General features: G+C 31.9%; 3 protein-coding genes across 4 annotated transcripts; 2 read left to right on the plus strand and 1 right to left on the minus strand.

Moving 5' to 3' along the window:
- Nucleotides 1–26,958: 26,958 nt before the first annotated feature.
- Nucleotides 26,959–33,823, plus strand: LOC107873831 (uncharacterized protein YKR070W). Its single transcript, XM_047414120.1, has 12 exons — nt 26,959–27,160; nt 27,258–27,364; nt 28,755–28,790; nt 29,990–30,063; nt 30,253–30,293; nt 31,141–31,212; nt 31,315–31,516; nt 32,294–32,389; nt 32,478–32,545; nt 32,763–32,958; nt 33,039–33,122; nt 33,363–33,823. Exons 1-12 carry the CDS (start codon nt 27,045–27,047, stop codon nt 33,420–33,422), a joined length of 1,152 nt encoding a protein of 383 aa, XP_047270076.1. The 5' UTR covers nt 26,959–27,044; the 3' UTR covers nt 33,423–33,823.
- Nucleotides 33,824–38,939: 5,116 nt separating this feature from the next.
- LOC107875570 (serine/threonine-protein kinase CDL1-like) lies at nt 38,940–43,469 on the plus strand. 2 transcript variants are annotated; one of them, NM_001325060.1, is given in 5 exon segments: nt 38,940–39,258; nt 40,241–40,491; nt 40,688–40,877; nt 41,004–41,395; nt 42,891–43,321. In NM_001325060.1, coding segments are annotated over 5 exon segments (1,233 nt in total). In that variant the 5' UTR covers nt 38,940–39,134; the 3' UTR covers nt 43,167–43,321.
- Nucleotides 43,470–44,723: 1,254 nt separating this feature from the next.
- LOC107874632 lies at nt 44,724–47,160 on the minus strand. The gene is made up of 3 exons (XM_016721394.2): nt 46,108–47,160; nt 45,198–45,740; nt 44,724–45,116 (listed from the first exon to the last, which is right to left on the minus strand). Exons 1-3 carry the CDS (start codon nt 46,978–46,980, stop codon nt 45,018–45,020), a joined length of 1,515 nt encoding a protein of 504 aa, XP_016576880.1. The 5' UTR covers nt 46,981–47,160; the 3' UTR covers nt 44,724–45,017.
- Nucleotides 47,161–65,518: the final 18,358 nt, after the last annotated feature.

Raw genomic sequence — 65,518 nt, forward strand, 5'->3', positions numbered from 1 at the left:
TTTTTGTGAAGGTTTCTGATGCATTTTGATAATATTTTCGGAGGTGTTGGATGCTTTCACTAAATTTCACATATGAATGAGATTTATCTATAAATATCCTTTTGAGTGACTAGATAATATAAGAAAGTCCTTGATAACGAGAGAGACTAGGAACTCATGAAATGACACCAAACAGTGCACTCAATAAGGCACAAACCGAGGACCCTTTGAGAGCTAGTTTCGGCCAAGAACAAGAATACGAGTTTCACAAGTTAACAAGGTATTGGTGACACCAAAATCAGCCAACCAATCTAAGTTACAACACAATATAATGAACAACGAAGAACAATGACAATGTTATAACAAGACAACACCACACGGCTTACAACACAAGATACAAACTACTACAAGATGAAAACAAACAAAAGGATAGATAGTTAGACAAAGGTGGTGTAAATCCTAGTAACCAAAGAGTACATAAAACTCTAAGACCCTTAACACCTCCACACATGATCACCTAACTCTTACGATGACACAAGAGAGGATTCCACCACTCAAGCGCCAAGGTTTCTCAAAAACAAACAATTATAAGAGATTCCACCCTTGAATTGCTATCCTAGTTACAAGTTTCGGTTTGCCTCAAGTAGAGAGAGGACTTTGGTGTTTCAAATGTCAAGACTTACAACAATAATCGACTAAGCCTCAAAAGACCTATCTTGTTCTATTTATATTACATACAATTTAGACTTAAAATGACAAAAGTGCCCTTTTAATGAAAAGCCTTCAAAGGTCACCCCTCTAGTGTAGAAAATAAGAAAATGGGCGGTTTTGGGTGTGTCTTTGGTCCATATCACGTCTCAACATTGAACTTACTAGGATGATAATTTGTTGCACTTGTACACGTTGATCTTCATAGTCGCACTTGTATCATCCTCTCCATCTTGAGAGGAATTTGCCCTCAAATTCAAGCAATCATCACCGGCAAGATCTCCTCTTTTCATCATCTCTTCATTGCTCTTCCTAAGGTTAGGATGTTCAACCAAGGGTCCCATGATATCATCAAGCATGCTCCTTGGATTTATATATTTTATAACCTGCACATAAGAAGATTTGATACTAGGCAAAGTGTTAGTATCTCGGTTAATAATCAACAAAGAGTCCTTATGGGAAAATCCCACAATCCCAACTCTTGGCTTCTCTCCTTCTTCATCCTCCTCACTCTCAGATTCTTCTTCCATGACCTCACTAAGCATGACTTTCCTTGACATATACATAGGCACTACAATCTCACCTTCACATGGCCAAACATCTTTCCCATCCCCCTCCTTTAGCTCCTCGGGTTCTACCTTCTCTCCATCTTGAGATTGATCATCAATCTCCTTCAGTTCAAGTCCCACCTCCTCGGGTTCTACCTTCTCTCCATTTGGAAACTCGTTAGCCTTGTGTCCCCAACCTTGGCATATAAAACATTAAAATCCCTTAGAACTAGAAGAGGAATGCGGTTTACCTTCATTTCTCGAAGGGTACCTTTGGTGAGCCTTATTTTCAGCTTGTACAGCCTTGTCCTTGATTTTATCCACATTGGATGGGTTATTTTTGTCCTTGTGCCAACTCGAGATAGATTGCCCTTTGAGCTTGACACTCCGCTTCTCCTGTAATTCCTTCTCAACTTCTAAGGCGGCTTGGAAGATGGCATCAATGGTGTCAAACTTGTGAAGTGTCAACCGTGAGGCAATGTCCCTATTCAAACACACATTGAATCAATCGATGTCATGGATTACTTACTCCCCTCGGTGATCAAGTTTCAAAATGAGTTGTTGGAATTCATCACAGTAAGCCACGACGTTTTTATTCCCTTACCTCAAGTTATATAATTTAGAAAGGAGATCTTGATGGTAACTCTCAGGTAAGTACCTTTGTTTCATGAGGTACCTTAACCTAAACTAAGAAGGGGGCTACCCCTAAATCAAAACATTGCCAAATCGCTTCACATACTCCCACCACGTAGTAGCATAACCCTCAAAATGTGCAATCACATAACAACTCTTTTTCTCCTCAGTAAGGTCATTAACTTGGAAGATTCTCTCACAAGTAGACTTCTAAGCTAGAAATTCTTTTGGATCACTCTCACTTTTGAATGTTGGAAGCCCCACCTTGGTGGTATTTAGACCTACATCACGGTTTTGGTTCCCTTGTTGGTTCCAAAGACCAACTCTTCCTTCTCGGACGTGAACTTTCCTTGGATCACCCTGCCTACCTCTCATCTCCTCCCTTCTCATGTAAACATCATCATATGGTCCATAACCAGCATGTTGTTATCCTCTACCATACCTCTTAACATGGATGGGTCTATTTGGGTTAAGTGGAGCTTCTAGCGGCGGGATTGGATTTGGATAGTGAGGTCTTTGGTCAAGTGGATTTTGGATGGGAAGGCTTGGGTTTGGTGGTGGTATTTGGGTTCCAAGTCCTTCTTATTGGACTTGGTGAAGTGGAGGGTGGCTTGGTCTATTATGATCTCAGATTTGGGAGTAAGGGTTGGTTTGATTTGTCGCAATAGGTGGATATAGCATTTGGTGCATGGCCACGGGAGTACTAGTTGGTGAAATATGTCGAGGGGTAGAAGGTCGGATTCTTTGGCTTTCCACTCTCTCAAATATCCCACCCATTATTGACACTTCACTCTTCATTGATACCATATCCGAGTCTAGTTTTTCAATACCCGCGGTCATCCTAGCCATGTCTCGGGACATAGTTTCAAGGCGAGCCAAAATGATACTAGTAGCATTGTTTTCCCCCGTGGGTTGAGAGTGTGAGGTCTCGGGTTCCATAGCACCAAAAATAGTCCACAATGTCACACACAACACACCAACAAAGGTTCAAGTCTTTGAACCGTAAGCAACAACACCACACAAACGGTAACAAGAAAAAACACACGTTGTTCTTGAAGAAAATTTGTTCCAAGACTTTGATGTTCAATACTACACATTTGAGAAAGATATTTCGGCTATGGTGTAGATGGACAAGATTTTAGAATCTCTTTTCAAGAGTCAGAAAGTCTTCTACCAACTTTTCACCAACTTACACTCTTTTGACAAAACATCCTTTTGGAGTAGCCTTGTCTCTTTCCTCTTTTGTCTATTCTTGAAAAGTGTTGTTACTCCTTTTTGGTAAGTATGCTTTTTGAATGTCTCTTTTTCTTTTACTACTTTGGTGTTGTCTTGTAATTGTTTTCAAGAAAAACACAAAGTCTTATACTTATTTTCTCTCTTCAAGATCAAACAACAACTTCTTCAACACAACACAAGAACACAAGATGAACACCACCAACAACAACAAGAAATCGTCCACTTAACACCATAACACAATCGGAATCTTGCTCAAGAACTTGGGTGGTAGACTCAATAAGTGTTGAGGAGAAATACAACCAGCACTAGAAACAAACTAAGACAACAAAATACACTCAAATTTAGACACAAATCTCGACCAAACATAACAACAACAACAAGAACACTCGGCCAAGAACACCAAACTCAAGAACACAACTCTTTTTGTGAGATTTTCGACCTTAGACACCTCTTCTAGTGTTAGGAAACAAAGATCTAACACTAAACCACACAAAACACATAAAAATCACAAGAAAACTAGGCACAAATCTCGTCCAAAACAACAACAAGACACAATTTTGGCCAAGACAACAAGGATGGACAGATTTGTTTTTTTTTTGGAATTTTCATCTTTTCAACGCCTCTTTTTTTTATTTTTCGACTTAGAGAGCCCAAGATTGGAAGTGTAGGAACACAACCAGCCTTATCTCTAATACCAAATGATAATGAGAGAGACTAGGAACTCACAAAATGACACCAAAATAGTCCACTCAACAAGGCACAAACCGAGGACCCTTTGAGAGCTAGTTTCGGCCAAGAACAAGAATACGAGTTTCACAAGTTAACAAGGTGTTGGTGACACCAAAATCAGCCAACCAATCTAAGTTACAACACAATATAATGAACAACGAAGAACAATGACAATGTTATAACAAGACAACACCACACGGCTTACAACATAAGATACAAACTACTACAAGATGAAAACAAACAAAAGAATAGATAGTTAGGCAAAGGTGGGGTAAATCCTAGTAACCAAAGAGTACATAAAATTCTAATATCCCTAACACCTCCACACATGATCACCTAAATCTTACGATACTGTCACGCCCCAAAATCCCATCGGGCCGGACTGGCACCCGAAGCCGAGAAGGCCCGGGAGAACCCGTTCAAATACCTGTACTTTCACTTACATGTCACCAAAAAAATTGGACAGCACTTCGTTGCATATAGAAAGGTCTAATTACCTGTATCAGCACAACACGCACAAATATATATATATAATACTTGGCCGTCGGGGCCACCACATATACAAATATAACGTTACTATATAAACTTCCATGACTTTACCCTTCCTTATGTCTACAAAGCCTCTAGGATATACATGACATAACTAGGGTCGGGACAAACCCCCGCCCACACGTGACTCATGTACAATAACAAAACATAAGGAACCGACTCGGAAAGCTCCGAAGCAAACTGGAGCTCACCAACAATAGCTGTATGACCTGGCTCCTACTTGTGCGGTGTATGAGTTGAGGTACCTGTGCCTGCAGCATGAAATGCAGGTCCCCCGTGAGGGACGTCAGTACGAAATATGTACTGAGTATGTAAAGCTGTAAATAATCACATATGATATAGGAGCTCAATAGAAATCAGAAACAAGTGAATAAGTCGTAATAGGAGTGGACCACACTTACTAGAACTTGTGACAACCTGTACATTGTATTTATTCAATCAATTTACCTTCGTTCTTATCGTCTTTGTAATCATTACTGTACTGTACTGTGACCATTAGGATGCCTCCAGTACATATCAACTGGGATCGACCCATGCTAGGCTTATGCCCCTGGGATACCACCCATAAACACATGAAATAGGGATCGACCCATGCTAGGCTTATGCCCCTGGGATACCACCCGATAAGAGAGAACTTTCATCACTTAGTTCAATTAATCTTTGAGATTGTTATTTCGGTCGTCACCACATTTTTGATACCTTGAAACAATGATACATCAATAGGAACCAAGTAATAGACCTTCTATACAATAACGATGTAATAAGGACTCATTGGTACATCAACAATATGTTTCAGAATCATCAATATCACAACAATGAAATAAGAGCCTTTTGGTATATCAATGAACATTTTGACACTTTATAGGATGGAAACAACTTCGTTGGTAACGTAGAACAATACATGTTTTTGGACAACCTCGGAATCTTACTTGATGGAACATTGGTGTTTTCATGCCAAAGAACATTGTTAGAGTATGCTTTACATACCTCGTTGTAGATTCAGCTACCAATTCAACACAACTTCCCGCCTTTACAAATCACTTATCTACAATGAAATGTTTGGCATCTAGTATTAGCAACCCAACACCACAATTCTCTTCCATAATTCCATACTACCAATATTTGCAAAACATTCCAAAAACCAACTTGAACAATAGGTTTATGTGTGTATATGTATATAATCATCATCTCAATACCACATCATCAATACCACATCATCACCCCAAATTCCTTCACAATTTAACATAATCCAACCATGCACAAGAATAATCCAACATCATTTCCAATCATCTTTCAACAACAATCAAATAACATACTTCTTATGCTCACATGCATATATATATATATATACATATCCATATAAATAACACCAACATAATTTACATCCTTACCAAAAAAAATGGCCCTTTTGATTTCGAAGTCCTGTTGGCACAAATAAGGGGTGCTTCTCGAAGCCCTTGAGACGGTGAACACAACTACGGAATCAATTTGGATTTTCTACGGTTGAATCACAAGATAATTGGAGTTGAACTTAGGCTAGGGTTTCTTATTCTTCAATGATTTGGATGATAAATGGTGGATATAAGGCTAAGTATATGTATATAATGACCAATTTTCGTCCATGAGGTGATGGAAAATGACCATATTGCCCTTAAAAATTTAAGTAAATCCGAATCTGTCCATGGTGGACTGTTTTGATAGGCTAAAGTAAATCGGCCATAACTCTTTGCTCCGATATCGGATTTAGGTGAAATTGGTATCGTTAGAAATATAATTCAAATGTCTTTCATTTAATATAAATTAATCCACCCAGTTCGTCCTGTACAAGTAGTTATGATCGTTTGAAGTTGACCCTAAAAATCTGTTTTGAGAGGCTGAAGTAAAACGAGTATAACTCCTTACTCAGATGTTGGATTTGGATGAAACCAATTTCATTGGAAAGAAGACTCAAAGATCTTTCTTTTGATATATGGTAGCTCAACCAGTTCATTATATTGAGGGAGTTATGATCGTTCAAAGTTGACCCAAAAAACTGGCAGGCCTCAGTAGTTTCCTGCACATTTTACTGTTCACATCCCGGCCACCGTTTTAAAGTTTCGAACGAGCTCGCTTATATCCGAAACTTATCCGTTTTTGGAAATCTTTATATCGTTGGAAATCTTATTCAATAACCTTCGTATGGAACCATCGACGGGAAAATTCCGATATAAATAAAGTCAATTCCTATACACCTATAATCAAACTATACACTTGAAACCATCTCAAAATAATCAATACTCATACTTAAACTCATATATACCTAACTTAGGATCAATACATATACCCCAACACATATAACAATGACTAATGCACGTAATTAAGTACGGGGTGTTACAGATACACAAGAGAGGATTCCACCACTCAAGCGCCAAGGTTTCTCAAAAACAAACAATTACAAGAGATTCCACCCTTGAATTGCTATCCTAGTTACAAGTTTCGGTTTGCCTCAAGTAGAGAGAGGACTTTGGTGTTTCAAATGTCAATACTTACAACAATAATCAACTAAGCCTCAAAAGACCTATCTTGTTCTATTTATATTACATAACAATTTAGACTTAAAATGACAAAAGTGCCCCTTTAATGAAAAGCCTTCAAAGGCCACCCCTCTAGTGTGGCAAATAAGAAAATGGACAGCTTTGGGTGTGTCTTTGGTCCATCTCATGTCTCAACATTGAACTTCATAGGATGATAATTTGCTGCACTTGTACACACATTGATCTTCATAGTCGCACTTGTATTAGTCCTTCCAACTCTACATAACAAATCTACGTTACATGAAAACTAGAAAAATAAGATAAAATCTAATATAATCAATTGACTTACATTGATAAAAATAATAGAAGTTGCATAATGATAAGTAGTTACAAACATTGTAGATAAAAACAGTAATTGAAAATGGAAGACCATTTTGAGTTGATATTGGATATGTAGCAGGACCAAGTGCTATTTCATGGTTGATTTGTACAAAATCAGGACAAGTTAAGTCAAAGCATTATGCTCATTATTGAACTGGGTTCTTCAGATGTTAAAGTCATAATTCTTGAATCATTGGAATTTTATCTATCATAACTCTGCCTCTGCATCATTACAATTGTTATATTGTCCTACTTGCTGATGTTGGGTGAATTTATGCATTCTAGCGCTACTATTCTAGCTTATTTAGCCTTGTTTTGAGGATGATTATTATGCTATATGTGTTAATAATGATATAAATGAGAAATTATGTGTCCAATTATGTGTTTATAATGTTTAATGGTGTTTCCACACAAGTTTAGATTCAATTCGACCATTTAGAGTTCAACCGAGAAAACTAGTGTGACTAGCTTGAGCTAGGTGTTTTTCTAGTCTATTTGTGTTGAGTTCTAATGTGTTTTAATGAGTTACTAAGGTTATTATTATGTGTTTATATGTGAAACAACTTATTTATAATGTTCAAGGGTCAATTGGATCAAGAAAAGGGTGACAACAATGAGTTAAAACTCAATATGAATTTAGCCTATGCTTAGCTAGTGTTTCTAGTTCATCGGTGAGGATGTTGTATTATTTTGAGCTCTTAATTGATGTGTTTAATGATTTAGAATGCTTGGTGCATGGATTATGATAATATATTAAGGATATACAAGCTTCAAATCAAGTGGAAACAACTCAATAAGGCTCGGAATGCTCAACAAAAGCACAAGACGCAAGTTGGATGCAAGCTGGACCCCTGAAAAGTATTCGGTGAGTGTGGACTGTACATGTGGCCAATGGAGTATTTCAAAATATCACTAGATTTATAATAGGCCCAAGTTTTTGGAAATATAGCCTGTGTAGCTTAATTTGGAGTTTTCGGAGCCCCGCGATACGTTGAAATCGCGAACAACTACTGGAATTTGACAGATTTTTTGACAATTGTGAATTTGCATGTCTCCGCGTCGCATCGATGCCCAAAATCGGGATAATTCTGCCTAGCTGAAGTAAAATATCTTGAAAATCAAATACAAGTCGGTTTATGACTTGTATACTATAAATATAACGTCTCAAACTCCATTTTGATCATCTTGGGGACCTCTTGGAAACCCTAGATCAACTTGGAACATCATTGTAGGATACCACAACTTATTTTTATGCTTGGTCATTCTTTAATTTAGTTTTTTATGGTTTGTATCTTCATTCCAAGGGATTGGATGATGAATATTTCCATTAAAGGCTAAAACCCTCTTTTCGGGGTTGAGGCCAAGAACATGAATACTTTTTAATATTCTTTATTGTAGTTTAATTTTGGATTATCATGTGGGTTGTTCTTAATTTCTTAAGCCTACTATTTTAATGATTAGCTACCATTAGAATAAATCTATATTTTTATGTGAATCCGGGAGGGGAATCATAGGATAGAATGAAGAAATTAGCGAGCAAGGTTCTAATTCTTTTATAAAATAAGGAATTTGAATTAGCATCTTGGATAGGGATATACCTAGAAGCCTTACTTGGTTCACTTGCAAGAAGACAACTTCATGAATCTAGAAGAATTTTTGTATCTCTGCGGGAGTTGTAGGTACAATGTTTACTAGATAGAAGATTTGAGGTCGGGAGACTAAAATCGTAGCATAAACCTTGCGAATCAACAATCCGATAACCAACTAAACTGCGGTAGGAATAGAGATTTGTATGATTGTTCGAAATGCCTCAAACCTGGGTTTTCTTCCATTGATTGTCCCAAGTATTTTATTTTTACGCATTATTTATTTTATTTTTAATTTGCAAAATTACAAACTCTCTCCTTGTTTATTTTTTCTCAATTAGTTAAACTAGAATTAGATAGGCAGTGAACGCAAGTCCCTGAGAGATCGATACTTGGGCTTCCTTGAAGCCACTATATTACTTGATAAGACCACGTACACTTGCGTGTGTGCTTGGGCGCTGTCAATTGCGCCAGAGCAATACATTAAATGTTTTTCTGAAGTATATAGATTATGTAAGATATTAAACAGTATCAAGGGAAGATTTTGAATTTTATCATGGGACAAATCCAAGCTTTAGTTTCTTCTTTCTACATCCAGTTACTCTTTACATGAAATGTTTAATACAAAATTTTGCAGGAATATGAAAATGGGGAAAAAAAGCACCCTTTTCTTGTGGTCTACGAAGAGACGCATAGGAAGAAAAACAAGGACGGTACAAGAGGAGATTGGGCCGAACCGCGTGCTAGGATTGCATATGTAAGATAATAACTTTTACATTGTTTTATTATTACTCAACTTTGCTTGTTTACGTACTGACAAATAATTTTTCTTTTAGGAAGAATTTCAAAAAAGCATAGAAGAGTGACATCAAACCCAACCTACTTCAGAGGATGGTACCATGGTCCAACCATCACCTGAAGAGATGAATAGTATGTGGACAGCTGTGGTAGGTGGTCCAAAGAAAGGTAGAACCTACGAGACAGGAGATCTCCAATCCTCGAGTACTTCTTCGCTGTTTCTCAGTTCCTCTTCTACTTTACAAACTGTGGAAGAAATGAAAGTGATGAAAAAGCAAATTGTGGAGTTGACGCAGAAATGTGCAGCTAACGAAGCTAAGTTTGCTAAATTTGATAAATTGGAGGAGTTGGTTAAGAAGCACATGCCGCAAGTATTTCATGACGAGGAAGATAATGAATCTGATGATAAGTAGATTGTAGTTCTTGTTCTTGTTTTTGGTTGTGACATTTAGATGTTTAAACTATTTGATTTGATTTTGATGTTTGTTTTGAATGGTTTAAAGTGGTTGTATTTACAGATTTTTGTCGTGTTTGATCCTATTGTGAAAAATACATTAGTTATTGTTTATATTCTGAAAGCAGTATAAGCTAATGCAATATAATAATTATTAAATAATTAAATTATTAAATAATTATAATTATTAAATATTTATTAATTAAATTTTTGACTACAGTAGTCGGAATAATTAAAATTATTAAATAATTAATAATTAAATTTTTGCCTACAGTAGTCGGAATAATTATTATTATTAAATATTTATTTATTAAATTTCCGACTACAGTAGTCGGAATAATTATTATTATTAAATAAAAACTTATTAAATATCCGACTACTGTTCCGACCAAAGTAGTCGGAAATTTCCGACAAGCTATATTCCGACTACCATCAAGTAGTTGGAAAGTAGTCGAAAATACATTAATTTTCGACCACATTTTGACTACAATAGCAGTCGAAAATTAACTGTTTTCTAGTAGTGTATATAAAAAATCATCAATCTAAAAAATAGCACTTTTTACAATCGAATTTTTACTAATTCAAATATAAGGAGGCAAAGAAGGATAAAATTAAATAACCTCAAATATAATTTGATATCGCATTTTGAAACATCTCACCGAATATTTATATATTTTTGAACTTTCATGCAAAGAACCTCTCGATGTTTGAAACATCAGGGCATGATGTTGTTAACAAAATTGAAAAAAAATAGTGAAATTACTTACAACAAACAAACGCACAACAATAAAATAAGGTATAGTTATTTGGAGGTTAATCTTACATTCAGATTTAACACTTAATTATAACTTTATATTTTTAAATTCAACAGATAAGTTTAAGTAAAGATTCAACTATAATACTAATAAATAATATATCAACTATAATTAAATAACATAATCAAAACTAAGTCATAATTAAACAAAGAACAAAAAAAAAAAGGGAAAAGGGATAATATTAGACTTTTGGCTATTTCATTCAGCGACAACATACTTGGTTCATCCGATTCTTCAATCGATCAAAATTTTCAACTGAAAGAAAAATACGAGAAATTATATCAATTGTTGATTATTTATAATTCATATATAATAACTAAAATATTGATAAAAAGAAAGAAAAAAAGACACAAAGGATGATGGTAATGAATATAAGAAGACGACTTGATTCAAAATCAAAATAAAAGAAAAAAATATAAGTAGAAATAAAAGAATGGTATGTTTCTTGTCAATTGTAATTCAAAATATTGCTTAATTAAATAGGATTATAGAAATTATTTTTGTATATAAGTAAAATTGTAATTAATTTAAAAGTGTTAAGTATTATAATTTAGATTAAATAAATTTAAAAATATTAAGTATTAGGACTTTATGCAATTTAAATTGGAAAAAGATTCAACAATTAAAATATTTTTGGTCAAAATATTTACCCACACGTGACTTTATGAACAAAAACATATTTTGCATTGAATGTATAAAAGTTTCAATAACTTCAAAATATTTAAATTTTAAATATTTTTAAACCTAATTCAAATAAAGAATTGCATGATTCAAATAAAGAAGAATTTAATATATAAAATTTATTTGCACCATATATTTTAGATACCTTAATTACAAATTATTAAAATAGCTCTTACCATATATTTTTATACCCCTTAATTAGTAATTCTCCTAGTACATATATTTTAGGACTCCTCAATATAAATATTATAATATAATAATTATATGATAATAAAAAGATGATTTTGTATAAAGGAGAGACTTTAATAGAAGGTCAAAAAGTTCAAATCACTTTTCTATGAGTCTTTACACTTTTAATATATTATACATTATTGTTAATCAAATTAATTGGTATGTAATATATAAGTTTCAACAACCTTAATAGAAAAATAAGACCCGTTGCAATTTGCACGTAGAGGTGTACGTGGTTTATTTGAATGGATTAGTTTTCTAAACTAAAATCAATTCAATTATGTTGATTTGCTAAATCTATACACCAAATCAAAACTAACATAAATCTATTTCCGCTCTCAATGTAAGTACTTTTATCGATCTTTTTTTCTCCCATGCGTACACAACAAACTCCAGTATAATGCTTTAAAAGTTTATTGTATAATTGATATTGATCAGAGGCGAAGCCAGTCCTTCGTCTGAACCCCCTTCGACAAAAAAAATATACTATTTATATATGATTAAAATTATTTTTTATTTGATGATAGTAGGTGTTGAACCCTCTTCGACTTATTTTTCTTTGAATATTGAACCCCTTATTTGAAATTCTGGCTCTGCCTCTACTATTGATGATAGAGAATAAAAGACAAGTATATATTTAAACAAGAATTGAGAGAAAAAAAATAATAGTTTAAGTATGAAAATAATAAACTATGATAGTGTTGAGGCCGGATTATAATCCATTATGATGAATGAATAACGATATCATGAGAGTTTTCAAAACATATATAGAAGCATACGCAGATTATTTTTAGTAATCATTGTAATTCTTCAAGATGTCCAACAAATGTTGAGCTTTATTTTGGCCGTGATAGTCGATATATAAGATAACTATTGGCGGATGTAGAGTAGAACCGTAAGGCTTAAAATTACATAGAAAAATTGCCAAAAATTATAAATATTAATAGGTGGGAACCCATAACTAAACCAAGGGATAACTTAGTGGCAGGAAAGGAGCCCTTAGGAACCCACAAGTTTAAAATTCTGAATCCGCCTCTGCAATCATAAAATCAATTCAATTTTTAGTTAGTCATGTCTTTATGGAGGTACGTAATTTCCTAAACCTACCTGGTCTGGTGTAATGTTTCATGAAAATCTTATTAAAAAAAACTTGCAACTTGCAAGACGTCAATTTCTTGCATTCTTGTAATTTCTTGTCACCTCTCCCTTTTGCTACGCGGAGTTTGGAACTTTAGACTCACCAATAATGATGTAGATGGCAAATTCCATTTGTTGTTTTCCATATATATATTTGTATTTGGAAATTAGAATAGAAAGATAAAGAATGAAAAGAAATTTACTCACCCAAAATTTCCATGCACTTACATGAAGGGTTATATATATATTCACCCATCAATAATATTTAGCTTATGGGACCCAATACACGTTTGACTTACATGTAAAGTTAACAGTCATACATAAATACCGTCCAAAACAAGATGGAACACCCCCACCCTCCCGGGAGAGGGGAAAGTTTATTTTTATTAGATTTAAGTTATATTCGCTGTGAGAATTAATTTATAAATGTTAATATAGTATTATAAATATAATTTAACATATTAATTATTATAGCATATTACTTATATTATTCATTTTAGGTTATGTCTACGGATTAAATTGAGTTAGTTATAATATTGTTTAATTTTTAAGTGATGTGATTGCGTGGATAAGTGTCACTAATAATCCATGCATAAGAGTTAAACCTCATTTTTGTTTTGCATGAGACTTGACTTTATTATTATTATTATTATTATTATTATTATTATTATTATTATGAAAATAAAGTCTAGATTGTGTTCGTGGTTATTGTTCGAGCCTCATGCTTGGGAAGTTCTCACAGCATAAAAAGACATGCTAGAAATAGACTAAATGATTTTGACTTTATACTAGAATTTTTTTTTGTTAAGAAGTGACTCCTAATTGAGACTTACGGGAGGCAAATTTAATCTAGGCGAATCAATTATAATATTCTCTCCTTCCTATTTTATGTATCGTTATTTTTTTTGTTTCGTTTACAAAAGAATATCATCTTTCCCAATTTGATACTTGCTACGTTTCAAAAAGAATGACCTACTTTCCTGTTTAGTGTGTTTCAAAAAGTATGATTCTTTTATTTTTTGACAATACTTCAATTTCAACTTTCCATATTATACGTTTAAGACCACAAGATTAAATGATATTTTAGTACATTTGATGCAATTTTAATTTAAGGCCACAAAATTTAAAAGTCTTTTTATTTTCTTAAATTTCTTGTCAAGTCAAAATAGGTCATTTTTTATTAAATAGAGGAAGTAATTATTTAATAACATCGTCTCTAGTTTATCTTTACTAAATTTCACATAATAAGAAAAAATAATTAAAAAAGAATATTAAAATAATTTTAAAATAAATTATATTATAATTTTACAAAGTTGATATTTATTTCTTAAACTTGATGTAAAAAGGTAGAAAATGAGATGCAGAAAGTATTGTACAACGAATAAAATTAAAAGATTTGACTTTATGTGTAAAAAATACAAAAGGTCCTTCCTACATTGGACTTCCATTTTTCTTTCTTTTTGTGGATTTATTATCTCGATTATGCACTAGGATTGACTTTCTTGGTCCTTTTGGACTCTTTTATTATGAAAATTACAAGTAAACGTTGAATATTTGTGGACATTGTCCGAGCAGGGTCCTCGGTTCCTACTTCGCTTGTCATAATTTTATGACGGCGTAGAGGTGAACACTGATTTTTTTTAATGGTTGTTAAATTTAATTTATTACATACAATATCATTGGCTTATATTCATTATTGAATATCTAAATATTTGTTAAAGGTCAATAAAGTCACTAATTACGCATGTACTGAGGAAGATAAATTATGTGTGCAAATTTTATTCACAATTATAAAGAAGTTCTGAATTTTTGAATAAGGACATGAAATTTCTTCTTTTAATGGATTTACGTCGGATTGCTTATGAATGATTTTAGAATCTTTATTTAGTTTACTTTTTGTTTTCTCATTAAATTTAAAATAATTTCCCTATCTTGGCAAAGTAGAATAAAATTATGCATGTTGGTTGTTGTCAGTGACGGATCCAGATTTTTCTAACTCTTGAATAAAATAATTAAAAAAAACACCCTACTAAGGCTTGAACACGCAACATACATGTTAAGTATTGTGCCTGCTACTGCTGGGTTGGGCACTCCTCCTGTGTTCAGTATAAATATACACCTTTTAAATTTGTAAAAATTACTTTTATATATATATATACTAGAAGTGCAAGGCCCGTGCAATAATAAAACATGTGGATTGTAATTTATAAGTTTTAGAATTTATGTTGGAGTAAGAAGTTTGAGCAGTAGAATGTTTTCATTGGTATGATAAAATATACTTATAAAATATATTTCTGTAAAATTTTTATCAAACTTTTCTTTTGTATATATTCCTTCTATTAAAACGTAGGAGTCGTTTGTTATAGTGTATAAATTTTCTTTTTGAATAGAATATATTAGTAATGCTTCTATTGGTAACTGCTGATATTATTTATATTAACATTAGTTCTTATACATTGTTTAACGTGCTGCATTAAAATTTACCTTTTCGATTTTGATATATTTAAATAAAAGTTTTTTTTTTAAAAGAATTGCATATACATTTTAAGATTCATTCGAGATCTAGCACAGATTCAATATATTAAATTTTATCTCAATTTATATGACACAAATAGAATTTAGATAATCAATCATACTTTTAATAGGTATTTAGATAATTTAATTTGTTAACTATTGTAATTTATAATATTTTTATGTAATTTTCAAATAATATGTATTATTTTTCTTGTTCAAACTTTTGTGGCATTGATAGTCAATTGTATTTTAAAAATAATTTAAGTTTTTAATTATTGTGATTTATAATACTTTTCTTTTATTCCAATTTCAGTGACACTAATATAATTTCAAGAGTCGACCAAATATTTTATATCTTTTAAATCTTTTAAGTTGTTAATTATTGTGATTTCTAGTATTTTTCATGTAATTTTTTGAAATATATAACATGTTAAATTATTTTTAGATATTTTAAATTGTTAACTATTGTAATTTATAATACTTTTTATATAATTTTTATTGAATAATATATGCTACTCTCTTTGTCCAAAGTTTTGTGTCGACGATAGCCAATTATATTTTTTAAATAATTTAAATTTTTTATCATTATAATTTATAATATTTTTTCTATTTCAACTTATGTGGAACAATGCTTAAATGACCATAATAATTAATTAGGGGTAATTTAGTAAAATGTAATTATTATTATTTATTATTTTTATTATGTATATGTGTTGATTCAAGAAGAATTTGAAAACATTTAGAAATGTGTTGAATGTTACAAATTCTATCGGAAACGGCTTTTCTACTTCTTTAAAGGTAGAGGTATGGATTGCGTACATCTTACCCTCCCCAGACCTCACTATGTGGGAATACAATGGGTTTGTTGTTGTTGTTGTTGAATGTTACAAATGTTAATAATCCATTTGATGCTTCTTGATTTCTCTACATTTATCTCTTATTTGTTTTTACTCTTTTACCCTTTAAAAACGTTACTCTTTTTGTCCAAATTTTTATGGTATTGATAGTCAATTATGCTTTAAAAATAATTTAAGTTTTTAATTATTGTGATTTATAATACTTTTCTTCTATTTCAATTTCAGTGACACTGATATAATTTCAAAAGTCGACCAAGTATTTTATATCTTTTAAATCTTTTAAATTGTTAATTATTGTGATTTATAGTATTTTTCATGTAATTTTTTTGAAATATATAACATATTAAATTGTTCTTAGATATTATAACTTGTTAACTATTGTAATTTATAATACCTTTTATATAATTTTTTTTGAATAATAAATGCTACTCTCCTTATCCAGAGTTTTGTGTCGACGATAGCCAATTATATTTTTTAAATAATTTAAATTTTTTATCATTGTAATTTATAATATTTTTTCTATTTCAACTTATGTGGCACAATGCTTAAATGACCATAATAATTAATTAGGGGTAAAATAGTAAAATGTAATTATTATTATTTATTATTTTTATTATGTGTATGTGTTGATTCAAGAAGAATTTGGAAACATTTAGAAATGTGTTGAATGTTACAAATGTTAATAATACATTTGTAACATTTGGTGCTTCTTGAATTCTCAACATTTATCTCTTATGTGTTTTTACTCTTGTGCCCTTTGAGTATATGTAACAATTTTTTTTTTTTTTAATTTCATGAAAATTTTACTCTTTTGCCCTTTGAATACGTTACTCTTCTTAACTAAATTTTTGTGGCATTGATAATCAATTATATTTTAAAAATAATTTAAGTTTTTAATTATTGTGATTTATAATACTTCTCTTTTATTCCATTTTCAGTGACACTAATATAACTTCAAGAGTCGATCAAATACTTTATATCTTTTAAATCTTTTAAGTTATTAATTATTGTGATTTCTAGAATTTTTCATGTAATTTTTTTGAAATATATAACATATTAAATTATTTTTTTCTATTTCAACTTATGTGGCACAATCCTTAAATGACCATAATAATTAATTGGGGGTGATATAGTAAAATTACGGTTGAAGCAGACATGTCATAAATGTTTATTTTATTTTTTACTTAAATATTATTAATATTTTAATGAAAAATAAATAAGATTGAAAAATCGCATTATGGTAAATTTCTTCAATGGCATTGCTTGTAATTAAAGAAAAAATAATGTGTTTTTATTCAAACTTTAGATGAAGTTTCAAAGTCAAAGTACAAAAAATAATTGAATTGAGCTTATAATTTATTATAATGACCAAATTACCCCTAGAGAAATTTGTTATGTTATTTCCATTATATGACCAAATCAACTCTTCTATAATATAGAAATATATATACAGTATAATTTTTCGATAAAGTGAACCACTTGAACCTACGTGTGCCTGCCCCTGGATCCTCCCCTCGCACCCCCCTCGTCTCCCACGCCGCACCCAAACATTACTATAATATCCAGTTTCCCCCTCAAACATTACTATAAAATCCACTCATCTATCTTTACCTCGCCCTTATATGTACTTTCTTCAACCTTCACAAAGCCTTGAAAAGTTTTTCCGATTACTTCTTCAAACTACTTAACCACCCTATTCATTCCCCTGCTCCAACCAAGCTCTAACCTCTGTTTTTTGCACTGCGATTTTCACTCCCAAACATCCTTAATTCACCAAAAATCGTCACGAATGGAGATCCCGGAGACGAAGAATGAGATGAACGGACGGAAAATAAGACTCCCGCCGAGACGAGGAGCAGTTAAAGCTGCGATTTTCAAGAAACTGTTGAAATCGGCAGTGTCTGTTGTCATGATGATCGGAGATTTGGGGAAGAAAATCGGAAGAAATGGGAATTGCTTTGGTCCGAAACTCATTAGCCCAGCTGAAGCTCTTGTGGATAGTCCTCCATCAGAAAGCTATAAGCTAGCCTAGCTAAATGCTGATTATTCTTATCATTTCCAAAAATATTATTCCAACCTCTCCATTTCCAGATAACGAACAGAGCTTAAAATGGAAACTTTCGTCTTTATCTCACATTTTTAGCTCACTTATAGTTTATTTTGTTTGGTGTGCAGTGTATTATACTATCATAATATTGTTTACCACTTACTCTGTTTCGTTCCTCTTATGCTAGCAAAAATATAGATATCTTTTTCTTTTGCACATTTTCTGAATTTGTAAAACACTCACTTATCATGAAGTAAAATAACTTTAATTTAAGAAAAGAAAAGAAAGAAAATTTTAAAACTTGTGATTTTAAATTAAAGAAATGTCAAATATATCAAATGTCTTGCAATCTTATAGTGTTAAACATGATATGTGGAAAATTAAAATTAAAAAATAAAAAGAATCATACTTTTTAAAATATATTAAAAAATAAAGTAGGTCATTTTTTTTAAACAAAAAATATATACTTCTTTTGGACTTGAGCCAAAAGTAGAAATAATTTCTCTTTCTCTATAAAGTAGAGGTAAAATTACGTGCACATTTCTTTGAGTAAGACAAGTATGTGCAGCTTACTCAGTGAATGACAAGATGATAGAAGAAATTCATCCTTCAAAATCTCAATTACGTATATATTATTGCTATTGTTGTTGATGGTTAGCTTGTCATTTTCTTTCTTTCCAATAGGAGTAAAAACTAAAAAGCGACATTCTTTTTTAACTTTATTAGTGTGAACTTAGTTGAATGAAGTTGACAAAAATGTGTGTTGTTGCCTTATGTTGTCGATGTGTGAGTAATTTTCTAAAGAAACTTCTTTGGAATTACTTTAAATCACTTTAGTACTCAACAACATTGGTTCGAAGTCAAAAATACGATGGGGCCGTGGCAGCATTGCGTATCACCTATGAAAAAATGTTGAGAGAGTCTACACTCTTTACTTAACAAGTGGAATGTGCGTCTTATCAAATGAACTGAAAAAAAATGTTGTAATTTATTTTTCAAATTTGGATACCCTTCAAGTTGGATTAGAAGTTAAATACTGACTTTTAAATAAAGTAAAAAAAAAAATTTGAATTTTTTTTTTTTTTTTATAAATCTACAAAACCCTATATGTGATTAGGTTACATATATAAATAAAAACACGTACGAAATATTTTTAGAGTAATTAACATTTTTCATTTTTCATAGAAAGAAAAAACTTTAGCATTTTTGTGACATTTATTACTCCCTTTGAACAATAATACTCATCCATATTAATAAAAATAAATATCCAACTGTGTTTGTCTAATTTAAAAAATTAATAAATTATTTTTTGTTCATTTTGTTTTGGGCTATTAGGCACTATTCATTACTTAATTTCATTATTAAAGAACTAAATTTATTATATTCAAAGAATGATATAGTAAAATCATCCTAAATTTTTATTATTTCTTAAATTATGTATTAAATTAATAGTGGACAAATATTATTAGACGAATAGGGTGGGAGAGAAAACGACCAACAAGAATGAATAAAAAAAGGCAAAGTGTAGGAACAAATTTCATGTGGAACCATATTATCACTTGTCGAACAAAGGATGGATTGATTGAATCTTATCCATCATAAAAATTTTCTCAACATGAGATTGCTTGAAATCGAACCGTCAACAATAACAAAACAAACATTCTTTATTTTTTTATTTTCACCCTTTCGATTTACTTATCAACACTCCAAATATCTCTGAAAAACAACAAATAAAGTTATAATTTTATTATATAATCATTCTTATTAATTATAGGCCATCTAAATATTATAAATTAAATAGCACAATATTTGATAATAAAAATAAAATAAGCATAAAAGAAAATACTATCTCTAGATAAGTAAAATTGACAACTAACATATAATTGAGAGAGATTAATGGAGTAGCACAAATTTCCAATTCCGGGACTTGCTGGCGACACCACTACTATAGTGAAGATAAGAATAGCAAAAATAACTCATTTGGATTACTTAGATTTGGTGGATTTGATCTATTTTACTCCTCTCAAATAGATTCATGATAAATTTTATAAAAGTATTTTTAAATTTTTTGTTTTATATGTTAGCTATAATTAAAATAATGAAAAACTTTTATTCGATTATTAATTGTAAGGAAAAAATAATGAAACTCAAAATTGATAGGAATAGGTCGAATTGAATTATTAATCATTGTTTAGCGTATTTTGACTCAACCTGATTCAACTCAAATAATATTTAAATTGGTTAGTAATTTTCTTGTTCATTCGTCATTAACTTAGCTCATTTGAAACTCCAATGAGGACCAATTCACTAATCAAGAGACTAAATAATGGTTTCACGAATTGAAAATTTCAGTGGCTTGTGACATCTGCTATTAACTTGAACCTAATTTGCTAAGCAGTAATCATGTGAAACCATGACACTAGACAATTGGACCAATTGAAGAGATTGTTTACGCAGGGATTCAGATGGATTAAATTACATTAACATACATTTCTATTTTAATAAATGAACCTGAGACTAAATTTAATTATAAAATCTAATTTTATGAGAAGATTGATGACCAAGACTTTATAAGAAGATTAACTCATTCTATTAAATAACATGAGACTTACTATTTCCCCACACATTCAAATTAAACCGAGCATAAATAACATAGCACGAGGATTCAATATTGTGGAACACAGTAACTAGACCTAATTTCAAAAAATACTTTTTTCATTGACTTTTACTTGTCATTGTTTCGTTTTTCGAGGTCAACAAGTATAAACTTTGACTAATATTTTAAGATATATTGATCATCATATTAATATGAGAAGAATTGTAACTTGTAACATTTTTCATATAGTTTCCGACTATCTAAATTATTAAATTATATATCTTAAAATGACAAATTGACTTTGAGAAGTAAAATAATGACAAGTGAAAATGAACGGAGAGAGCAGAGAGCTAATCACAAAGTTTAGTTCATAAAAATAGATATGTCCAATACCACATTAAAATAGCACGGGATACTCCCTGGAGAAAATGTGAAATTGATACTCCTTGTAATAATAACATAAAATACTTTCTATAATGTGAAAGATGGAACTCAGCTCTTAAGGTGACTTGTCAATGTGGTTTTCAACTAAAAGAACCTTTTCAAATTTTGCACCTTCCAACTCAATGAACCTTTATTTCTGTGGACCCTGTCTTGTGGTTTTCAATGGGAAACTTTTATACATCTCTATGAACCCTGTATAGTCACCAACTTAATATATGGTTTTCAAATGTGAACCTTTCAACTATATGAACCTTTTAAACTTAACCTTCCATATTTTCTTTCATGCCAGATTGTACATTATTTGGAGTGGACCATTTCCAATTTAGTGTCCACGTAAGCACTACAAGAAGTCAAATATTTCGAAATTATTCAATATCCACTCCTCAGCCTTGGAAATCAAGTATATGAATTTTGCAATTTGGTCCTTTTTTGAACTTAATATAAAGGTGCCCCTCCCTTAAACTCATTCCATCAATCATCAGCCTAGTAAAACTCTCTTATCAATCTCCAACTTAACAAAAAATCTGCAAATGGAAAAATCAGGGAGCAAGTCAAGCCAGAAACAAAGAGTTCCTCCAAGAAGGGGGCAAGTGAAGATGAGGGTGTTGAAGTTTATGGTTAAATCAGCTGTAGAATTGGCCTCCTTAGGAGGACGATCAGGAAGTAAACATGGATCCTCGACCTCGACATCGACCCCATCATTAGCAACTCCTAGTGGCTACGATTCCGGTGCTGATTCTGCAGATGATGGTTAGTGCAAATATTTGGAAGTTCATTTTCACCACCAGCTTCAGGCTGCTTAAGCTTCAAAATACCTGTGGAATCACGAGCTATACAGGCTGCAGGTGGAGGCGATCGAGTCGCACACTAAGCATAGCAGTTATATCGAATGGTCAATCTGAGCTGTAGTGATTTGTTTTCAATTTTCAGTGTGTAGCGCAACATCTCCGTACACTTTATTTGTGAGACCCCATTTGTTCTTATGCTGGATATGTTCTTCTAATGTAAAAGAAGTAAAATTACCCTGTGGTTGCGTAATGGAACTTTTTATTATATTTAATTTAACGATTGAGCATGGTTATTTATTATGGATATTGAAATTATTCTTTTCTCGTGAATATTTTGGTGAACGTCATTATGTCACAATTCAGTAATTTGTCTGATTTAATGCTATAACTTGATTGCTCATGCTGGAAACAAAATGATTAGCCAATCTTTCCCACTCTGGATTAACATCTTCAACATGCTTGGTATTGATCAAACGAGACAACCAAATTGGTCCCTTTTCATTCTGAAATTCAATTAGGCCACGTTAATTAGGAACCATCCTCTTTATTTTTCTTTCCAGATATTTATTATAGGACTAGAGAAGTATGGTCCAACATTAAAATATTTTAATCATTACGATAAGTAAGATTGATATCAATTCTAATTATGAATTATATATAAAATATAAATATACAAAACATATAACTATTTGATAGTATTTTTCAATGAGACAAATTATCTCAAAAGATAATTATGTGTAACTTACTCATGTAAATAATAAAAGTTGATGCATTTTGAAGTTTAGATCTTTTATCTTGTGACTGAGATTTGCTACACTAAGTATAAAATATGAAATTAAAATTGATACATAACACTTGATACTTGTTGAATAAAATATATAATAATTGCTGAAAATGATAAAGAGTTGTCTAGTAATTGCATATTAAATCACATGCGGGTTGCAATGAATAACCCAAAATTGAATTGTATTCCCCTACTAATCCGACATAAATATTCTTTGTTTTTATTTCTCCTTTTCTTTTATTTATCAGCTTGTTCTTTGAAGCTAAATTAAAATAATATTTTAAATTTAAATTTTAAGTGTTTTGAAAATTATAAAAAAGGAAAACTACAAGTTGCCATCTTTCATATTAATTTAAGTTATTTGACATTGATAACACGATAAAAAATACTTTTGTAAATATTTTACCGAACTTTGTTTTTGTATATGTTTCTTTCATTAAAACGTCGGAGTCATTTGTATGTTAATATTATTTCTTATACTCTATTTGATATGATTGTATTATAACTTGTCCTTTCAATTTAGATATATTTAAACAAATTTTTTTAAAAAAATTGCATATACATTCTAAGATTCATCCAAGATCTAGCACAGATTCAATAAATGTTGTTTTTGGTCTCAATTTATGTAACACAAATAGAATTTAATAATTAATAACTTTTAATATGTATTTAGATAATTTAAGCTGTTAATTCTTGTAATTTATCATATTTCTTATGTAATTTTCAAATAATATACATTACTTTTTTTGTTTAAATTTTTGTGGCACTAATAATCAATTATATTTTTAAAATAATTTTAGCTTTTTAACTATTGTGATTGATGATACTTTTCTTCTATTCCAGTTTAAGTGATACTAATATAATTTCGAGAGTCAATCAAATATTTTATATTTTATAAAAAATTTAAGTTGCTAATTATTGTGATTTATAGTATTTTTACATTTTTTTTTTGAAATATACAACAGATTAAATAATTTTTAGATATCTTAAATTGTTATGTATTTTAATTTATAATACTTTAATGTAATTTTTGAATAATATATGTTACTTTCCTTGTCGGAATTTTGTATTGTCGATAGCCAATTATATTTTTTAAATAATTTAATTTTTTAATTATTATGATTTATAATATTTCTTCTATTTCAAATAAGTGGTACAATGCTTAGATGAACATAATAATTAATTAGGGCGATATAGTAAAATTACGATTGAAGCAGCGAAACATAAATGTCTTAAATAGCTTACAACAAATAATTAGAGTGACTTAGCCAGATTACTATAAAAGATGCTCGTAAAAAAAAAATTAAGTGGACCTCATATAAGACGTCAAGTTAATTTTAAACATCAAGAGTTAATTTATCATTTTTATACCTATCTTACCCTTTTTATTAAATATTATTAATTTTTTATTACTTAAATGACTTACTATAATTAGTTAGGGGTAATATTTAGTAAAACTATGATTGAAGTAATTGAAGCAGATATATCATAAATGTCTATTTTAATTTTTAAATTAAATATTATTAATTTTTTAATACCTGAATAACTTATAATAATTAATTAGGGACAATATAGTAAAATCACGTTTGAAGCAGCTAAAGCAGATATGTCATAAATATTTATTTTACCTTTTTTAATTAAATATTATTAAATTTTTAATACCTAAATGACTTATAATAACTAACTAGGGGTGATATAGTAAAATCACGAATCGGATATTATTAATTTTTTAATATATAAATGATCTATAATAATTAATTAGAGGTGATATAGTAAAATTACGGTTGAAACAGACCTATCATAAATGTTTATTTTATATTTTAGTTAAATATTATTAATTTTTTTAATATATAAATAACGTATAATAATTAATTAGAGGTGATATAGTAAAATTACGGAGTAGTAGAAATTTAAATTCAAAATATAGTGAAGAAATTATTTACTCTTAAGAGTGTAAAATAAAAATATATGAAATATTTAATTATACATTTTAATAAGTATGGGCCCCACCATATTCAATAGAACTTGGGCATTATTGTAATTAAATAGAAAAGGGAGGACTTTTATTTAGGATTATGGTTGTAATTAAATAAAAATGGATGGACTTTTTCTTTAAAAGTGTTGCTAAAGTTCAACAAGTAAAGCATTAAAGATAATACAGAAAAAAAAGTTAATTCATAAAAAAGACCATTACATCATTAATCTTTTTATTAATACCTTTAAGCTACCATGTTGAAACCAAAATATATGCTATTTTCGTAGTCCAAAGTTTTGTGTCATTTATAGTCAATTATATTTTTTAAAATAATTTAAATTTTTAATTATTGTGTAAAACTTTTTCTACTCCAATTTAAGTGACATGATACTTAGATGACCATGATAATTAATTAGAGGTGATATAGTAAAATCACGATTAAATATATTAGGAAAAAAAATAAATTAGGTGAAATTGTAGTAACAAATAAGAAAAAAAGTAAATTATATGTTTGATATGAAATTAAATAAAGAATAAAATTTATTTAATTGCATCAATCATAATTAATTTTTACAGATAAATTATCATCCTACTAATCAATTTACTTAAATATATTTGAAACAATTGTATACATAAAAAAGATAAATAAGATTGAAAAATAAATGAAAGATAGAGGGCCCACGTGTGTGGAAATATATGCAAGGTCATGTGTGATGATATTATGATAAATTTCTTTCATGACATTACTTGTAATTAAAGAGAAAAAAATGAGTTTTAATTTAAACTTTTGATGAGGTTTCAAAATCAAAGCACAAAAAATAATTGAATTGAACTTATAATTTATTGTAATGACTTTAATACCTCTAAGTATGAATTTAAAGACAAAAAACTATCATGTTGAAACCACCTCTTCTATAATATAAAAAAACTTTGTATATTGTTCTTATAAAAATATCTTTGTTATATTAAAGTAATTAAAAATTTGCCCCATATAACAATAATCATAAAATTACATCTTATACGTTTAATTTCGAGTCATAAAAAATTATTCATTCATTGTAACAATAAAATCACTTGAGTGAACAGATTTTATCAAGTCACGAATGAAATATAATGGGTGAAATTAGTAGTCCCACTTTGCGAATCTTTTTGAACTTGATATGTTTTTGTTGAGTAAAATTCAAAATATGATTTTTATCTATTACGTATATTGTTCAATCACATCATGAAATTGACTCATTGCAAAGTACTTAATTCGTTCTTTTTTAGTTTCATGTTTTTTTTGAGAATCAATTTAATTAATTTTTAAAATTAAAATAAATTTAATTAATTTAATATTTTAAAATTAAAATTTAGATATTTAAAAATTATGTAAAAAATAGTATAAATTGAAAAATTCTTTTTCAATATCGTAGAAAATTATATCTTGAAATATTAATTGAAATTTATAACATTTGACTTTAAAAAAAAATACTATGACAAGTAAAATGAAAGGAAGTGAGGAGTTCCCTTATTTTTTTTGATAAATTATTTCCTTTGAGGCGAGGAAAAGATCAAATCCTCATTATATAGTGAAAATTCTAAGTGATCTACCAAGTTACTAAGATTTTTCACGAGAAAATATTAATTTCAAAATTCTCTAATAATTTTTAGAATTTCTTTTTTCAATTTCCAGGGAACATAAAAAAAAAAGTTGAGAAGAGCACTTTGTTCACAAGGCAAAGCACTTTACATTTATATATATTAAAAATTACACAAATACATAACTTATATTTTCAATATTACAAAATATTCCAACTCTCTAAAGATATTACAAAAATTCAACATATACATAAAATGCTATATATATGTGGGTTATATTATATATATTAATAGAAAAAGAGAGTAAAGTAATTAAAAAACTGAGAGAGGTATTTACTATTTAACCTTATATATACGACAGCAAGCCACGTGTTACAATCCGATTAACCAGTCGGGTTTTACTGTTGAAAAAAATTAGAGGGCAAAAGGGGAAAACCGGAATTAATAAGAGCTTTTCCTCCAAGACTCCAGCTTTTGAAGATGAGAATTCTCCAGATTCTAACAAGGAAGCTCTCTTCTTCGCAGATTCGAAGCTGCATATTTCCTTCACTATCTTCTACTTTATCTCACCGTCAACTTCACTCTTCCTCCAATCCGTACTTATTTTCCTTCCCATCTCTTGTTATTACTGTATGCTTTTTTTTCCAGTAGTTTTTTTTAATGAGAATAATTATAGTAATTTATTTGATGCAGAGCGTCGTCATTCGGCATTGCGTTCGATATTGATGGCGTTTTGCTCCGCGGTAGCGTTCCTATTGGCGGCTCTCCTCCAGCTCTCAAACGCCTCTATGATGATTCCGGTACGACGTCGTTACGACTATCACAATTATAAGTAACTTATTTGATCAAACTTGTAAAATTAATTTATTTTTCAAAATAAAGTTAGTGCTTTTGAAGAAAACAGTTTGTGTTTGGTCAAAAAATTTTAAAAAACACTTTTGAACTCTCAAGGTTATTTGAATTGGCTTGATTTTGGCTTTTAAGTATTTTTGAAGGTCTTTGGTAAAGAAACAAAGTGCTTTTAAGGACTTCACTTTAGGCTTAAAAAGTTAACAAAAAAAGAAACTAAGCTTGTGACTTTAAATTTTTAAGTCACTTAATAAAAACGCTAATCCAAACGCAGTCATTTAGTGTTTGGCTCAGTTTTTTCAAAGTGATTTTAAGTGCATTTTTCGTGAAGTGCTTTTCAGAAAAAGTGATTTTATTAAAATCTAAACCTTCTGAAAAATAGTTGTGACTTCTCCAAGTAACACTTATTTTCTCCCAAAAAGCTAAACAAAACATGTTACTTTTCTAAAACAAGCACTTTTAGAAAAATATGCACTTTTTGACCTCCCAAAAGCTAAGTTGCGCTGACTCTTCACTTTCAAGGGAGAATCCGACCCACACCCTCACTTACATTTTTGAAAAGTCTGAGCAACTTAGCCCAAAAGCTTGGCCAAACACGGAATTGGTTAATCTTTTGTTCTTATTTTTTATTTTTCAAATATAAATTTTAATGATCCTGGTGATCACATAATGTTTGTTACAAGAGGAAATGAAAATGAAATTAGGAATCTTGCATTCTAGAACTTTGGGATTGTAGGTGCCTCTTTATTCTGATAATGCCAAGATAACAATCTATTTATAATTATTATTTAAAATGTGTCCTGGATGTGCTAAGATAAAGAAGTGTGAAGGATAAATGTTCAATTCTTTTTTATCGTTTTAGCTCCTTTATAGGAAATCTTAGTAATTTTCATGATCTCATATGGCCTGAGGGTTGATGCAAGAGGAAATGAGAATGATATTCCAGCAAAAGTTCTGGCCACTCACATTTGTTTTCTTCGTTTAGTACTCCTGAACTTAATGTATTTAGATTAATTGTTGGTGTATTTGGCATGACAAAAATGTTTGAAGGAAGTATATATTTCTTGATAAATCGTTTTTGGTTATCAATCATTTCCCAAAAGGGAAAAAGTGATATGTGCTGGAGTCATTTTTCCTTGCAAAATATCTGATATCACATGCTTTAACAATATCTGAACAATGTTTCAATCTTCTGATGTGAAGTTTGTCATCTCCTTTGCGATCTTGTAGCATTACACCTAAATTCCGTTGACTCACTTTTACGGGATTGGAGCTGTGTAGACACTTTTTGTTGGTAACCATGTTTAGGGAGGTTAACTTTAGTATCGTTTGATTGTGCAGGTACTCTGAAGGTTCCCTATGTATTTTTGACCAATGGTGAGTAGTTGATGTAACATGTTCTTGTCCAACATCCATTTGGTGGCATTGCAACTGCTTTTTGTGCTTTAGCTCTTTAGTTACTTAAAGTAACAGCTCCGTAAAATGTAATTGTCTAAGTTATACATTGCAAGTTCTGGAATAGGATGGATCATGTCATTTGAAGAGATATATATCTCAACACATTAACTCGATATACTATCTCTTTCATGCTAGTAGGTATTATGCTCTGGGAACGTGTTGTAATATTATATGTGATTCCTAAATGTTGCCTGAGCTTGAACATTTCCTGGCGTGATATGAAAGCAGAAGAGAACTTATCAGTTGTCAGAGGCATAAACTGGGGTATATAAGCATCTAGTGACCTGTAATGTTAACTGGGGTTTTACTGACATGTTCTTTCCACACCTTCATGCATAACAGTAATATGTGGGTGGTAGGAATCATTTTGAATTGAGTTAAGTTGGTCTGGTAGAAGGGAACTTTTAGGTTGTTGAAATTATCGATACAAAATATCCATTAAACCATTGTTGATTCATAGGATATTAGTTCTCTCTCCAATGAAATTATCTTGACAGTTCTATAAATATATAAAACCCAGTGTCATACTATCATCTGTTAGTATTTTGGTTCCTAATATCACGGGGCGATGGGGTTGGGGTTTGCTTCAGAAAGGTCTCTTAGATGAGGACATTCCAAAGTCGATCAGCTCCCATGTTGGTTTTTCATTTGCGTTACATCTTGTCCTGGGTTTCCACTTCTTATGCCTAACAAATTTGAGTGTAATAAAAAAAATGATGTGCCTTTTTTCTTTTTTTAATGTTTTTTATGCATCAGGTGAACATTAACTAGGTCTAATGATGAGCTTATTTAAAAAAAAAGGGAATTCGCTTTACTGATCGAGGGAATGTTGTTGTTGTTGTAATTATGGAGCTCTTTTATTGGATCTAATGATAGAAACTGAGTGAAAAATAATGCCAAATAGGTGGAGTGGCTCCTTTGGCTTAGTAGAATCACAGTAAATATTCATCCATCCTAGAGTAGCTCTCCTATTTAAGTAATTTACTTTCCTTCTGTATCTCGTTGAGACAACCTCATTGTAACCTACTGTTCTGAACTTTGAAGTAGTGGGAGTGCATTTTGAGAGCCTATTACTTATCTGAAGAAAGGAACTTAATGTTATCTTTTATACTCAATAGGAGGCGGTGTTCCTGAATCTAAAAGAGCAAAGGAGTTGGGTAGATTGTTGGATGTTAATATCCTACGTTTACAGGTATATAATTTGTGAAAGACATAGTGGTGAAGTTTTTTCTGATTATCCAGAATTAGAGTTGTCTTGATCATAATCTGCTCTTTTTCTTCAACAATTGGATCTTTCCACGAGTTGGTAGTCCAATGATGTGCTACTTGCTCTGTGTCTTAAAGCCTCTCGTGTATTTTACTTTCTTGAATGAATCTGCAGGTTATACAGGGGCATACGCCATTCAAACAGTTGAAGAGAAGGTAATGTTTTGTTTGTTAGATCTCATACCTTACTCTCCCCATTCAGATATCATAAAAACAGTTGGCGGAAGAAAAAAAAGATAGCTATTGCCTTTGTGCAGGTGTACTTATATGAAATGTAAGCAAAGGATGTGCCTTCTTCTGAACTTCATTATGAAGTAAACTTTGGAAGCACCTAAAAAGCATGTGGTGTGATTACCACCTACCAGTATGCCAACACCACATATTTTATTGTAGGACATAGCTTAGTTGATAGATGTACAAGCAGGTCTTTCATAAATTGATTACTAATGAATAATAATATAACTGCAGTTTACTAAGTGGTTACCTTATTTGAAAACAAGAAAGAATAGAAAACGCTTAGCAAATATTATCCATGTAATTAGTCTTCTAGAGCTGATTTTGGAAATGCACGTAAATTTTCTCCTGTCCCAAGTTAGATGCCCAGAAATGTTTTAGTATGGACATTCAATTTGAAATAAAGAAATAATCTGTCAGAAACTATTTATCTCATTTATTATGTTCTTATGTATTGATTTTAATGACTTGCTAAAGCTTAAAGTGTTGAAGTTCCTATTGAGTGTCTACTTGAGTGTTTGTCAGTGCATCCAGCATCGTGTATGAGAATAGAGAAATGTAAGATACAGACACAAGAACCAAACTTAAGAGCCCAGAGTGTAAGCGTGGGGTTCAACCTATGTATTACAGATATAGATTTTCAGGATGTAGTATAGGGTTACGGGGGAAAGATCTGCTGGAACGATAGCTGTTTACTTTAGTTAGAAATCCAGTTTGAAAGATAAAAATTTGCTTTGGCTGGCTTAACAAGTTAAATCCATGTTAACAGATTTGAGAATGAGGTTGTTGTTGCTGTTGGAAAAGGAGAACCTGCTGAAGTGATGTCTGAATATGGTTTTAAGTAAGCTCCCTGGTTTTGCACTTTATGAATGTAGGTTGAGAGTGCATTCTTCAAATCATTAACAATTTCAACAGTGATATACTACTATGCTTTAAATTTCAGAAATGTTCTCTCCATAGATGAGTATGCATCTTATTTTGACAACATTGACCCATTGGAACAATACAAAAATTGGACAGACAAGCAGGATGGTAATCTGAATAGCAAGTCTAAGCATGTAGCTTTGAGCAATGATCCGTGCTCACAGAGAGTGGAGGCAGTCTTTGTTGTTAGTGATTCTGTTGATTGGAGCAGGGACATCCAGGTATTCTTCTTTTAATCTAATAGGCTTTAGCTTGCTTTTACCTGGCAGATTCTCGCTCAAGTTAGATGTAAAGAAACAATGAGTGATTGACACTTCCATGCTATGCTTTTCTCTCTCTCTCTCTCTTTTTTTCCTCCTTTTTCTTTTCTTTTTCTGGTTTGGTGGGGTTGGGGTAGACTCATTGATGAACTTTCTCATATAAGAGACATATTTTATTGCAATTAATATCTTTTGGGCGATGGAGAGATCAAATAGTATATAGTGCATTTATTGGTAGCTTGAAGATTAAAAGCTTGACTCTTGCTTCCCAATTGACTGTTTTGCATGAATTGCTACTTCATTAAACATCGTTGCTCTTCTTGTACCTTTGAATCCAGAGAAACACCTGGCATATAACTTCGAAGCTAGTTGGATGTACTTTGCAACTAATTCAACCGGATGCCAAGTGTATTTTGCTTTGTAGATTTCTAATTAGGAATTAGTGATTTGCAGCTACAAATTGTCAACCAGATTTATCCTTCAGTATATGGCTAATAAGTTCTTTTCTAATATTTTGTTAATCGTAATCTTTCTTTCCCTTTGATTTGTGAAGTCTTACTTTAGTGTCCCAGTCAGGTTCATCAACATCCAGAAATCTTTTCTGTTCCTCTTTTTTTTTTTTCATTTATTACATTTGCATGCATCTCCTTGTCTTACATCATGGAATTGATGTGCTCAAATTTTCTTTCACTCCATCTATTGAAGTTTTGCAAATTTAACTAGAGAATTCAATTTTAGGTTCTCTGTGACATTCTAAGGACAGGAGGGTTGCCAGGAAAAGAGATCGCACACCAGCCACCACTCTTTTTTGCAAGTGATGACCTTGCCTATCAGGTTTTTCAATGCTAAACAGATCTGACATTCTTTGTTTTCCTCAACACATAGAAAAATGTAACCTTTCCTATCTAACTTTTGACTTTAGGCTTTGTTTCCATCTGAACGACTTGGGATGGGGGCTTTCAGAATTGCATTAGAGTCCGTCTTCAATGCGTGAGGCTCATTTTTCTTGAGACTTGATATGATATCTGACAATTGAGAATGCAGCTTGCATATAGTTTCATTGTCTTGATCTGATTATAGATTAACATAAATCTAAATATCGCGTGAAATACATGTAAGATGGATATAGAGATGATGTAAAAGAAAGTAAGTAACTGCACCTTGCTGTAATGCACTTCTGAGAGACTGAGACCAGTTTTTGTTACAGTATCCACCCTGCTGCTCTGAAGTATACGTCATATGGGAAACCAAATCCTTTTGTATTTAAAAATGCGGAGACGGTGCTGATGCATGTTCTACAATCATGTCACAATAACCATCAAGTTAATGGCAAAAAGCAGTTTTTCAAAACCTTATATATGATTGGTGATAATCCCTCTGTTGATATCAAAGGAGCTCGACAGGTCTGTTCTCTGACTTATTTTATCTGCTACTCAGTTATTACCTTTAACTATATATAAGTCTAAATCATCTTATATTTTAGGCTGGAATTCCTTGGTTCTCTATTTTGACAAGGACCGGTGTCTTCAAGGGGAAAGAAAATCATGACGTTTTTCCAGCAGATCTGGTGGGTACATGATATCTTTGACAGCATCTTTTCTTTATACAATAATGCGTAACTGTTTTCTCTTTACTTCCCTCTGCGATCACTCAATCGACCTGGAAAATTAGTTTGTAAAGTTAATTAGTGGATAAATGGTATCCACTCACATAGTTATAGTGTGGTCCATTTCTGGACCGCCATTAAGCACATATAACGATGTTCACTAAGGACACATTGCCCAAAAATGATCTTCGTTTGGTGCAGGTCGTTGACACTGTGGAAGAAGCAGTAGACTACATTTTGAGCAAGGAGGGTATCTCATGATGCACATCTGGTAAAAGTCTCACCACGTTTTTACCTTAGACATGTTAATTGGACTAATTTCCATGAGGAGGATTTGGTGGACCTCCTAGCTTTGCAAATCAACATCGACATGCCTTCTTTTATTGGTGTGGAAAAAAGATTCAAAATTTATTCTTAATGCTATAAAGCATTGGTTAGAGCTCTGCACCTGTTGAAGAAACAAGTGCCGGGAACTTGATTCATAAATCTGAGAGTTAAGTACATGTACATTTTAGCATGTCACTCTTCCTTGTCCCGATCAATTTTTTTTCATAAACGATCTTCCTATCTATTATTATGTCTGAATGCCATTGTTACTTCTAAGGAAGTTTTTTAATGGAGTAAGCTCCGGCTGCTTATATGATTTTACTTCACAATTATCATTTATCTGATGGGGATTGAGTTTTGCAAAGTAGACACTCTCTGCTCCCATTTGGTTAACCGTTCAGTGACTGCTACAGATCACAGTTACCATTTTAGGACTTAAGGTTGGAAGATATAAACATCTGATCAGAAATGTTTTGGGTGGAATAATAAACTTTGCAATGAAAAACCAACGTTAAAAAATGAAGATAATTTGGATTCATATGGGATAGACACTGCATCTTGAGAAGTTGGTCGAAGAATCACTATATGGTGTATACAGAACTTAACATACTGTATTAAATTTCGTTTTGTAAAGTGATGTCTGTTGCTGATGGGAGGTGACAATTATTCCATCGGTTTAATTAAGTTGGCTGGACACCAAAGTTATCACAAAAAAAAAAAAAAAAAAAAAATCTGCAGCAAAAGCTCAATCAGTCTTTCAGATTGTCTCGTTCAAGGCTATTCAACCAGTATGTCCTCGTAATTGGTAGGTTTATAGATTTTTTCATAAGCTTAAAATTTTCAATCTTAGAATAATATACAATTAATTGTTGACTTATTTCTGGATTTTTCCATATTTGTTTTTCTTCTAAAATAAAAAAAGATTACGGAGTGACAAAACTGCTGAAGTTATAATCTTGGTCGGAAAAATTTAGGAGGAGATAATATATATTTTTAATCCATCGATCAATCATAAGACATTTGGAGTGCTAGAAATATCTTCAAAAGTTATAAATACGTAACACTACAACTTAATATTTATAAACAATATGCATGGCGCAGCGTATGATTAGGCATTTTTGCATTTAAAAGTTTGATGATAGTTGTGTGTCATTTTCGTAAAAATAAACATTCCATTTCTTGCAACAATTTTCCCTATATAATTTGTTGGGCTAATGCCCAGTAGCTTTGCTAACGTTTGAAGTAAATAAAATAAGGATCACACCTGTTTCCATCTTAATCACCACTGTCTATTGTTGATTAAGAATATGTAAGCTTCACGCAACACTCTTAATTATCAATTAACTAGTGGTTAATCAGTATTAACACTAATCAAATTGCTTTCTTTAATATGTGAAAGTGTTGAAAAAATAAGAAAGTATAATGTTTTCTCCTAATTCAATAGTTCAACTTTTGGGTCTTTCACTCAAAAAATGTTAAAAAAATATTAGTTTAATATGTTGTTTAGGTGATCCACTTTCGGTGCCTAAAAGCACACCAGGTGGAATATTACTACTTATGCTATTTAATAATCATTAGACACGTGGAATATAGAAAAATGGTTATTCGGGCAAAATTTGAAATTAATTTAATTTATTCAGAAACTGTTAAACAATTTAAAATTGATAAGATATTGATTGTGTTTGACTTTTCCTTTAAAAATTCGAATTATGTCTAATGCATTAATTTGTTTTTTTTTTTTACATGTTTACTTGAATAGCAACATATATGTTAATTAAAGTTAAACAACAAGCACACGGTTTCTTGTTTGTTGTATGCATTAGGCGCGTACATTTTTTTTTAAAAAATAGCGAATAAATATTTGGACTCAGAAAAATAATTTTATTTTACAGCTGGGCGGCGGCTTGCTTGTTTTTTTTTTTTTTTTTTTTTTTTTTTTTTTTTTTTTATATTGATGTGATAATGTACGAGTCTTTTTCTTGACAAAATAGAAAGTGAAGAAGTACAGTTGGTAAAGAACATTCCAATTATTTTTTTTTTTTTTTTTTATGTTACGTTCATTTAATACTTGTTTGTAATAGTTCTTTTTCAATATGATTTGTTTGATATATAAAACAATTACATTTTTGAACTGGTCAAATTTAATTTAGATAAATAAAAATAGACAGAGGGAATACTATCATTTTTCGACTGGTGGACTTATGTTATTAATTCTATGCTGATTTCTTACTCTTTTTCCATTCTTTGAGTGTTCTCTTTGAATTGTATCCATTTTCCTAATAATATTCAGCCAAATTATAAATTTTGGTCAAAACTTAACCCACAATTAATAAACAACTGAGTCATTGACAGGTTTCAATCTTACTACGTGTTTTTGTTACCAAGTCAAATTACACTCTTATCAGCTCTTTTTAATTGGTGCCACAAGTTTTACATCCACTAGTTGATGGAAAGATGTAATCAGTTTTTGTGATGGCTCTAAAATGAAAAGATCTTACATAAATTAAGATAAAATAGTGTAGATGACAGATAAGAAAAGACCAAAATAAATGCTAAAACGATTGACAATACTAACAACAATATTTATACAATTAATTACTTAATAAAAATTAGTATATACTTCTAATTTATTGATAACCTGCATATATATCAGTAATTTACTAATTGTTAAGAGGAGTTGGAGTACACCGAAGAATGTCGCGATTTCGGCTATTGTTGGCGTTTTAAGGTGGAGGAGGTTTGTGAGGCTATTCGCAAGATGCGAAGAGGTAGGGCGACGGGGCCCGACGAGATTCCAGTGAATTTTTGAAAGTTTGCTAGCGGGGCAGGGTTAAGGTGGCTAGCCGATTTGTTCAACAACATTTTCAAGTCCGCTAAGATGCCCGAGGCGTGGAGATGGAGCACAATGATTCCTTTGTATAAGAACAAGGGTGACATTCAGAGTTGTAACAATTACCGTGGAATTAAGTTGTTGAGTCACACAATGAAGATTTGGGAGGGGGTGGTGGAGCGGAGGTTGAGGAAGATAGTGTCTATTTCGAAGAATCAATTTGGATTTATGCCTGGTCGCTCGACGGTTGAGGCAATTCACCTAGTGCGGAAACTGGTTGAGCAGTATAGAGAGAGAAAGAGGGATCTGCACATGGTGTTTATTGACTTGGAAAAGACGTATGACAAAGTCCCTAGGGAGGTTCTTTGGAGATGCTTGTAGGCGAGGGGGGTCTCAGTGGCGTACATTCGTTCGATTAGCGACATGTACAAGGGGGCAAAGACTTGGGTAAGGACTGTGGGAGGGGATTTCGAGCATTTTTTCGATCTTGACAGGGTTGCACCAGGGATCAATTCTTAGTCCGTTTTAATTCGCCTTGGTGATGGATGTGTTGACACGAAGTATTCAAGGTGAGGTGCCTTGGTGTATGCTTTTTGCGGATGATGTAGTTTTGATTGATGAGTCATGTCGATGTGTTAATGATAAGTTGGAGGTTTAGGGACAAACCCTGGAAGCTAAAGATTCAGGTTGAGTAGGACCAAGACGGAGTACCTGAAGTGCAAGTTTAGTGACTCGAGGCAAGAGAACGAGGTGGTAGTGAAGTTGGAGTCTCAGGTGGTTTGTAAGAGGGGGATAGTTTTAAGTACCTTGGGTCTATAATTCATGAAATGGAGAGATTAATGAGGATGTCTCTCACCGTATTGGGACAGGTTGGTTGAAATGACGGCTTGACTAGGAAATTTTATGCGATAAAAAGGTGTCTCCCAAGCTTAAAGGTGAATTCTACAGAGTTGCAGTCCGGCCGGCTATGTTATATGGAGTGGAATGTTGGCCTGTTAAGAATTCTCACGTCTAGAAGTTGAAAGTGACGGAAATGAGGATATTGCGTTGGATATGTGAACTCACGAGGGCTGACAGGGTTAGGAATGAGATTATTCAGGAGAAGGTGGGGGTAACGTCGGTGGAGGATAAGATACGGGAAACGAGGTTGAGATGGTTTGGTCATGTGATGAGAAGAGGCACGGATGCCCCAGTTCGTAGGTGTACGAGGTTGGGCTTGGATGGTTTCAAACGGGGTAGGAGTAGACCGAAGAAATACTGGAAAGAAGTGATTAGACATGACATGGAGCAGTTACGGCTCACTCAGGACATGACCTTCGATAGAAAAGTTTGAAGGAAGAATATTAGGATAGAGGGCTAAGGTGTGTGGTCAAGTTCTAGGCTGTAATTAGGAGAGATTGGTGTAGCTTGGTTGGTAATGCTGGGGATTGGGGGAGGGGGGTGTCCTTTGTTGGTTAATGTACTTTATTTTTGTGGTTGTTGTATCTCTGTTATTTTTATCATGTTGTATGCTTGCGACGTTTGTCTATGGTCCTTTGTCTTGAGCCGGGGGTCTATCGAAAACAGTTTCTCTATTTCTTCGGATGTAGTGGTATGATCTACGTACATTTTACCCTCCTCAAACCCCACTATGTGGGAATATATTGAGTTTTTTGTTGTTGAATACAGACTCAGACATTTTTATTTTATTTAATATGTTTTGTCTGTAGTTCATTTAAAAAGAAGATAGGAGTATATATTTATATATTTAAAAATAATTTAACTTTTAATCTTTATATTTGAAATTCAACCATATAACTCCTTTGAGTCATAAAAGTCTGATAATAAGTCACAACTCGTTTTTCTTAAAATTTTTATATACCATAAAATTATCTCACATAAATTATATTTTCTCAGTTTCAATTTATTTATCCTATTTTTTTAAAAAAAATTATTTTAAAAACATCTCTTTAATTTTGACTTTTCAAATAATATTTTTAATATTACGAAATTTAAATATTTTTATATATTCATATACTTTTATTTTAAAATTATAAATATTTATTATTATTATTTTTTAAATTTTGTATTGGGTCAAAATTAGTGGCAGACTTAGGATTTAAGGATAGTAGGTGCTTAAAATCTTCTGGTGAAGAAGCTTAAAATCAACCTAAATGTCAATACACCTGACTAATTTTTGTTTTAGTGGATTCTTTTATATATTATATACCTATTTTCATATATTTTTTATATAATTTTATTTATTTCGCGTTAAATTTAGTGAGTGTTGGAGCACCCGACAAATATATGTTGGTCGGCCCCGGTCAAAATTAGAACGATAAGGAGGAGAAGCCACAACAATTGTCACGTTGGTAGACATTAGGTGGATGAGTCAGTTATGACAAGAAGATATATTGATGTGGCTTTGTAATATGAATTTGACCAAAAAAAATCTAAGGACTAGTACGTGGCATTTAATTTGAGGATGAATTGTACCAGAAAAATATATGTTACACATTTGCACCACAAATACAAAACCCCAGAAAATGACTACCTTTTTTTGGTTCCCTCAATTAAAGAGGAAATATGTTACATATATAAAAAAAGGTTAAAGCTGTGTGTTCTCTCTAACCATTTTTCTCTTTTTCTCTCTTTTTAAGGCAAAACTGATAGTTTTGTAACTCTTAAAATCATCATAATTATTATTATTCCATTCCCCATTAAAGAAGAGAAAAGAGAGAAAAAGAGTTTAGTAGTAGAGACATAGTATATTAATTTTTATTAGTGTTATGTGTGGCTTATAGATAGTTAAATTAAAGAAATTAATTAAAGTGATCATGGGGTGTTTCCCTTGTTCTGGAGAAGGAGATACATCAGTTAAGAAGCCACAGAAAAAGATTTTTGAAACAAGTGATCTTAATCATCAATATAAAAGGGTTCATAGGTCACAGCCTAAACAAGGTATATATATATATATGTGACATTTTGTATGATTTGATTATATTTTATGTATGTTATGTTTGATTTTGTGAAAGATTGATCCTTTTTTTATGCATTTCGGAAAATTTTAATATGGGGTTGTTGGAATCTCTGATCGAATGTTGAATTTTTCCTAACCAATTTTTGTTTTTGTGTTATGTTTGATGGATGTTAGGTGGGATTCATTTGATCCTGAATTATTATTGTTGCATGCATGTATGATTTGGTTAATATTTTTGAATGTACAGTTAATTGTTTGATGAAAGATTTTATGATTCTTTTTTCATGAATGAGTTTGGTATATTAGGCTATTTTCCTCGGAAATCCTCAAGAAAACGTCTCATTAAAAAATGACTTCCGTCGTACCAAACATACCCTGTTGCCATTTAAATTTCGTTTCTTGCGTATGGTGTCTGCCATTTATTTATGTGGTTCCTCTGTATGCCTATTTCTTAAGAAACGTTTGATGCTTTGGAGACGTTCATGGAAGGAATTGAAAGTCTTAATTTCTTGTCCTGATAAGAAGGTTGAATGTTCAGATTTGATAAGAGGGGTTGATCCGGTGGTAAGCACCCTTCACCTTCACCTCTTATGTTGTGAGTTCGAGTCACCAAGAGAGCATAAAACGTAGGAGCTCCTAGGGAGGGGTAAAAAGAAAATTTTTTAAAATCTGATCAAGCTGTTGTCTAGTGCGACGGATTAGCTGCAATTTGAGAACATCATTTCTTGTTTTTTTGGACTTCTTTTGTATACGTTTGATCTTTTCGAGAAATTTTGTTCCTTTTGTATGGATCACTTTTTGCTTCTTTGTGTACTACAAATTTGAGAATCTTGCTGAAATCATTATTTTGGCCGTTTACTATCCTTGTGCTCTTTCATTTCTTTTTCTCCCTCCTCCAAATGAGGTCTCCTCCATTTAAACTCCCATCATTTTGGTGCCTCGTGGTTTTGTCTTGTTCCGTAGATATGCCGGTGGCTAGGCAATTTAAAGTTGTGAAGAGCGAAGAGGTTAAAATTGCAAGCCGATCTACGTCTAGGAAAGATGGGGGTTATAGTAGCACTCCTCCCTCAGATGGAAAAACAGGTGGTGCTACGGCACAAAGGTTTAAATTCGATCAATTAGTAGCTGCAACCGAAGATTTCAAGGAAGATTACTTCTTGGGAGAAGGAGGTTTTGGCAAAGTATATAAAGGTCACCTGGGGGGTACTGGTGAGGTTAGCTCGACTCCATTCTCGTAATACTTGTCATTCCTTCCTTAAAGTCTTCGATAAGCAACAGAATTATTTGAATACTCTCCCCCTTTTTTGAATTTATACCCCCTCCAATCTTTGCAGGGTCATTTAAAGTAAGTGAGTGGTTTAACATCTGGATTAATTGGTGGCCTGAGTCTGTTTATGTTTTCTAACGCAGATTGTAGCCATCAAACAACTCGATCCAAATGGATGTCAAGGAGTTAGGGAATTTGTTGTTGAAGTACAGACACTAAGTAAGGCTGACCATCCTAATCTTGTTAAACTAATTGGCTGTTGTGCCGAGGGAGATCAGAGGCTATTGGTGTATGAGTACATGGCTCTTGGTTCACTGGAAGATCATCTATTTGGTATGTTATAATTGTCGGCTTCATCTTACGCTCTTCCAATCTTGAGCCTCGTCCTTCTGATAAACATGCCTATTTCTTTTGACTTTGTGATGAGTCCATTTGGTTTACTTCTTTCAACGTGTGCAGACGCCTGGCCAAATCAGAAACCTCTTGATTGGAATATTAGAATGAAGATAGCTGCAGGTGCTGCAAGAGGCCTGGAATATTTACATGACAAGATGACACCTCCTATAATTTATCGAGATCTGAAATGCTCCAATATTCTGCTTGGTGAGGAGTACCACCCAAAATTATCCGATTTTGGTTTGGCTAAAGTTGGTCCTAGTGGAGACAAGACTCATGTTTCCACCAGAGTGATGGGTACATATGGATACTGTGCACCAGATTATGCTATGACTGGCCAACTAACATTCAAGTCAGATATCTACAGCTTTGGGGTCGTTCTTCTGGAGATAATCACAGGCAGGAGAGCGATTGACTATACAAAATCTGCCGCGGAGCAAAACCTGGTTTCTTGGGTATGTTTTCTTGATTTCTTATTGTTTCCATGTGATATATTTTTGTAGTTATCTGTGGTAAGACCTAGTTTTTCCTTGCTTCGTAGCTACTGAATTTAGCCATCATTTTTATGTCTGCACCTAAATGGATCCAAGCAATTGATGTCACTGAACCACTACCCGTAGTTGTTTTTACTTTTGGAACAAATCGTTAGTCATTGTTTGTCAGATTGGAGGTTCTCTGTGGTTTTAGACGATGAGATAAGAGGCTCTTAAACCTTTAAATATTCAGTTTTCTGTCTGTTATTTTCTTCACAAACAAAAGCGTGCTATTTAAGTGGAGAAGAGGGGTAAGGGGTGGCCCTTTATTCACCAAGTTTCGAACTGTGCCCCACGCCCTTGGAGATTTCTCCATCGTCAAAAAGAAAATAACAGTTTTCTGCTTGGAAGAGTTGATTTGGATTTACCAGAATCATCCTTCCTTTTTGATCCATTTATGGTATCATGTACTGTTTGGTTGGAAAATAGTTATCCCGGGATTACCCGGGATAACTTATCCCATCGCTATGGTGTAAATGGTGGGATAAGTTATCCCGGTATTAACAAATACCTCCAACCAAACATGGGATAGAATAATCTTTCATTTTATGTCCGGGACTACTTCTCCCTTATACCTCACACCAAACGACCAGAATTCAGTGCTTACAAAAAATTTTTGAGTGCAGATGTCACCCTTTTACCTTTTATTTCCACTATTTTCTTTTCCTTTTAGTTTCATCCATGGGTTCAATCATATGGTACTGCCGTACTTTTCCTTGAATGGCATCTTGGCCTATGCATACTAGTCACGGTGATGTGCAGGCGCTTCTAGTTCAGGGTTCTGATCAGTGATTAGGGAAACACAGTTTAACAGACTTGTTAAGCATAAACATAGTGTGTATTTCAGAAAGTATGAGCTAATGTTGCCTGCTAGTTTTCTGGACATGATTATCAAGTTAAGACATTGTGTTTCACTGGCTGATGTGCATTATGTGTCTGTACCATTGAAGTATCTACACAGTAGGTCTTTGAAGCCTTCTGATTGACTGCTACATTTTTGTTGACATGAAAGAGGTAACAAAAGTGTGTGCAACATCCACAGCGAATCTTGTTGTCTTTCATGAATTAATTTATGAATTATGACAGTGAGGTTTACACGACATTATTTAACTGCTTTTTTTCTTTTAAGAAAAGATGATGTTTACCCGATATCACTTGGAACTCAACCATGAATAAAGCAAATCCCACTTGAACAATTATGGCACCTTTTTCTAGTTTTGAGATTAGTCAGGAGTGATCTTAGACTGCCTTATTGAACTTGCATAAATGTTATTGAATTGTGTGACCACCTCGTCCTTTGTCTGCTCTAGTACCATGTCAAAGTGTGTGACCGCTTTATCTAAAAGCTTAAGCTGTTTAGGGACTCTATTTTTATCTAATTAATCATAGATTCAACAAAAGCCACTGTCTTTTGCAGGCAAGACCATTATTCAAAGACAGGAAGAAGTTCTACAAGATGGCAGATCCAGCACTTGATGGTCACTATCCAATTAGGAGCTTATACCAAGCTCTTGCAATTGCTGCAATGTGTGTCCAGGAGCAACCTACTATACGCCCTCCAATTGTTGATATCGTCACTGCTTTGAACTACCTTGCCTCCTTAAAGTATGACCCTGAAATCGAGCCTCCTATCCGGAAGTCATACAAAAATCAATCTTCTCACAAATCTATAAACGATGAAGATTCCTGGTAACGGTGATGGAAATGATACAACAGAGCTTGAGGACTAAAATAAGAACTCACAGAGACAGAAGTTAATGGTTGTCAACTTTCTTGTATCACATATGTATATTACAGATGCAGCTTAAAAACCATAGATTGGACGTAATTAAAAAAAAAAAAAAAAAAGCCTCTTTTGCATATCTAATGCAGATGCAAGCTCCAGTGCATGGTATAATATAGTATGTAAAAGCTCTACGCTTCAATGATACAATCAATCAGCGTAGAAGCGTTAGCAAGAACTAATTAAAAGCCAATATACACATATTTTCTACTAGCTATTTCAGTGCAGTATAAAATGTTTGGTAGCTATGCAATAGAGACACCCTTTTGCGAAACCAAATTGAAGAAAAAGCAGCTTCTAGACAGTCAGCAAATAGAGAGTTAATGGCACACTTTGTTGATGTTATTTCCAGAAACGAAAAATTTAGCATCAAGTCGTGCAGTTTCACTTGACAGAAGGAAGAAACATCCTGCTTTCTGTTAAACTAAGCTAACGAACGAATGGAAGAATCTGATAAAGCAAAGGACTTTGGGCTCAACTCAATCTCAAAAGCTAGCTCATGAGGGGAGGATTGCCCAAGGACCCTTTAACCCACCGATGTGGGACTCCAACAGAATCATATTGAAAATTACATGAAACATTGTCATTACAGTTAGGACTCATAAGAAGGCATGCTTTCTTACTTGTTCCTTTTGAGATCTCCACAGATATGAGTTTCCCCCTACTGACATGGTGATCAACTTTGAGCTTTTGAACAGTGAGATTTGAGACAAGAAGTGGAAGAATAGTTATGTCAACCACATACATCTATACGCGAACAACAACCATCTTGATTATAATTGTAGGAACCATCAAAAAACCGATGTTTGTTTGTTATTTTTGCTTGTATGACACTGTAAATGGGTGTCTCTTATGGTGAATTCATTCAGAAATAGTTGCTTGGAGTTTCACCATATTTTTTTCCTAACATATTTAGTAAGTGGAAAGTACTAGAATTAATGGGCAATGTTTGGTCGTGCAAATAAAGATTTTAAAGTACTTTCTAATGATGATTGCAACTATACTAAGAAGTCACTAATTAACTTCATTTCTGTATTCCCTTTGTTCCTAAGGAATAATCAATCCTTCTTAGTTCCTAATGTTACAGTTTTTGCTATTCATAAGATTGCAAATTCACTTATAAACACACATATTTATCAGATAGATACAGCCTGGGCGAACCAAAAACTAGCATTTTGACATTTCTTCAATGATAACTACTATCAACTGTTCAAGGTATGATTTTCATAACTAGGATACATCGATAACTACATCATTTAGCTGTCGTTATCTTTTAACTTTTCGTTAGGGGATTTGGGGGGAAACAAAGTAGAGTTTTTATAGCAATGTTTGGCTGCTCTTAATGTAATGCGATTGACAGTGAACTTGTACATAACTGAAGGAATTGAGATGGAAGAAATATCTGGCTTGAATTGCATTTGGATCATTCTCTCGCGTTGAAAAATGAATTACTGTAGCCGGTAAAAATTGTTGAAATAATACATGTTTTTGTGTCTATGCTTTAAATTTTGATAGTGTTTTCGAGAGCATTTGCTGGACATGCTTCAATAAGAAACTAGCTTTTCATGTGGTTTACACAACTTTGCAGTGAAAAGAAAGAACCACTATTAGTCTAGACTCTAGAAGTAGTAACATTTCTGCAAAATTACAAATGAATCTTGTGTTTCTCAACTTTTGTATATGGATTCTTTCTTTACTAATCAAATCTATTGATACAAAAAAATAGAAGGAAGTGAAAAAACTATAGCCTCCTTCCAATAGCTACATTTCACTCGTTTCGCCTGATCTGCAACTGCCTACAGAAATGTACAAATAGGAGTTGTTTGATGGTAGAACTTTACAACAATCCCTTCTCGCTGCCTGAAAAACAGAAAAATATCAACTTATTAATAGTCCTTTCCGGATCAATAGTAAGAAATGGAGTTGTTTGAACAAACTTACCGACTGCCAACGGTTATTATCTGGGCTTTTCAACACAACAACTGCATTGATATTCTCAGGTGACTCAATTTTCCATCTGCAATAAGGGTACGACTCTCTATGACGATGGTAAATCCCAACGATCTGATTCTTGTTTCGATCATATTTGGCTGCACTTATGTAGTATATGAAAGGCTTCTGGCACGGGTGCTTTGTCACAGGCCTTGTGTTGAAAGCATAGGCTGTGTAATCAGCTCTTTTGTACCAGTTAAGAAATGTTCTTGTGGGCATTTCTAGTTCTCTTGGCGAGATATTACCCCTCGTGATCTGAACCACGTATCCCCACGATACTGAAATAGACCAGTATTTCTGCTTGTCGTAGCAGATTGACTGCTGCATTATGCTTGCAGTGTCGTACTTCATTGATTCAAAAAGGCGTCGGAGTCCATCAACTCTGCTCATCCTTGGGATTATAGGATCCACTACATCAAGATGGTGAATTGATACTAGTGGTGTTACAGGATGTGCTCCCAATAGGCCTAGCAAGTTCCCATACACATCATACTATACTACCACAAAGAAGAAATTCATCAAAATCCAGGCAGAAGTACAGTAAAATGATAGTAGTAATAATTGCAACAGTTTTCATGGCTCTTGGACTATATGATGTAGTAGCATAGCACTAGTAATGTATGAAACTTCGGTTATGAACAAGATTTTTACCATAACGTATTTTAACATGTTGTAACAGGTCAACGACATATCTAGTGGTAACCGCACAAGGTAGGGAGGCTGTTGTAACATATCGCTGACCAAATTTTCTGCGGTACCTGTCTCACCTTCTTAAGAACTGTTACGTGCAATTATCTTTTAGGTGACTCCGGATTTAAAATCAGACAACTAATTAATCTCATTTTTAAGGGAGGGTTACCTGATGAAATCCAGGTTCACGTGTGAGGGGGACTCCAAGCTCAGCCATACAAGCTTGAATTCTGTCATCACTGCCGTATAATCCAGGATATCGCTGAATGCAACGATCTTGAATCTTCTCCAACTCTTTAGCCAATGGATAACTAATAGCAAATCCACCTCCACCATAAGCCATAGAATATGAGAAAAAAATATTCTGAATATGGCTTTCTGAAGAACTCCCAATGTAATAATACTGTTTATGATCATACTTAGAAAGAACTCGAACAACATTGTCCACATTAAACACAGTGTCATCATCTCCCATTACGAACCATCTCACATTTTTAGGATTCAACCTTATTGTCTCAGAAACAACCCTGGAAATCCTTAAAGCTGATCTGTTCCCCTGTCGATTCGTGTACAAGAACCTAGTTGTGTTCTCTGAAATTCGAATTTCAGGCAAACCTTCATTTTTATGTACTGTAACATTTTTATCTAACCATACAACACCTCTCATTTCCCCTGGCCTCCACCATAATTTTATGTACTCTTTTCTTTTATCCCACAAGTTTGTAGACCCTGCTATACCGAATACAATGTGTTTCAGGCCTGTTCCAGGTTCCCCTGGATTTTCTTGAAGAGAAAGGGAAGTTGAGTTATTGGAATTATTAGAAGGTTGAGTTTCAGGTAATTTCGTGGAAAATGATTCTCTCGCGGGTAATTCTGAGGAGGAAGGCAATGAATTGGTACATTGAGGGGAATCTTTATTGATAATTAGATTAAAAGAATAAATAAGATAGATGATTAACAAGGTGATGAACAACCACGTTACAGTTTTGCGAAGGTTGCTGGGGCCAAATGCGCCGGGTCGTTGAGAAGAAGAAGAGGTCATTATTATTCTTATTATGAATAAAACGACAAGTCGTTAGGGGTTCCTGGAGAGTGGAACCATGCAGAATCAGACACGAGATAGATCTATTTTTTTTTTTTTTTCTGAGTTTCTAAGTGTTATGGTAGTGCATGCCATGTTTCAGTACTAGAGATGAATTGCGGTACGGTAGAGTAGGAGGAAGAACGAAAGTGAGTGATGGAGAAACAAGTTGGATTGAGAGGAAAAGAGATTTTTTCTCAAGTTTGTTTGATATGAATTTAGATTAAGTTTTATGTACTGATCATATAAAAATTACTAGTAATATTTACGCAATTAAGTCATTTCGAAGATAATTATATTACTTAGATCGTTTCCACTAGCTTAATCGATTATTGATTCTAGCCATTCAAATTTATTCTTCTGAATTGTATTTTCCATAATGAATTCATCACTCTACAACATATAGGTGCGCTTTGTTAAAATGACAATCCTCAGATCGATTAATCTGTATTTATGTTTTAACATATAGAATTTTGATACTATAATGATGTATAAGAATGACTGTGTAGGCAATTTACTTCAAATTATAATATATGATTTAATTAATTGTGCAAATATCTTTTGGTTCACCCCTTGGAAATCATATCTATGATGCACAGCAAGACTAGCAAGTGGTAAAACATATTCGGCCAACTTATGAAATGTAGTGATAGTTTGTGAATTTGTTTGAAATATAGTGAAATTCCTCGCAAGCATATACAATGTATCTGTCCGCAAGAAAAAAAAGTAGTATCCGTGCGCAAGTGAAATACAATGTATTCGTTTTTATGGTCATCACCTCAAAACGCCATACATACAACTGACATGCATACAACATTATACACTTGTATGTTGTTGTATTTCAGTGTATTACACTTTGAATTTTATGAGATACATATGTATATCATAGTATAACTTGTATTTTGTGATATACACTGGATATACAAGATTGCTTGATAATGCAACGTCATTGGAAGTTAAAAGAACTATGAATCGGATTGTAGAAGAAAGAGATCTTTTTTGGGTGATATCTCAGGTTTCAACAACACCATCTATGTTTCTCCTCTTGAATTTCCTCGTGCAGGGGTGGCTCAAGGATAATGCTAATAAAGTCTTTGCTTTAGGCTTAAAAAATTTTGAGGCCTCAAAATTTTTAATAGTAAACTCTATATTTTCAATTTCACTTGACATAATAATGAAGATTATCAAATTCATTTTTAAAAAATATCTAAGAAATAATAATAATGAAAAAGATAAAAAGTTATCTCATTTTTACATGAAATATTTTAGAACTTAGAACTAAACAACTCAAACTTTATATTAATAAATAAAGTTTTAATAACAACATTCGAGTTAATGCATTGCAAACGAATGAGTAGCACCTTATTAACAAGAATTAATAATAATCATATTAATATGTGAAGTTAAAGGTTAAGTATCTTTTAAAAACATTGAAACAACTATTATGCAAGAACAAATAAAACAACACTAAATTATTAGAGTAGTATTTTTTTATGTATGTTTATATATGTAAGACCTCTTATTGAAATTTGACTTTAAGCCACTAATAAAAACATTTATGCCCAAATTTTTGGATTTCAAATTGGAACGGGTTAGGTTGGGATGTTGGAGACAAAAAGGAAATAATAATAAAAACATAGAAGAGACAAGAATTACTACTCTTTTGCAAGATATGAGACTTGAATCCCACGTCAATTAAATGGAGTGTTGATGTGGGATTGATATAGTCTGGGCTCTCCCATTTTATTAGTTAGCTTTTGGGTGTGATTCAATAACACAAAATTGAATTTGGGAGAAATTGCGGAGTAATGGGTATATCTCTTATAAAATTCAAGTTGTTGCACTATATTGTAGTATTTTTGATCTCTCCCTATTTAGAAAAAATACAGGAATTAAAAAGTATTGTAATCTTTTTTAAATCGATTTCACTATTTGGAATAAATACAGGATTTAAAAAGTATTGTGGTTTGTGATATGTTTTATCAAATATGTATAGTTCATTTGAACTGGCCATGGCCCAATAACAAACTACTGATTCTCGGGGCGGAGCCAGTCTTTGGCTAGGGTTCATCGATAGAAAAATATACAATTTATACATAATTAAAATCATTTTTTATGTATCTATAGTAAGTGTTGAACTCTCATTAGCTAGGTTTTCTTTAAACATTGAACCCCTTAGTTGAAATCTCGAATCCGCCGCTGTTGATTGGGAAATTCGAACCTCCTTCTTCTGCCATTAAATTTGAACCTCCTCTGTGGGAAAAATTATTTTCTGTCCCTTTACAAATCGTTTTTAGTTTTAATAGTATTCTTACGAGAGATTTTTATTCTGACACGTAAGAGATTTGAACATACTATTTTTTTCTATTCAAATGGCAAAAGGCAAAGAGATTTCATTTCCGCTCAGGGTCGGAGCTACAGTTTGGATAGGGGGTTCATCCTAATCTTTCGATGGAAAATTATATTATATATACATAATTAAAATTATTTTTTATATATATAATAGATGTCGAACCACCTTCCGTTAGTTCGTATGTTCACTTGTGAACCCCTTGGTGAAAATTCAAGCTTTGCCACTGTTTCCGCCTCGTCCTTGCCTTATTAACAGGAAAAAAAGAATAGATTTGAGTGCACATACAGAGAGGTCCTCTATAATTTAGTTATGGCTGAACACTGTACAGAGCCATTTCTGTATAGAAAAAAAGGTAATCGGGTACACTGAGCAATTTACAGGGTTTCATCATTGCCCCTTATAAATGAGGTTAATGCCTCGATAATTCTTTCTTCAAAATCAACTATAATTGTATCATTTACTTTCACAGCTAGAAATTGGCAGTTATTTTCTTACCCATTTTGAGTTGTTACTTATAATTATTGGAAGTTTAAAAATAGTAAGTTTAATGATTGGAAGTTAATAGAGTCCTCTGGGGATCGACTTACTTTAATTTCTCCAGGATACTAAATTAAATTTTAGTGCCGCTGTACTGAATCTTATTACATAGAGCTCATTGCGTTAAAAAAAATTAAAAAAATCCAAGCTAACCGTGTACAATAACATATTTAGTATAATTGTGGAATTTGAGAAGAGTAGAGTATACGTTAGACCTTATCTCTATTTTTCGAGGTAGAAAGGTTATTTCCGATAGATCCTCGGAGCAAATATAATGTAACGGATGCTGGAAAGTAAGGGAAAAAAAGAGACAACAGAATAACAATGTAAAAAATAAGTGTATAAACATATCTTAACAAACATATATCGGAAAAAAGGAAACTACGTGATACCTAAATCATACTATTAGAAGTACGACAGTACTCAACTATCTACTAACCTTCTATCCTATTTCTTGACCTTCATACTTTCTTAATTATCTGAAGTCGTGTCCTTAGTCAACTGAAAATATGTCATAGCTTATCTTTTTGGGCCTACTTCTACCTCTTCTAACTCCCGCTACAACTTACCTCTCACACCATGACCTCTTCATTGGCGCATCCACACACCTCCGACCTCTTCGCCTTTCTGAACTATCTCGACCTTACTTTCTTCATCCACCATGGAGATCACTCCGATCCCACTTTATCTCATATAACTTCATTCTTAATTATACCTCTCTTAATATATCCACATATTTGAACATCCTAACCTTCGCTAATTATATGTACCTTAAACCTCAGTAAACGTTTTACTGAACTGCAGCGCAAGGACGTTCATGTTTCAGTGCTTTACATCATGTTCTTTTTTCTTTATTTCCATCATTCAGTCTCAAAGTTGCGCTGGATGTGTGGGCTGACTAGAGGGGTTAGAGTTCGGAATGAGACTATCCGGGAGAAGGTTGGTGTGACTCCAGTGGAGTGCAAGATGCGGGAAGCCCGATTGAGATGGTTCGGACATGTGAAGAGGAGGGGCATGGATGCCCCGGTTCGTAGGTGTGAGAGGCTAGCGTTGGATGGTTTTAGGCGGGGTAGGGGTAGGCCGAAGAAGTACTGGGGTGAGGTGATTAGACGGGACATGGAGTAGTTACAGCTCACCGAGGACATGACCCTAGATAGGAAGGTCTGGAGGACGCGAATTAGGGCAGAAGACTAGGGCCGGTTTGGGTCGCTAGTGTAGGGAATTACTTGGTGGGGGTTTTATTCTTGTTATGATTCCGTGTTCCATGTTTTATTACGAATCTGTGTGCTTTCCTCTGTTTTCTAATACTTATGGGTGTCATATTTATGTTATGTAATCTAGTTCTGTGCTTTACTATGAGTTTGTGTGGTATCTCGTGACTTGAGCCGGGGGTCTATCGGAAATAGTCTTTCTACTTCTTTAGAGGTAGAGGTATGGACTGCGTACATCTTACCCCCCAGCCCCCACTAGGTGGGAATACACTGGGTTTGTTGTTGTTGTTGTTGAGTCTCAGAGTTATTTAGAAAATATTGTCAATATAAATAATGTTTCTACAATATCACATTATATTTAAATGATATCTAAAGGTATTCCTCTTTAAAGTGTGAAATTAAATCTTAAAAATAATTTATGTTGTTTATTACTCCCTCCGTTTCGGAATAAATGAATTGTTGGGATATTTATTGGTGTTTCAAAATAAGTGAATCATTGAATTTTTTTTCAAATTTACCCTTATGATTTGATAGTCAATTAACTTTTGAAAGGGTATTACAAGGTAAGCTTTTTCTTTTTTTTGGAGTAAAAATGAAATTTTATGTTAAATTTATGTCTTTAATGTTTTTTCCTTAACTTGTGTGCCAAAATCCAACAATTCATTTATACAACACCCATTTCTTTTTAGTTTATCTCATAAAAAATGTTATCTTATTATGATTAGAAATAATTTAGCTTTAAATTTCTCTTTAATTTATTCTTAATGAAATGATATGTTGTACACAAATAATTAAGGATTATTTTACACACCAAATTTTAAAACTCTTTCATTTTTCCTTAAACACTAAATCAAATCAAAGGTGCAGAGGTGGAAGCACGAACTAGTTGAAGGGGTTCGACATCTACTATATATATATATATATATATATATATATATATATATATATAAAAGAATAATTCCAATCATGTATAAATTAATAATATAATTTTCCTACAAGAGGGTTTGAATGAACCTCCTGGCTCCAAGGTAACTAGCTTTCACCTTTGAAAGGGTGCCACGCAAAATATGATTGGATGGAGTACTCCCTCTATTTCTATTTACTTGTCACCTTTTTAAGTTAAGAAAAGCATTACTAGAAGGTAATTTGGTTTAATTATCTTTATTTATTACTCGTATTTATTTAATATATACTTCTCTTTTTACACTATATTAATATATTTATCCATATTTGTAATTAAGAATAAAGATGAAAAAATAACTAATTATTTCATGATTTTCTAATAACAAATATTATAGAATATCTATTTTGAACAAGTGCGACAAACATTTAAAAATAATTTTAGAAGTATGCCTACGCTCGCTTGAGTAATTCAATGTCAATAGTGGTTGCATATTTACGACTGTGTGTGTGTGTGTGAGAAAGAGGGTTCATGAAGGTGAGCCTGCCATACTCACGATGCTTTTATGATATATGTCGTGTGTATTTGGTTTGGTACAAACGATATCTTGCATGCATGTCACAATCTTGTGGTGGCAAATATTCGTCATACATCATCTATTCATATGATGATATCACTCGCAATTATTTATACTAATCCAAGTTGTATACTGATGATATATTTCATTGAACACAAAAGTTTAAGAAGATCAGAGGGGAGCTACTATTAAAGAAGACATGTATTTTATTTTATTGTTTTGCAACTCTTTTTACTACTTTCTCTGATCAATTTTACAATGAGAGTCGACTTCATGAAATTTAACTTACATTTAATATGTACATATTTTCAGAATGATTATAATTTTTTAATATCTGAATTTTAAATTTATCATATTAAATTAATTTAATTTAATTTAACTCGAAAAAATTACTCCCTCCTATTTTTTTTTTTAATCCGTTTAAAAAAAAATGACCCCTTTTCTTTTTTTGACAATACTTTAATTTCAACTTTCCACATGGCATGTTTAGGACCACAAGATTAAAGGACATTTGACACAATTTTAATTTAAGGCCATGAGATTCAAATGACATCTTTATTTTCTTAAATTTTGTGTCAAGTCAAAGTAGGTCATTCTTTTTTTAAAACGAAAAGAATAGTTGATTTAACTTTTATGAAGGAAAACACCACACGTAAAAATGAAACGAGAGAGAGAGTATTTTACTTTAGTGTGATTTTATTGGAAGACATTTGTTCTAATTAGGCAGACATAGATGTGACAATCTACTCTTCCTTTCTTGAGCGGTACGGAAATTTTTTAGGAAATTAATTTGACGTTCATAGTTCATAGGCATTCAATAGTCCAGCACGAGTTCCTATACCTGACTTCTCTTCACTGAATTTTATGATTTCTCAGTAAAAGCTGCTTTGATGATGAAATATGAATGATGATTTATCTCTGGAAAAAAGAAAGATAATTAAAGAATGGAGTAATAATTATTTTATTTTCTGATCTAAAACGAGTAACTCGTTTCTTCCAGTTCTGATCTAATAATTATTCGTTAAGAAAGTTTTGTAAGAATTAATATATATATAGTCTTTGGCAGTTTGGCTACATACCGGAAGAATGAACGAATTACTTTGCATCAATAGTTTACATAGTGTGTGATGAGTAATCATAATTGTCATAAAGAGGCTTGACACAGTATATCTTCAATCTTCATTCTTTTCATTCTACTCATATTATAAAATTTTCTACTAGTTTAATAAATGGCAAATCTTGGTCATGTCTGTTCAATGGCATCAGGATGCTCACTTCATAGACTGGCTCCCATTAAACGCGTGATGAAATATTCAGTAATAAAGTATAACGTTTTTGATTTATAGTTTATATATAGAAGAAGAGGGTAGCTAGTACGTGGTACAACAATAACATACCCAGTGTATTCCCACCTAGTAGGGTCTGGGGAGGGTAGAGTATACGCAGACCATACCACTACCTCAGGAGAAGTAGAGAGGTTTCCGATAGAACCCCAGCTTAGGATCGATACCCATATACCAACCTAAATATAAGTGTATATAACTAGTAGCTAGTACGTGGGTAGAGCATAATATTGAAGGGGCTAAATTAGCATCGTCTGGTGGAGACAAAATCTTTTATGCATCTCATCAACAATTGGCTAGAGAGGCTAAAGGCTTGATTCAACTAGACAAATGGCAACTTTAATTTCCTCTATGAGGAAGAGAGATGATAAGAGTAACTTCTCTTGTTGGTTGAAGTTATCGTTTTCTTTTTTTTTATGAAAGGATTTTTATAGGCTAAATAATCCTTTATGTAATCTTTTGGTTATTGTCTTATGGTTAAGTTTGAGATCAGGTCAATTTCCCCCTCTAACCTTGTAAGTTCTTGCAGCAGTAGACATGGTATGTGTCAAGGCTCAAGCCAAACCATTCCACACAAATGGATCACAACCATTGATGACTTATATATATATATATTGCAAGGAGACAATTAATATAAAGTGGAGTGTTACTTATAAAACTATTAGAGGTAGTTTGGTTGGGAAATAGTTATCCCGGGTTAATCACTTTCGGAATTAGTTATTCCGGGATTATTTCGGATTAATTATATATCCCACCATGTATATGGGATAATTTATCTAATCATTATGGTGTAAATGATGGAATAAATAATCTCGATACTAACTAATACCTTCAACCAAACATGAAACAAAATAATCCTTCATTTTATCTCGGACCTACTTATCCGTTATACCTCACACCAAACGAACCCTAATTTTATAATTACTTAATTAGGAAAGTTATTTTCTTAAAAAAAAAAAGATATTTTTCAAAAAATTTGATTGATCAAAATTGGAACACCTTGTCTGCCGAGCAATGCTAACACAGTACCCACTAAAACCTACCTTTCCTGAATGGCATATTAAAGTTGTTTTTGGCTTTAGGCATTCTAACAATAATAAATACTACTATTATATCTGTACATAATTAATACACGGAAGTAAGTAAGTAAATTGGCTATGGTACACAATTTCATCATCTTTTGTGTTAGTTTTTGTTTTTTTTAACCTTAATTAATGTCCCAACGGGCAACATGACAAATCCAAAATAATATTAGTATATTACACTGTAGTCTGTACTACGTTCAATTCAACTGTCTTTTAGCTGTCTGCCGCCTGTGATCAGCTTTTAATGCAATCCTGCTCAATTTTAATCTTCTTATAACATCAGCCTCTTCTATAATGTATAGATATAAATATAATACATTAAAAGTTAGAGGACACAAATTGGAAAACAAGAAACCATCTTTGTCGGCCAAACTATTATTTCATCTACGCCATAATTGTTGGCTTCAGCTAATAACGACAAATTTATACTTATATAGTTACAACTTACTTTCATCTTTGACCAAGACCATAAAAATAAGTTAGTGTTTGGAAATATATTTCATTGAACTTTTCCTTAAAATAAAATTAAGTCGTGTTAAGAAATAGTTTTGAAATTCGATACATGTATTTAGAGATGCATTTTACTTGAATTTTTTAAAATAAATTTGTGAGTGAAAATGAAATTTCATCAAGAAACTAGACCACTTTTTGAAATTTAAAAATGTTTTGAAGATAAATTTCAAAAATTGATCAAATTCAGGAGCAAATAATACTTTAAATTAAAAATATCAACTCCCAGAATTTATGACCAAACAAAGCTAAATTCGTGGTGGTTGAAAACTTTATAAGTGTTGTAACTTCATTGTTTTCTGAGTTCGAATTCTAACTCGGTATGCTGAAGTAATTCGAAACTTTTTGAGAGTGAAATGCAGTATATATACTACTCTTTCTCTGTGAGATATTAGTTGGTTATCTTACTAAAAATAGTTGTTTCATATATATTAGTTGTTCATCTTACTAAATCAAGAAAACATTTCTAAAGTTTCCGAAAAGTTTTTTTCGGGGATGAATTGATAAATATTACCTTCATATTTGTGATTTCTTAATATGTATATAAAAAGAACAATGATTGACTAAAATGAGACGGAGAGAGTACTAAGTAGTATGTTGGATTTGAAACCACTTCTCAAATTCGTTTCACCTCATTAGAAAATAGCAAATTGCTTTATCTAAAGCTAAAAGTGATGTAAAGGAAATTTTCATGAAATTTTAAATTGTCACAACTCAAACTTTCAGCAAAGAGTATAAAAAGCCATGAAAAGAAGTTATTATTGACAGGGAAGGACTTTTTGGTGAATTTGTTGGAAAGTAGTTAAACATGAAGCTTCTAATCTTGCCTGTGTACCAATCATCAACTCATGCTTTGGTTTTAGGAAAGAAATTGAGACGTTCTAGAGTTCACCTGTAAAAATACTTTACTTTTTTTTATTTCCCACATTATTTCTGGTACCCATATTAAAGTCCGACTAATTCATCAGATTCACGCAGAAAGTCCCACTACAGGGGCAAAAACAATAATGACAACAACAACAACAACAAATCCAGTATATTCCCACAAAGTGGGGTCTGAAGAGGATAAAGTGTACACAGTTAATACCGCTACCTCTGAAGAAATAGAGAAGTTGTTTCTGATAAACCCCGGCCCGTATCAAGATAAAGAATAGTAAATAAGGTCACAAATTGCAATGAAACACGAAACAGAGCGGATGCATGCCATAATAAAAATAAGGAATAAGAAATAATAAAAATAGAAATAAGAGAAGTAAGAAATAAGATAAATAAGAAATAAGACATCCAGCCAGCAGTACCATACACTCACACCAAAGACATTCATCACACCCAAACTTTCCTAACTAGCTGCTCTTATCTATGGATACAGTCCTAGGATTACTAACCCGGCTACACAAAAGCTCTCCTAACTACTTGCTACGACTCACCCACATAGACTAGCCTTCTACCCTTATCCGCGACCTCCACACCTCCCTATACAGGAGCAAAAGTGGCAAAGTGTTCCCTCCATACCCATCTCTAATGAAAATGAGGAAATCATGCATATCACTCCACCACAATCTTGGGTGTAAAAATTCTAAACTTCAGTATATTGTTCTGGAGTTTCGTATATATGTAAGGAGCTTTCAAAATTCAAACCCAACGAAAAAAGATCTATGATTTGTTATGCATGAATTCATGGTTTTACAATTAAGAATTTCAAGAACTTCCATGAAGTGATGAACTGTGAGCTGAAGTTTATCGAAAATAGCCTCTTTACCTCGCTTCTGAAATAGTGGTATGAATTGCGTACACTTGCTTTTTCCAGACTCCACTATATGAAAATATACTGAGTATGTTGTTGTTATATTGATGTGTTAAGCTGCCATCTACCATTTGAACTCCGTATATTCATGAAGCGTTCACTGTGGTAGTTCAAAATTCCAAGAAAATATCTTGGTTTTCTGAAATTCTTCAATAAATTATTTTGAACTTACTCTATATTTCGTCTTGGGGTAATTTTGTTCAAATTTTAGTCTCGCATTAAAAAATAATTAATTTTCAATTATATTTCAAATAGCATTAAGGACGTGTTTGGAACTATCAGAAAATTGCTTTCAATATTTTCATGTTTGGAGTTTGGTTGGTCAAAATATTTTCTTTAGAAAATAAATTTCTTAAAAATAAGAAAAAAATGACTTTTTTTATCGTAAAAATAGAAAAATAAATTTTATAAGTGACATTTTAAATTAATTTATTGTCTCCTCTCCATCCACCTACCTAAGCCCCCCAAATCCCACCCCCTAATCTTTTCATCCCCTTCATAATATTTAACAAAATTACATATAAGTAATCTTCAAAATAATACTCCTTCCGTTTAAAAAAAATGGTCTACTTTTCTTTTTAGTTCGTTTAAAAAAAGAATGACCTTTTTCCCTTTTTTGGCAATACTTTAATTTCAACTTTCCACGTAACGTGTTTAGGACCATAAGATTAAAGGATATTTTGGTATATGTGACACAACTTTAATTTAAGACCACAAGATTCAATTTTTTTTTTATTTTCTTAAACTTTGTGTCAAGTTAAAGTAGGTTATTTTTTTTAAACGGAGGAAGTGATATAAATAAAAATACACCATAAATTTGGAACAGCGACACAGAAAGTACTTTTCTAAGCAACCTCATTTATATTTCTTTTTCTTTTAAAAAGATATACCCTCTCCGTTTTAAGAAGATTTGACATACTTTCGTCTATTTTAAAAAAGTTTTATACTATTTTAATTTCAATTGTATGTTCACGTTATATATTAAGATCACAAGATTTAAAGATACTTCGATATATTTTATATAATCTAAATTTTAAATTATAAATTTTAATTTTTTTCTTAAACTTCATATAAAATCAAAATAATAAGCTGAAAAAAAGCGTCTGAAAAAAAATGCTTTTGAAAGTGCTAAACTTATTTTAAAAATAAGCAGTTAAGTGTTTGGATAAAAGTGCTGAAACTTAAAAAAAGTTATTGATATGTTTGATAAATAATTCTTTTAAACACTTTTTTTGTTAAAATGACTGAAATATCCTTATAGTTGTTAATAATATATAGAGTTGATTATTATTAATTTTTATTGCTAAAATGATTCAAATTAAAATAAATATATATTTTAATATATATATTAAAAAGATATTTTCATGAATGACTATTAATTTGTGCGCTAAAAATATTTTTTGTAAGAGTCTAAAGTGTTGAATGTTTGTATTTGAAAAATATAATTATATATTAAACGATTATTTATTTCTTCATGGTTACGTTAAGATTTCATATCATTAATTTTTTTTTATTCAAAGCGGGGCTAATCAGCCCATTTATTTATTTGAAAGACAAAATAAGATTGTTGATTAAGGATAAAATTAGAATAACATATAATTGTAAGGGACATAATAGTAATTTACATAGTCAAATTAAAATTTTAAAAGAATAAGCACCTACTTGGCTGCTTCTTGATTTTGGCATAAAAAAAATCAAAATGAACTTATTTTAAGCTAACTTATAACTTTAACAAATATCATTATAAGAAACAAAGTGACTTATAAGTTGATCAAAACACCTCTAAGTCATTTTTTAAACGTGATGGAGTATATAATTATGTCACGTACAATCTCAAAAGTATCAAACAGATGACAGCATCATCTAACGTCACACCGGAATAAAGTAGCAATATCCTTCATCATGCCTGGCCCACAATTAATGCCATGCAGAAAGGTGTTGGCAATTTTATATAAAAAAAAATATTACAGAATTTAGAATTGAAAAATATTACACTACTGAAAATTATTTCTTGTCACAGTTAACTGACTTCTTCTACTATAGTACGAGTAATAAAATTTACCATTCCTTTTCATAATAACGATTAAATACACAAAACAAGTTGAGTTTATTATCACATATAGAATAAGGGGAAAAAATACTCTGACTTATTTAAAATAAGTTAAATTTATCTCTCATTACATTTTAGAATTAAAATTATCTTATCCTAATATTTTAAACTAAAAAATACCCTTCAACTATATAAATGATCAAAAACATATTTCCTTCTAATGGCTATCCCAAAACAAGACAATACGGACATTGGGTAGTGTATTAAGAATCTAATTAAATAAATAAATTTATTTATTTATTTTAATACAGTACTATAATATTTTAAATGAGATGACGACTCCAATAAAATATAAGGACATTGGGTAGTTATCTTTTACATAAATATACATGAGAAATCATTAAAATAGAGTTTCGTACCTTTAGCTTGCAAGGACCATATTACTTGAAGGCTGAAGCCTTGTGATGAGAAATCATTAAGATTGTTCTTGATTTAGCTTCATAAAAGTATTTGTATATAATTTAGATAAGTAATATGATAAGTGGATAAGGTATGAGATGATGAAAATAGAAGATACGGTAGTGGTGAAGACTCAAATGTAGAATATCATTTTTGAAATTTATTTTTCCTTCTTTCACAAGGAAAGTATTTTTACTAATTTTTAATAAAAAAAATTTCTAAGAGAAAAATGTTTTTCAAAACTTTTGATCAATCGAACAATTAAAAATTGAAAAAACTTCTCCATACCTAGTAGCACAACCTTCGTCTAGTGTCTACAAATTCATGTAATATATATTCGATCCATTATTTAGTTAAAATAAAGAAATTCCTACACATTTCCGAATACTAGGTCTTTTTAGGGAGATCATATCTCATATAGACATGTATAGTCATTTTCTTGTAAAGATTTGAGAGTTATACACTAACAATGTAATAAGTATTATACTACTACTTCAATTTATTTCACTCTATATTTTCAATTTATTTCACTCTATATATATAGCAAGTTACACTATTACTCTAGTATTCCCTACGTTTCAATTATTTCTCTTTCTTTTTTGGTAGTTTATTTTGAAAAGAATGTCTTCTTTTGATAATTTTTTAATTCTAAATTTTTATACGCCATATTTGGAAATATAGTAAATAGCATTTGCTATATTTTATATGTGTTTATTTAAAATCACAAAATTTAAAATTTCTTTTACTTTCATAAACTTTGACTTATCAATGAAAGTTTTATAAATAAATTAAAATGGAGGAAATTTTTAAGTTATCATTTATTAAACTTGTTAGGAAGAGTTATACACTCTCTCCATTCTTTTTTATTTGTCTCTTGTATAAAAATATATTTTCCATTTTGCTTATCCATTTTACCAAATTAATAAAGAGATTTTATTTATTTATTTTCAATACTATCATCATTAAGTAACTACATAGTTAAAGTGTAATAGTAGTCAAACTAGAATTTCAAAGCACAATCATAATGAAAATTTCATAAAACAAACTTCTAAATATACTGTTATTTGTCCTGAGTTTGAATATATCAAAAATAATTTTTTTATTTTATTTGAGATTGCGATAAAAACTGCGTACTCCTTATTAAAAATATTTATCCTAATATGCTTGTCATTTTACAAACTTAAGATGAAATTAGCTTTTATTCCTTTTTAAAAAAAATTATATTTTTATCGAGAGACGAGAATAATTTAATTAAAAGTAGATTTTATTTATAATTTTTAAAAATTATATGCAAACAAAAAAATAATAAATAAAACTTTAATATTAATTTGATACACCACTTAAAAAGTAAAAAATAAAATATAATTTTATTACTTATGTCATTTTTGCAATATACATCAGTAATTCAATACTTTGAAAATAAATTAATAAGGTAAGTGAAAAAAGAACGGATGAAGCATATTATACTATAAGGTCATATAAAATATATATATATATAAAAGGTCATATCAATATGATGACGTAAGAAATTTAGAGAGCATCGTCAGCGTATTAATGACGTTGTCATATTCAATTCGTTAGTCTATTATTAATTAATTAATATAGTATTTTTGATGAAATGTGGCCATATATTATTGGCTTCTTCTCAGAAGCATTGAATTTTCACTTCAGCTATCGTACAAAGCTTTCAATTATGTGTCTCCCCTGCTTGGTGTTTATTAATTCACATATCTTTAATCAATCATGAACAGATCCTTTACTATTACAGGACTAGTATTAATTTGTTGGAAAATCACGGTACATATCTCTCACGTACACAACTATTAAAGATTTCAACTAAATTTATCAACATTTTCAAACTCCATTTGGTTATTTTGCTTGCGGGATAGAATGGATAACAACATTTTATGAGACTATATTCTTTATTCTGTCAATCAAATGGGATACAGAAAAATATCGTATTTTTATCTTAGGGAGTTACACTCTGCATACCTAAAGTATCTTTTTCAATTGTTGTTATAGTTGTGACCCGAATTTTGTTAATTCAATCTAGAAAGTTTCACGGTGTGATCCATGTTTGTGATTTTCAATGCGGTCTGTAGTGGCAGCGTAAGGATTGGGCCGATAGTAGGTTGTTTTGGACCTAAAACTTATTTGTATGCACATATTATATAATTGCATTCAGTGGGTTGTTTTATGCATTCAGAAAAATACGTCATTGAGACAATTCGTCTCCACATTGTACTCTCCGTTATAGTGAATTTCTCTGTCTTGATTTTTGCCACAAGAATTTTTACGTAAATCTGTGTATTTTTCTTTTTCTTTCTACTTGTGATTTGCTTTATTATGTCCGATCATAACAGTTATTTTACTTACAATAAAACTTTTCTTAACTTACTTACAAAGGCCATACGGTTAAGAAGAATTAGAGCCTCATGACCACTAATATTCTAGAGTCTTAGGGATAGAGTTAGGAATCACACCAATTAAGGGCGGATCTATATACATGTTTTTGTTGCTCCAACACTCATTAAATCTGATGCAGATTAGGTATAATTATATAAAAAAAGTATAAAAATTGATATAAGCTTCAAAAACACTTAGAAAACCAAGAAGATAGTTAAGTACTTTGATTTTCCGGCAGAACCTTAAACCTTTGGACGTCAATACGTGTGGACGATCAAGTATTAAAAGTTTCTAGGTTCCTTGGACAAAACAAAAATCAAATATAGATCAAATATAGTAGGTGGCGGGGTTAGAACCCACATCTAAGAGACCTACAAAGCTCTGTCTTTACCATTAGATGAATAACACACTCCATTTATGAGGTTCTAGCTTATAATTTTTATAGATTTACTAGATTTTTTAATATAAATACAAGAATCGTACGAAAGTTACTGGATTCCCGAAAACCTCCACCCAGTGGCGAAACCACCTTGTGATTAGGGGGTTCATCCGAACCTCCTTCGACGGAAAATTATACTATTTCCATATAGTGGCAATTCTTTTTTATGTATATATAATCAATGTTGAATCCTTTTCGGCTAGTTCGTGTGCCTATGTTTTTTTATTTTGAACCCCCTTGGTAAAAATTTTGGCTCTGTCACTGCCCCCACCTATCCGTACCCTAAATTCTGTATCCACTTAAGCTCTACTACAGTGACATATTGTAGAGAAAGTCTTGTGAAAAAATAACGCAATGCAAGAATAATAAAAAGCTTAACACCTCTAAACCCAAACGCGTATGCTCGAAATTGAAGGGGTAGTAAATACGAGCACTGTATACAAAAAGTTGCTGAATTTGTGGATTTGGATGCCCAGATGACGCCCACCACTTCAGGTACGATGACCACATGACTTCATTACTCATGTACTCTATTAATGCATCTGCCACTTGTCTCTACTATTTTCGCTTTCTTTTCTTAAATAAATTATTTTAGAGAAAAGATATCTTTTCCCTTGAACTTGTCGTCACAACTTACTTTAGCACTTAAATATAACTTCTGTTTATTTATTTCCGTTAATATCTTTAAAGTGAATTATTTTCACCCCTCAAAACTGAATACCACTCTCACGACGGAGAGTGCGTTACACACGCGCCACGTCATTGCCAAATCAGTATCATGTCATTTGCCACGTAAGATTTTTTATTTTTTTTTAATAATCCCACACACTAACTTTTTATATATTTTATATATACTATTTTTATATATATATAAAATATATATTATATTATATATATATATATATATATATATTTTAAAAAAATATTTTATATAAATAAAATAGACCCCACCCCCCTTCCTTCTTCTTCTTCACAGCCCCCACCCCACCCCAATTCCTTCTACTTCTTCATTAGACAGCAGCCCTCGTCCCCTCCCCTTCCTACTCCTTCTTCTTCTTCACATAAAAACACCATTTTTTTCTATTTCTTTCACCATTACCACAAGCTTTTTCAGTGAATTTTTTTCTTCATCAAATGCAAAATTAACTTGAATTAGCTTGAGCAAATCCATCAATGAACTAAATACAAGTACATGATCACAAAAACACATCAATACACAAAATCTCAAATCCAAATTCTTTCACATTAACCAAAACCCAAAATTCCAAAACTCCTAAATTTTCAATTTCTTACGCAAAAATGTTTACAGAAATAGCATAAACAGTCCGAAATTCGAAAATGGCATAGATGTATTCGCATGACATGAAATTCTTGATCAAGAATCAAACTTATTCATTAATCTTGAACTCTTTTTGATTGTCGAAAAATAAAATTTTGAATTAACTAGGACTTGATAGAAAGGAAATTACGATGAAACGGGGTGGGGGGTATGAAGAAGATGAAGAAATGGAGTGTTGGGGGTGGGGTGGGGGTGGGCGTGGGGGTGGGGAAGGGGAGTGATGAAGAAGATGATGTATGTTATTATACATACATACAAATGTATAAATATATATATATATATATATATGGAAATATAATAATAATAATAATAATAATAATAGCAATAAAGTGTCTTTTAAAAAAAAATAAATTGACTCGCTCTTTTTTTTTTTACCACGTCAGCTATAAGGGGGAATTTAATTCATTTGAAAGGTGTTAAGAAAATAAATAAATGGAAATTAAGTTTAAGTGCTAAATTGAGTTGCGACGACAAGTTTGTCTTTTCTCATTATTTTAACTTCAAGAAAGTGAGTATAGTACTCCTATTAAGTACTTATGCTATACATATTATAATGATTCATGTACCATACTATTTGGAGTCTAGGAGTAAAAAGTTAAAAGAGTAGAAACTTTAGTAGAATTATACTAATTAAACGCTTAAAAGATTACTAGTTCAGTTATTTCAAACGTCTGAAAAGTCAAACGTATTTATTTTCTTAATTAATCTCATATGCATTGTATGTTAATTGTTCTCTGCCTTATTGTTGACCTCTTTTCTTAGAATGTGACTCTTTATTGACTGATAGCAAACATCAAAGATAGATTATCAACCGTTGGATATCCAGACCAGGTTCAACATTTCTTTAGATAAAGAAAATCAGATTAATAATGCTTTGGCTAAATGGAGCTTTGATGGCAATAACTGCTCTCTCTCTCCCAGTTTATATTGGCATAGTTCAAATTTGGAGAGTCATGGAATTGATGGTGAATTTGGTCATGAAATTTTAAATTTTTTAAATAAAACTTAAAGATCTGAAAATTACATAAAAAATATTATAAATTACAATAATTAACAATTCACTAGGGGCAAAGTCAGCCCTGTGGTAGGGTTTCATCTGAACCTCCTTCGACGAAAAAATACCTCATTTATACATGATTAAAATTATTCTTTATGTAATTATAGTAGGTGTTGAACCTCATTCGGCTAGTTTTTCTTTAAACATTGAACCCCCTTAGTTGAAATCATTACTATCAAAGAAAAACTTGTTGAATTTCGAAATCTAAAAGATGTCACATAAACTGAGACGAAAGGAGTATTTAATTCTGGGCCATAAGGATCTTCCGAAAGGAGCCATCTGACCCTACAAATTTGATACTATGATGGAAATGGCTTCTTTCAGATTTAAGACGATCTCAAAAGCTCATTTATTTGGTCTCTGCTATTTAAGTCGTACTCTTCTTTCTTATTGATGTTGTTTTATCTAATTTTGTTTTGTGTTTGGCT

The sequence above is a fragment of the Capsicum annuum genome, chromosome 6 (genome assembly GCF_002878395.1).
Source record: "Capsicum annuum cultivar UCD-10X-F1 chromosome 6, UCD10Xv1.1, whole genome shotgun sequence".
Lineage (NCBI taxonomy): Eukaryota > Viridiplantae > Streptophyta > Magnoliopsida > Solanales > Solanaceae > Capsicum > Capsicum annuum.

What these genes read in the sequence shown, in the direction of transcription:
- LOC107874632 (XM_016721394.2), bottom strand. Translation starts at nt 46,980, where the DNA reads ATGACCTCTTCTTCTTCTCAACGACCCGGCGCATTTGGCCCCAGCAAC. An exon ending in GTGAACCTGGATTTCATCAG is followed by an intron (nt 45,741 to 46,107) that starts GTAACCCTCCCT and finishes GTGGTAGTATAG; the next exon opens with TATGATGTGTATGGGAACTT. An exon ending in ATAATAACCGTTGGCAGTCG is followed by an intron (nt 45,117 to 45,197) that starts GTAAGTTTGTTC and finishes TCTGTTTTTCAG; the next exon opens with GCAGCGAGAAGGGATTGTTG.
- LOC107875570 (XM_047413351.1), top strand. Translation starts at nt 40,844, where the DNA reads ATGGCTCTTGGTTCACTGGAAGATCATCTATTTG. An exon ending in ACTGGAAGATCATCTATTTG is followed by an intron (nt 40,878 to 41,003) that starts GTATGTTATAAT and finishes CAACGTGTGCAG; the next exon opens with ACGCCTGGCCAAATCAGAAA. An exon ending in AGCAAAACCTGGTTTCTTGG is followed by an intron (nt 41,396 to 42,890) that starts GTATGTTTTCTT and finishes TGTCTTTTGCAG; the next exon opens with GCAAGACCATTATTCAAAGA.
- LOC107873831 (XM_047414120.1), top strand. Translation starts at nt 27,045, where the DNA reads ATGAGAATTCTCCAGATTCTAACAAGGAAGCTCTCTTCTTCGCAGATT. An exon ending in TTAATATCCTACGTTTACAG is followed by an intron (nt 30,064 to 30,252) that starts GTATATAATTTG and finishes ATGAATCTGCAG; the next exon opens with GTTATACAGGGGCATACGCC. An exon ending in TTAGAGTCCGTCTTCAATGC is followed by an intron (nt 32,546 to 32,762) that starts GTGAGGCTCATT and finishes TTTTTGTTACAG; the next exon opens with TATCCACCCTGCTGCTCTGA.